Source organism: Dendrobates tinctorius, unplaced genomic scaffold (genome assembly GCF_039654945.1).
Source record: "Dendrobates tinctorius isolate UK_male_01 unplaced genomic scaffold, ASM3965494v1 ptg000302l, whole genome shotgun sequence".
NCBI lineage: Eukaryota > Metazoa > Chordata > Amphibia > Anura > Dendrobatidae > Dendrobates > Dendrobates tinctorius.
Genome location: NW_027361969.1, coordinates 2,766,891 through 2,838,979, shown reverse-complemented (window position 1 = coordinate 2,838,979; position 72,089 = coordinate 2,766,891). Strand labels below are relative to the sequence as shown.

The 72,089-nt window shown below is 46.1% G+C and overlaps 1 protein-coding gene across 1 annotated transcript; it reads left to right on the top strand.

The window, feature by feature from the left end:
- The first annotated feature begins 31,758 nt into the window (after positions 1–31,758).
- Positions 31,759–59,194, top strand: LOC141073471 (peroxisomal N(1)-acetyl-spermine/spermidine oxidase-like). The gene is made up of 7 exons (XM_073560706.1): positions 31,759–31,862; positions 31,982–31,989; positions 32,081–32,564; positions 32,696–32,889; positions 48,891–49,146; positions 49,437–49,549; positions 58,845–59,194. Exons 1-7 carry the CDS (start codon positions 31,759–31,761, stop codon positions 59,192–59,194), a joined length of 1,509 nt encoding a protein of 502 aa, XP_073416807.1.
- Positions 59,195–72,089: the final 12,895 nt, after the last annotated feature.

Here is a 72,089-nt window from a genome sequence, read left to right as displayed (position 1 = left end):
GCCAGGAGGATAATTCTTGGGTCTCTGCATCTGATATTCATGCCGAAAGATTGGTTCGTGCTTTTCATCGGGCCCATCCTGATCGGCCTGGTGGCATGGATGAGGGTTCGGTGACCCCTCCTCAAGGAGGAGGTACTGTTGTGAGCTCATTTTCTCGTTCACCTTTGATGTCCGATGAACTCCCTCTGCTGGTGAAAGGAGGTGGTGAAACTGATTTGGTTGGGAGAAACCTGTCACCTGAACAGGTGGATTGCGATTGGACATCCGGAATCTGAGTGGATATAAGGCAGCCGACGCCCTGTAGGGTTGCTGGTGATTTCTCTGCTCTGAGCTCTGGCCTCCAGTTCAGTTCCTGTCTTCTAAAGCTAAGTTTTGCTCTGTTATTGTTCCATGAGGTTTTGTCTGATTTGCTTAGTTTTGTGCTCTGCCAGCCCCGGCTGGGGCTCTGCTGAATTTCCATTTTTGTCCCTGATCGGTTAAATCTCTTTTGCTCTGTCTTCAGAATATATCGGAGTGCTTATATAGGGATTTTGAAGTCTAGTGACTTCAGGGCCGTTTTTCCTATCAGACGTGTTGGGACATTTTTGGTAGGGTTTTTGCAGATTGCAGCCAGCATCTTTTCTGTCCTTTCCTATCTAGTTAGTTGGGCCCCATTGTTTGCTCTGCCTGTCTTTCTGTGTTTTCATCTGTTTTCACTGACAATACATGTTGGGGGCTGTCTATTGCTTTTGGGTCTGCTCTGGGGCAGTTTAGATTTTCCCTTTCTTTCTTTAGGCTTATTTAGTTCTCCGGCTGTGAAGAGGCGTCTAGGACCACCGTAGGAGCGCTCCGCGACTACTGTTAGTTGTGAATAGGATCAGGGGTCTGCAATCCGCTAGCTACCAACCTCTCCGGTTTTCTGGACTTAACTTGCATTTTTGTTTTTTCCTCCTCCGGTGACTCACTCATAAAAGTAATCAGCAAGTGCTGTATAACAAATACAGGGTATTTAGTCAATACGTTTTTTGCAAAAAATGTATACCAAGCCGCTTCACCACGTCACGGTAACCCTTCACGAAGCAGTCCCTATCTAATGTATTTAAAACCTGAACATGTGAACAGTGTCTAAATGATCAGGATACAGACAGGCGCCTCCTAATATATGGGCTTGTGGTGTAAGACAGCTCATTTATGTGCATGTCACACAGGAGAGGGGTGGGGTCTCCCAAACCATGCTTAGCAAGGAAAAACGGATTAAAAACATATGTGACATGCACAAGTGTGAACAAGTCAGTAAGACAATGCTCACACCACCCAATGGCTGAATGTTATGTTGTTATATGTTGGTTTTAAAAGCAAAGGAAAATGAATAAAAAAAATATAAAAAATGGGGTACTTGTGATATTGTAAAGTTGTTTTGTTGTATAATATGCACAAGTAAATGCAACAGGTCCGGGTAAGAGAAGGTCTGAGGGACCAAAGGGAAGTGTGAGATCCGAAAGGGGTCTGTGTGTGGAGAAGGTCTGGGAGACCGAGACGCCGACCATGACATGTAACTGAAAGAAAGGTAAAAGAGATGGAAGACGTGAGAAAGACAGCCGTCCTAGGTCAGGTCCCTGACACCACGGACCCCCCTGAAGAAGGAAGGTGGACGCCGGCAATGATCTGGTAGGTGTGAGGCCTCGATCATGGCGTACCGGACAGTGGAAGGTGACAGAAGGGGAGAGTAGGGGAAGGTACACGCCATAGAGAGAATATGGGTGTACCTAGCCCAATTTGAAAGTCGTTGTCATGTGGCGTGCTCGCTGGTGAGTAGCAGTAGGCTGCTCAGAGCATGGTGCTCCCAGTATGGTTCGGCCCCCGCGGGCAGTGGGTTTGGCCCAACAACTGGTCCGACAGTGTAGGTGAAGCTTCAGAACGACGAAGGCAGGGATTACGATTGTTGAGGACGACAATAGACAAAGGAAGGGGGAATGTAGGGAAGGTGACCTGACGGACGGACAGACTGGTCAGAATAGAAAGGAAGGTTTTCACAGTTTAGACAGGTGTCAGTTACTACAGTGGGGAAACAGCTGAGAAAGTGTAGTGGACGTGCAGTACCTTGGGTTGACCATTAGAGGGCAGGGAGGAGTGTGAGTAAAGGACTTGACATCAGCTTAGGAAACCGTTGGTCATGGGGGGCGGAGTTACAGGGAACTGGGAAAGCTATAAATTTGACAGGAGGGTTCCAGAAGATTCCAGTCCCCAGGGGGAACTCAAGTGACAGGAGGACTACGACAGTTTGTGAACTGTGAGGAAAACCAAACCAGGGGGACTGAGGAGAGAGAAAATCAGGGGGGGTGGTCCTGACACAAAAGTACCGCAGTATAGATGAGGCACTGAGGTAAAGCATACCGTATTGAGAGACGACTGATCAGTAAAAGTACTGTTGGTTTACGGGCCTAAGGCGGCCACAGTGACGGATCTGACAGGAGCGTTGAAGAGCTAGAGGGGATGGTGCCTATATGTACGTCCCCGGTGTAAAGTATGGTGTGCGGGAAGTGGCCCTGGAAACGGAGGGCCGATAAGTGAAGTGCGGTGTACTTCTGAGGTCGTCAGGTGGACGGCATGAGAATAAACTTGGACCTGTTGTACCCGAAACCTGCCTCATCTTGTGTCTGTACGTCACTGCGCAGTATCTAGAGGGACCACCCCCCAGCTCGGCCCTCCACCTCTACATTGGGGACAAATCGTATTGACCTGGGAAGTGCATCCCAAAGAATTGGCGCAGCACGTGTATAGTCTTGGAGATAGGAGTGGGAGGTTCTGATTATTGAGAATGCTAATCATCAGCAGAATGGAGGGCGCGGGTAGGATGGTGTACTGAAACAAGGGAGGAGATGTAGGGTGGTGCTGAGCCATGGAGAGCTTTGTGAGTGAGGGTAATAAGTTTGTACTGGATTCTGGAGTGGATGGGTAGCCAGTGTAATGACTGGCACAAGGTAGAGGCATCAGTGTAACGATTGGCGAGGAATATGATCCTGGCTGCAGCATTCAAGACAGATTGGAGCGTGGAAAGTTTGGTAAGAGGGAGACTGATTAGAAGAGAGTTACAATAGTCCAGACGAGAAAAAGTAAGAGTTTTTACAGAGTCAAAAGTAAGAAAAGGCCAAATTCTAGAAATGTTTTTGAGGTGCAGATAACAAGAGCGAGCCAGTGATCGGATGTGGGGAGCAAAGGAAAGCTCAGAATCAAGTATGACCCCAAGACAGCGGGCATGTTGCTGGGGAGTAATAGTGGAACCACACACAGAAATGGCAATGTCGGATATTAGGTACATTATTAGAGGGAGGAAACACAAGGAGTTCAGTCTTTGACAGGTTGAGTTTCAGATATAGTGAGGACATGATGTTAGACACAGCGTTAAGCCAATCGCTGGTGTTTTCTAAAAAGGCAGGCATGATATCAGGAGAAACATATAATTGGGTGTCATCAGCATAGAGATGGTACTGGAAACCAAATCTACTGATTGTTTGACCAATAGGGACAGTGTACAAAGAGAAGAGGAGGGGGCCTAGGACTGATCCTTGAGGAATCCCAACAGTAAGGGGAAGATGTGGGGATGAGGAGCCAGCAAAAGATACAGTAAAGGAGCGGTCAGAGAGACAGTAGGAAAACCAGGAGAGAACTGTGTCCTTGATGCCTATGGAGTGGAGCATAGTGAGGAGGAGCTGATGATCCACTGTGTCGAATGCTGCAGAGAGATCCAAGAGAATTAGCATGGAATAGTGTCATGCTCGCCATGTCTGTCATGTCCGCCATGTCTGTTTTGCCTCAAGAACCCCTGGAGCGATGTGCATGCGCATATCTTGTCTGCTATCCTGCGTGATCCCTGGTGCAGTATGCACACTTACCTTGTGACTGTTGGGCTGCAAGATGCCTGCGTTTCTACTCTGCCTCCTGTGATCATCTCTCCATGTCTGAAAACCCCTGATCATGTGACCTAGGATCCAGCACTGTCCGATTCTGCAATCATCTCTGCATGTCTGAAACCCCTGATCATGTGACCTTTCCTAGGATCCAGCTTCGTCTGGTTTTGCATTCCTGGAATCCTGATCATGTGACTGCTCTCTGTTAGCCTGAGGATCTGAACTGGAAGTTCTCCCCTGGTCCTGACCTGGAAGTGGAGGTGCTATGTCCTATATCAGATCGCCCCTCCCTATGGTCAGGGCCTGAGTATTGTGTTGCTTCCCTGCATGGCTGCTTGGTCTGCTGGGTCGCTCCCTCTGTGCCCTTGCACTCTGCCCTGTCGTGTCTCTGCACACGCTACGTGCTCGTATTCCGTCTTTTGTCTCGTGACTTGTCCTGTGTTTTGTCCTTTGTACCGTGTTGTCTCTGCTCTGCCTTGCAGTCCTTCCTTGTTCTGTTTTCCGATCTGTGCTTCTGTTCCTTGTTCTGTACCTTGCCTAGCTTGCCTTGCTTGTCGCTTCACCTTGCTTTATTCTTTCGTGTGCTCTTCGCATGCGCCTGGCCTTCCTAGCCTCCTGTTCGTGCCTCAGCCGTGCCTGCCTGTGCCGCAGCCGTGCTCGCCGGTCAGTGACAGCTGTTTCGCCTGCTATGCCTCAGCCGGGTTCGTTGGAGTCTTGCCCGTCTGTCAGTGCTGCAGCCCGTCCAGCTAGCCAGTGCCCCAGCCGTGCTCTCTGTGCTTCCTTGCACTTCACGCTGCCTCTGCACTGTGCCTTCGTGCTCTCTTGCACTCACAGGCCCTTGCCTGCTCCTGGCGTGTCTCTCTACATGTCCAGGCCTCCGCTTTGAATCTGTCCCTGGCGTGTCTCTCTACACGCGCAGGCCTCCGTCCCTGGTGTGTCTCTCTACACGCGCAGGCCTCCGTTCCTGTACCTCTCCCTGGCGTGTCCCTCTACACGCACAGGTCTCCGTCCCTGTACCTGGCGTGTCTGTCTACACACACAGGCCTCCGTCCCTGTACCTCTCCCTGGCACGTCCCTCTGCACGCACAGGTCTCCGTCCCTGTACCTGGCATGTCTCTACACACGCAGGCCTCCGTCCCTGTACCTCGCCCTGGCGTGTCCTCTGCACGCGCAGGCCTCTGTCCTGTACCTGTCCCTGGCGTGTCTCTCTACACACGCAGGCCTCCGTCCCTGTACCTCTCCCTGGCATGTCTTTTGCATGTGCAGACCTCCGTCCTGTACCTGTCCCTGGCATGTCTCTCTACACGCACAGGCCTCCATCCCTGTACCTCTCCCTGGCGTGTCCCTCTACACGCGCAGGCCTCCGTCCTGGAACCTGACCCTGGCTTGTTCGTTGACATGCATCATTGCGCTAACCTTGTCTCCTTGCATGGAACCTTGGTGTACTTTCGGATGCCCAGATCCTGCCGATCACCTTCACAGCTACATAACCTGATGTCCCGGTTGATCGTTACCTGCTGTCCGGAGTTCGATCTCATCGTGCCGCTGCCTACCAACTTGCACGTACCATGCCTTGGACCTTGGCATGTCCCTGCACGCACCTTGCTATATGTACCCTGTGTGTTTACGTTTTGCACCTGTTGTACCCTGAAGTGTTCCTTAATGAAGTTTTCTTGAACCTACGTCTAGTCTCGCCTTGTCTTGTTTCCTTGAGCCGGCCATCTGGTCCAGCTGCCGTGGTGGCTCACCCCCTTGGTCTTGCCCCTGACACTCCCTGTATAGGGGGTGGCTCTTCACTAGGTCAGCTCGCCCTAGGTGGGTGGGTGCCACGGCCCAGAGGGTCCACTCTCTAAAGAAAAATGACTCAGCTTAAGCTGACGCTCGTCACAAATAGTGACCGTTAGATTTAGCTGTTAGTAGATCATTAGAGACTTTGGTGAGGGCAGTTTCAGCATAAAGAGCAGAAACTGGATTGGAGAGGGTCGAGAAGAGAGTTATCAGAGAGACAGCGGGTAAGACGGGAGTGTACCAGGCGTTCCAGGAGTTTAGAGATGAAGGGAAGATTAGAGACAGGTCTATAGTTAGCGGCACAGTTTTGGTCGAGGGATGGTTTTTTAAGTAGTGGATGCATGATGGCATGCTTAAATGAGGAGGGAAAGATACCAGAAGAGAGATAGAAGTTAAATATTTTAGTTAGGTGAGTGGTGACAGCAGGGGAAAGGGACTGGAGGAGATGTGATGGAAATGGGTCACTGGTGCAAGTGGCTGGGTGAGAAGATGCATGGAGCCTGCTTACAGAATGCTGTAAATAAGCCCCTGATGGCTGTGCTGGCAGCTGATACTCGAAATATGGGGTGACAGATTCCCTTTAAGTGTATAGTGATACAAAAACAAATTCTATTGTTTTCAGAGTTGGGCACGTGGATTTGCAGGACTGCGGGCCATTGGCCACAGAACGGAAGACTCGCGGCTCTCTCACCTTCTGGGATCCTAAGCGCGGCTTTTGATTAGTGGAGCTGGCACAATGTCATCTGTGTGAAACACCTCTCAGACCCTGTCGTGCCAGCCTGGCTAATCAATAGCGTCTTGGGAGGCAAGTGTCGCAGCCTCCGTACGGCAGCCAGACTACAGACATGGCCAAAGGACAGGGGTCCGGCAAATCCATCTCCACAACTCTGCTACTTAGTGGCCAGAAGTAATAAAATGGAAATACAGTGACATGAGATCTGTGCCGCCATACTGGTATTTCCCGAACCACGGAATAATGCCAGCATGTTTCCTCTGCAGGACACACAGCGCCAATTGCCCGCCAGCCCTAATCCACCAGCAGCATTGCTGTCCCGCTCCCCACAGACACTGGTGGGTGACAGGGCGGACGGCCGCTGACACATACAACCCTCCCTGATATACAGCCACAAAGCAAGTGCATACTGTTAAGATTTGTGCCGAAGCACAAAGTTGCGGACTCCATCACTTACCACAGCAGGCCACCAATACAAACATTGATCTTGTAGTAAATCTTCCTTTCCTCCATTCAGGGTAATATTAGTAATATATCCCATCTGGTTCACGGGGACGTGTACAACATGGACCTGTGTGATTTCAAATGCCAAGGCTGAATTTCAGCCCCAGTCCGTACCTGAATGCGGAGGAGTGCAATGCCAGAGAACATCGCTCTGCATTCTAAGCATAGGTAGTAAATGAGTCTGTGCTCATCTGCGAGGTTTTACTCTAATCGGACTGAGGAAAAAATTGCAGCATGCTGCAAGTGCATGCAAGAAAAAAATCGCACTGCGCATAGACCATGCGCATGGTGTATGATTTTTATGCACACGTCTCAAAGGAAACCCGACATTCCATCAGCCAAGTACAGTAAATTCACAGCTCGAGCCGTCAGAATAGATGTTATATATGACAGAATAGGTAAATGTCCTGTAGGTATATAATGTTACAAGCCTCCTACATATAAACTAGCACCCTTTAGTGCCTTTCATATGGCACTAAAGGGTGTTTAGCCTAATTTCACCTATTAAATAAATAAAGTGATGTGGGGTCCCCTCTATTTTTTTCATAACCAGCTAAGGGAAAGCAGACAGCTGCGGGCTTATATTATCAGATTAAAAACATGTGAGATGCACAAGTGTGAACAAGTTGGTCAGACAATGCTCACACCACCCAATGGCTGAAACACAAGAAAACACAAAATGACAAATTTGCAAAAATACTCTGCAGTAAAAAACATGACAGTAATCAGCAAGTGCTGTTTAATAAATACAGGGTATTTAGTTCATACGTTTCTTGCAAAAATGTATACCAAGCCGCTTCACCACGTCACGGTAACCCTTCACGAAGCAGTCCCTATCTAATGTATTTAAAACCTGAACATGTGAACAGTGTCTAAATGAACAGGATACAGACAGGCGCCTCCTAGTATATCGGCTTGTGGTGTAAGACAGCTCATTTATGTGCATGTCACACAGGAGAGGGGTGGGGCCTCCCAAACCATGCTGAGCAAGGAAAAAATGGATTAAAAACATATGTGACATGCACAAGTGTGAACAAGTCGGTCAGACAATGCTCACACCACCCAATGGCTGAAACACAACAAGAAAACAAGAAAATACCCTGTATTTGTTATACCGCACTTGCTGATTACTGTCATGTTTTTTACTGCAGAGTATTTTTGTAAATTTGTCATTTTGTGTTTTCTTGTTGTGTTTCAGCCATTGGGTGTCGTGAGCATTTGTTAAAAAAAACAAAGCATCAAGTCGAGGGGTTCCAACATAGTCCTCTGAATCCAAAGTATTCCATAAATGGAAACATGAAAGCCATAAAAAGAGAGTTTAAGAAATACAAACAATAAACACTTCCTCATTTACCCATTTATTATAAAAAAACTCCAGCTCTACTGTAACCCAACCTGTCTAGCATTACCTTGAGAACCACGCTTTATAGATCACTACCAGTCATGTCTCACACTAGATGACATCAGTATCTCAATAGAGTCATCAAGAGTGAGAAATGACTGAGTTATCTGTAATGGACTGTTAGGCTGCCATTGTTCTCGCCAATGCAAGTCCTGTATACACTGGCAGCAGAGGCGTACCACCAATGGCGGCAGCCCCCACCCATCATCGCAAGTTCAGCTGTATTGGCATTTTGGAATGATGCTTTCTCCCCTCGTAATTCTTCCTTGGTGTCTGAAGTTAAGTGCAGTTGGCGCAATGACGTCACTAGATGGCGCCCGCTGCACTGAGATATACGGTGCTTCAGAATGCTTGCTGCAGAACGAGGAGGAGAGGTGAGTATTGTACTATTGAGGAGTGCATTATACTGTATGGAGGGCTGTGGGGAGTGCATTATACTGTATGGAGGACTATGAGCTACTTTATACTATAAGTAGGACTATGGGGAGGGCATTATACTATATGGAGGATTATGGAGAGTACATTATACTGTATTTAGGACTATGGGGTGCATTATACTATATGGAGGACTATGGGGAGTGCATTATACTATTTGGAGGACTGTGAGGAGTGCATTATACTGTATGGAGGACTATTGGGAATGCATTATATTATATGGCGGACTGGAGAGTGCTTTATACTGTATAGAGGACTATGGGGAGTGCATTATACTAGATGGAGGACTGTGGGGCGTGCATTATACTAGATGGAGGACGATGGGGAGTGCATTATACTATATGTAGGATTATTGACAGTGCATTATACTATATGGAGGAATGTGGGGAGTGCATTATGATATATGGAGGACTGTGGAAAGTGCATTATACTATGTGGATAACTATGGAGAATGCATTTTACTGTATGAGGACTATAGGGTGCAATATAGTATATGGAGGACTGTGGTGAGTGCATTATGCTATATGAAGGACTGTGGGGAGTGCATTTTACTATATGGAGGATTATAGAGTGTGCAATTATACTATATAGAGGACTACGAGGAGTTCAGTTATATGATATGGAGCATTATGACGAGTGTATTATACTATATGGAGGACTATGAGGAGAACACTATACTATATAGAGGACTATGCTATTCATAGACTATGCTACCCATGAAGGATTGTGGGGTGTTTTATGCTATATGAAAAACTATGTGAGAGCAGTTATACTGTATGTAAGCAATTATACGTGTAAACTATTTTGTGGAGTCCATCATACTTTGGGGTGCCATTATACTGTATGTAGGTCCATTATACTGCTTGGATGGCTGTGTGGGGGTCACAGTTGGGGGATCATACTGTGTTGGGGATATCATACTTTTTTGAGGGAGTTGAGGGGTGGGTTACAGTAGGGTCATCATACTGTGTGTGTAGAGATTACTGTGCAGGAATTCAGGGTTAGGCCGGGGGTCACAGTTGCGAGTGTGATGTGACAAACTCGCGCATCAATGCCCGGAACTGCCGCTGGCACTCGGGACCGGAATGCGCGGCTGAATAGAAATACATGCAGCCACACACTCTGGTCCGAGTGCCGGCGGCAGTGCCAGGTATTGATGTGAGAGACACGCACAAGTTTCTCCAGTAAGATGGAGGAAAATTACTTTGTAAATGCTTCAAAGTTCTGAGATATGATCCTCTGTGACCTCACCAAATATTAAAGTGAACCTGTCAGCTTTTTTGGCTGCTATAAGATGTGGCCACTGCCTTTCAGGGCTTATCTACAGTATTCTATAATGCTGTAGATAAGCTCCGATCTAACCTGGAAGAAAAGAAAAATAAGTTTTATTATACTCACCTGGGGGGGGGGATATCTGGTCTGTTGGGTGTCGCAGGTCCGGGTCCAGTGCCTCCCATCTTCTTGCAATGCCACCCTCCTGCTTGCCCTGTTGAGGAGCAAAGTACTGCAGTGTACAGGCGCTGGGGCTCTCTGACCTTTCCCGGCGCCTGCGCACTGCAGAACTTTGCTCTGCCTTCAACAGAGCAGAGAAGTACGCCTGCGCAGGAGCGAGATACTGGGGAGCGATGATGCAAGCAGGAGGACGGCATCGCAAGAAGATGGGAGGCGCTGAACCCGGACCTACGACACCCATCGGACCGGTCCGCCCTCCCGGGTAAGTATAATAAAACTTATTTTTCTTATCTTGCAGGTCGGACTGGGGGCTTATCTACAGCATTATAGAATGCTGTAGATAAGCCTTGAAAGGCGGTGGCCTCATCTTATAGCGGCCAAAAGAGGTGACAGGTTCCCTTTAAATTTATGGGATAAAAAAGCTAAAAATTGGCATGTGCATATGTGTTCACCCCTTTTCCAATGAGCCCCTAAAAATTTCTGATGCAAGCAATTACATTCATAAGTCACGTGCTTGTGAAAGGTAGTCCATCTGTGTGCAATATAAGTGTTACATGGTCCGTCTGTATATACACACACCTTTTCTGAAAGGCCACCGAGACTATAGCAACGTTAAGGCCGGGGTCGCACTTGCAAGCAACTCGCTTTAGTCTCGCTCCTCAATACCAGGGCCGGCACTGCTTCCGGCACTCGGCCCGGAGCGCTCAGCTGCATAGAAATACACGCAGCCACACACTCTCGTCCCGAGTGCCTTCAGCAGTGCAAGGTATTGAGACGCGAGACTCGTGCGAGTTTCTCGCAAGTGTGACCCCGACCAAAGCATGAGGCACCACTAACCAAACAACACCATGAAGACCAAGGAGATCTCAAAACACGTTAAGCACAAAGTTGTTGAGAACTACAAGTCAGGGTTGGTTACAAAAAAATATTCCAATCTCTGATGATCCCCGGAGCACCATCAAATCCATTATCTTCAAATGGAAAGAATATGGTACCACAAGAAGTCTGCCAAGAGAGGGCAAAAACTCTCAGTGAGGGCAAGGAGGGCATTAATCAGAGAGACAGCATAGAGACCAAAGGTACTGTGATAAAACACTCCGGGATCGCCTTTGCTGGGGTCAAAGGTCACGTGCGTTCAGCATAAAACTCAGGCGCAGAGCTGGGATTCGGGTATAACTGACTCTGGGTCAGGTTTATTAATGGTGAAAGCAATACATAAAAGAAATAAAACATAAAACAAATCCTTGCCTGTCCGGCACTAACTAAACAAAGTACAACCTAACTACCAACTGGCGGGCTTCTCCCATCCAGCCAAACCACAGTTGCAGTGGGCACTGCTTCCACTCACGTGTGTGTCTCTCACACAGACAGGCTCTCTGTGTTCCCTGGCTGAGACACTCACACAACCACCTTGCATCCTTATATATCCACCTCCCATTATCCATTAGTAAGCAGGTGCGATACTGACCAGACTAGGCCACATAGGAAAGGAATCTGGGCGAGATATACCTGCCCTCATCCACCATTCCCACATGATTCTCACATATCCCCCCCTTCTGCTCAGACCACTCTGGTCGAGCAATGACACCCGCCAAACAGTGCACTCGGGACAGGGCATCTGCATTCCCCATCTGTACCCCTGGGCGGTGCTCCACCGTAAAAGTGTAGGCCTGCAGGGAAAGGAACCACCGGGTCACCCGGCTATTCCGTTCCTTGTTCAAGTGCATCCACTTGAGAGGGGCATGGTCAGTGATCAGCCTGAACTTTCGGCCCACCAGGTAATATTTGAGGGCCTCTAGAGCCCACTTAATGGCTAGGCACTCTTTTTCCACGACTGCATACCTTTGCTCGTGTTTATTCAGCTTCCTGCTGAGATAGAGGACTGGGTGTTCCACTCCGTCCCTCACTTGTGAGAGTACGGCCCCGATACCGGTATCAGAGGCATCCGTTTGTACCACAAACTCGCTGCGGAAGTCTGGAGTCACCAGTACGGGCTGAGAGCAAAGTGCCCGTTTTAGGCTATGGAAGGCTTCTTCAGCCGCTAAACTCCATTTAATCATGACGGAGTCTTTCCCTTTTGTAAGATCCGTCATGGGGGTAGCGATGGCTGCAAAATTGGGTATGAACCGGCGATAATAACCGGCGATCCCCAGGAAGGCTTGCACCTGCTTCTTGTTGACAGGTTGTGGCCAGTCCTGAACCGCCTGAATCTTATCAACCTGGGGTTTAACAACACCCCTCCCAATTACATACCCCAAATACCGGGCTTCTTCTAGCCCGATGTGACATTTCTTGGGGTTCGCGGTTAGACCTGCCTCCCACAGGTCGTCAATCACAGCTTGTACTTTCTGGAGATGAGTCTCCCAGTCCAAGCTGTAAATGACAATGTCGTCCAAATAGGCCGAAGCGTACCGCCTATGTGGCCTCAGGACTCGGTCCATCAGTCTCTGGAAGGTCGCTGGTGCTCCGTGCAGTCCAAACGGCATATACACATACTGAAATAGACCTTCTGGGGTAGCAAATGCCGTCTTTTCTCTGGCAGCCTCCGCCAGAGGGATCTGCCAATACCCCTTTGTTAGGTCTAGGGTCGTAATATACCGGGCTTTTCCTAACCGATCTATTAACTCATCGACCCGGGGCATAGGGTAGGCATCAAATTTTGAGACCGCATTCAGTTTCCTGAAGTCATTACAGAACCGGATGGTGCCGTCTGGTTTAGGAATTAGCACAATCGGGCTGGACCACGCACTGTGCGATTCCTCAATGACTCCTAACTCTAACATTGCCTTCACTTCTCGGGAAACGGCTTCACGGCGCGCTTCCGGGATTCGGTAGGGCTTTACGTGAACTGTGACACCAGGTTCCGTTACGATGTCATGTTTCATTAGCATAGTCTGCCCGGGTTTTTCTGAGAAAAACTTTTGGTTGTGAAGTAGAAACTGCCTGACTTCCGTCTTTTGCCGCTCCGAGAGAGTCTCTGCAACCCGTACCTCCGGTACGGTATGCGAGCAGACAGGACGGGCCAGCTCCGCTGACAAAGCAGACCGATCCTTCCAGGGCTTTATCAGATTTACATGATAAATCTGCTCAGGTTTCCGTTTACCTGCCTGGTATACTTTGTAGTTTACTTCACCAACTCTTTCCTTGATCTCAAAGGGGCCCTGCCACTTTGCCAGGAACTTACTGTCCACCGTGGGGACCAGGATCAACACCCTATCTCCGGGTGCAAACGTACGGATCTTGGCGCCCCTATCATAGATTCTTTTTTGGGCTCCTTGAGCCTGTATCATGTGTTCTTTGATGATAGGCATAACAGCCGCAATACGGTCCTGCATTTGTGTGACGTGATCTATCACTGTTTTAAACGGAGTGACCTGACCCTCCCAGGTTTCTTTTGCAACGTCTAACAGTCCGCGAGGACGTCGGGCGTTCCATAACGCGAAAGGCGAGAATCCCGTGGAAGACTGGGGTACTTCCCTGATGGCAAAAAGCAAATACGGAAGTAAATAGTCCCAGTTCTTCCCATCCTTGTCTATCACCTTTCTCAGCATCTGCTTCAGAGTTTTATTGAACCGTTCGACCAACCCGTCTGTTTGAGGGTGATACACGGATGTGCGTAACGGTTCGATTTGTAACAATCGGCAGAGCTCCTTCATTATCCTGGACATAAAGGGGGTCCCCTGGTCGGTGAGTATCTGTTTTGGTATACCGACCCGACTAAACACATGCACCAGCTCCTTGGCAATCGTCTTGGTGGCCGTGTTACGCAAAGGGATGGCTTCTGGGTAACGAGTGGCATAATCCAAGATGACCAGGATATGTTGGTGTCCACGTGCAGACCGTGGAAGGGGCCCAACTAAATCCATCCCAACCCTCTCAAACGGGACTTCAATAATAGGTAGGGGTACCAAAGGGCTACAGAACCGGGGCTTAGGTGCAGAGGCTTGGCAGTCAGGACAAGACTCACAATATACACGAATATCGTGATGCATGCCTGGCCAAACAAAACAGTGTAATATCCTTTCGGTGGTTTTCTGGACTCCCAGGTGACCTCCCATCACATGTCCGTGGGCCAGGTCCAGGACCTGCCGCCGGTAGGGTTTTGGCACGACTAATAGTTGCACCGTATCTTTCCCCTTTTTTTCTATCTGATAGAGTAAATCATTCTCCAGAACCATGTAAGGATATGCCAGCCTAGAGCCAGGTTCTACGGGCACCCCATTTATCACTTTCACATTTGTCCTAGCCTGAGAAAGGGAAGGATCCTTTATTTGCTCGCTTTGGAAGTCATCTTTCTGAACTTCTAAATCCGGCAAACGGGGAGGTGGACGGCTGTCAGGTCATTTCCCGCAGACTCTTCCCCCGAGTCTTCCGGGGAGACATCTTCCAGGGGTTCGAGACCCCCACACGCCCTGGGAGAAGAATCATGTACACTATTACCCGAGGGCATCAACTGATTCTCCCACAATTGCCAGAAGTGGGGAAAATCCCGGCCCAGGATAACATCATGCAATAATGCCGGGACGAGTCCCACTTTATGTTGCACAGACCCATAGGAAGTAGTAATGCATATGACCGTGGTGAGGTACGAACAGGTGTCTCCATGCACACACGTTACAGAAAATTTGTCTGATGGTCCAGTCGGGGCTGACACCAGACTGGCCTTCACCAGAGTCACCACACTTCCCGAGTCTAACAATGCCACCACATTTTTGCCATCAACAGTTAAATCACACAAGTGTTTTTCCACATCCTTTTGACCGGCATTCACACTCACTACCCGTGCAACCATAGACATGCGGTTTTTAGAGTCTGTGACGTCGCACTGCATGGGTTCAGTAGTGACCAGACAGTTCGCAGCAATATGTCCCATCTCTTGGCAGCGGAAACACCTAACGGGCCCCTTGCTTAGACCATAGTTCGTTACTCTCGGCCTCGCAGTGCGGGCAGTCCCGTTTTCCTCCCCCACTGTCTTAGGGATTTTTCCATCTCCCCTACTCCCTGGAACAGTCTTACCGGTTCCACGTGGAGACGATGAAGAACGAGGTGGGGTAGCGTCGTCTCGGAGTCCTTCCGCCACGGAGTAACGTTCAACCAGATCCACCAGTTGATCTGCCGTCGTAGGATTTCCATGGCTTACCCACTTCTTCAGGGCTGGCGGTAGAGCTCTCAGGTACTTGTCCATGACGACTCTCTGGATTATCTCTGGCGCTGTCAACACCTCGGGTTGTAGCCACTTCTTCGTCACGTGGATCAGGTAGAACATCTGGGACCGCGGTGGTTTATCCGGCTGATAAGTCCATTGATGCACTCTCTGTGCCCGGACAGCGGTCGTCACTCCCAGCCGGGCCAAGATCTCGGCTTTCAATTTGTCAAAGTCCTGCGCAGCTTCAGGTTCCAGGTCATAATACGCCTTTTGGGCCTCACCGGAAAGAAACGGGGCAATCAGGCCGACCCATCGTGCCTTCGGCCATTTTTCTCGCACCGCCGTCCGTTCAAACGTGGTCAGGTATGCCTCGACGTCATCATCAGGCGTCATTTTCTGCCAGTACCGACTCACGTGAATCACTCTCGACTCGGCTTCCAGGTTAAGCTCAGGTAAGCTTGCCAAGCGCTGCGCCACCTGCTGGAGAAGCGAACGATCGGTAGCTGTCATGTCCACCAACTCCTTCAGCTGGGCCATCATCACCCGATTAGCTTCTTGCTGGACGGCGGTGGACTGTACCAGCGCTTTCACCACGTCCTCCATGCTCATGCTTGCAACGAGATGCCCGCGTTCTCCACCACAATGTGATAAAACACTCCGGGATCGCCTTTGCTGGGGTCAAAGGTCACGTGCGTTCAGCATAAAACTCAGGCGCAGAGCTGGGATTCGGGTATAACTGACTCTGGGTCAGGTTTATTAATGGTGAAAGCAATGCATAAAAGAAATAAAACATAAAACAAATCCTTGCCTGTCCGGCACTAGCTAAACAAAGTACAACCTAACTACCAACTGACGGGCTTCTCCCGTCCAGCCAAACCACAGTTGCAGTGGGCACTGCTTCCACTCACGTGTGTGTCTCTCACACAGACAGGCTCTCTGTGTTCCCTGGCTGAGACACTCACACAACCACCTTGCATCCTTATATATCCACCTCCCATTATCCATTAGTAAGCAGGTGCGATACTGACCAGACTAGGCCACATAGGAAAGGAATCTGGGCGAGATATACCTGCCCTCATCCACCATTCCCACATGATTCTCACAGTACCCTTGAAGAAGCTGCCGAGTTCCCAAGCAGAGACTGGAGTATCTGTCCATACAACCACAATAAGCTTTATACTTCATAGAAGTGGCATTTTTGGAAGAGTGGGCAGAAAAAAAGCCTTTCCTTACACGCAAAAATTGTAAGGCTTGTTTTGAGTTTGCCAAAAGACACGTGGGAGACTCCCCAAATGTATGGTGGAAGTTCTGTAGTGAGATGAGACCAAAATTGAACTTTTTGGCCACCAAGGTAAAAGCCAAACCAACACAACTAATCACCCCCAAAGAGCACCATCCCCACTGTGAAATGTTTTGGCAACATCATGCTGTGGGGATGTTTTTCGGCAGCAAAGACATGGAAAATGATCCAAGTCGAGGGGAAAATGGAAGGTTCAGGGATATTCTTGAGCAAAACCTGTTTCAGTCTGTGCATGCTCAGGTGCATTTTATGTACGGCTTTGTTCACACTCATTATATAGAAACATGCAGTTAGACACTGTAGTGATTCATCTGTGTTTGGCATAGAGTTGTGTTCACACTACTCGAGGTATCTTTATCCAGATTGACAGATTTATTAACCGCTTCGTGACCGCCGATGGTAGATAAACGTCGGCGCTAGCAGGGCTTTGTGCAGTGCCAACGTTTGCCTATGGTCGGCGGTTTTGTGCTGATTGAGACCCCCACGAACCTTATAATGAGGGGATCCCGGCGCACAACGCTTCATGTGACCCCTGACCTCATCGAGACCTGATTGGCTCACGTCCTGATGACGTCAGCGTCACACCAGCCAATGAGACAGATCACTGGGAAAGTTTGTTGTAGCAACAAACTTTCCCGGCAATTTGCCTCATAGTAACGCTGTTTCTCTTCTGATCTCCTGTCAGTGAGAGATTAGAGGAGAGACAGCATGACAAGTGCTGCTAGCAAAAGCTGTGCCAGTCAGCGATCTTGTTATAAAGTAAAAAAAAAACAACAGATAAGGCAGGTTAGGGTTAGTGCTATAGTTAGGGTTAGTGTTAGGCTAAAGGTAGAGTTACTGTTAGGGTTACTGTTAGAGTTAGGGTTAGTTTTACTGTTAGGCTAAAGTTAGGGTTAGATTTACTGTTAGGCTAAAGTTAGGGTTAGATTTACTGTTATGGTTATTGGTAGGCTAAAGTTAGGGTTACCGTTAGGGTTAATGTTAATCTAAAGTTAGGGTTATTGTTAGGTTAAAGTTAGGGTTAGGCTAAAGTTAGGGTTAGGGTTGGGGCTAAAGTTAGGGTTAGGGTTGGGGCTAAAGTTAGAGTTAGGATTGAGGCTAAAATTAGGGTTAGAGTTATGGTTGGGATTAGGGTTAGGGGTGTGTTGGTGTTAGGGTTGTGGTTAGGGTTGCGATTAGGTTTAGGGGTGTGTTGGGGTTAGTGTTGGTATTAGAATTGGGGGGTTCCACTGTTTAGGCACATCAGGGGCTCTCTGTGCGCCCAAACAGTGGTTTACACCCACATATGGGGTATCGGCGTACTCAGGACAAATTGCACAACAACTTTGGGTGTCTAATTTGTCATGTTACCCTTGGGAAAATAAAAATTTGGGGGTTAAAAGATTATTTTTCTGGAAATATTTTATTTTCATGCATGGCTCTACGTTATAAACTTCTGTGAAGCACTTGGGGGTTGAAAGTGCTCAACAACACACATCTAGATAAGTTCCTTGGGTGGTCTAGTTTCCAAAATGGGGTCGCTTGTGGGGGTTTTCTACTGTTTAGGCACATCAGGGCCTCTGCAAATGCAACATGACGCCCACCGACCATTCCATCAAAGTCTGCATTCCAAAACGTCACTACTTCCCTTCCGAGCCCCACCGTGTGCCCAAATAGTAGTTTTCTCCCACATATGGGGTATCAGCGTACTCAGGACAAATTGGACAACATCTTTTGTGGTCCAGTTTCTCCTGTTACCCTTGAGAAAGTATATTGGATTCTAAAAGATCATTTTTGTGGAAAAACAATGATTTTTTCTTTTAACGGCTTTACATTGTAAACTTTAGTGAAATACTTGGGGCTGAATGTGCTCACCAAACATATAGATAAGTTCCTTGGGTGGTCTAGTTTCCTAAATGGCTTCACTTGTGGGGGGGTCTCCACTGTTTAAGCACATCAGGGGCACTCCAAACGTGACATGGCATCTGATCTCAATTCCAGCCAATTCTGCATTGAAAAAGTCAAACGGCGCTCCTTCCCTTCCGAGCGCTGCAGTGCTCCAAAAAAGGTGTTTTACACCAACATATGGGGTATCGGCATACTCAGGACAAATTGCACAACAACTTTGGGGATCTAATTTCTCCTGTTATAGTGATAAAACTTGGCACTCAACTCATAAATCTTTGTCGAAAATATTTTTTTCAGTCCATGAAACGTTTCGGTCCAACATGGACCTTCATCAGTCTGCCGACTGCCAGAAGAAGGAGGAGCTTAGTAAGAGTAGTAATATGATCAAGAATCTGTGTCCCCTAATAGAAGTGGCCTGGAATAGTCCAAAATATTACTAATATGGCAGGGGTCAGCAAGCCTGGATCAGACTTCAGTAGTAGCGACTGTTCAGTAAATGGCAGTGGCGATCAGTGGGTCTGCTCCGTGTGACAAGCGATGGATGCTCCTCCTCATTAATCTCCTGGGACAAGACTGCGCCCAGCCTGACATCCGATGGGTCAGCCTGGACCACAAACTCCTTGGAGAAGTCTGATGCCACCAACACTGGCTCTCTGCTTCAGTTACTGAAATGCTGCCTAAGCTTCGTCCCTTTCAGGAGATCCATCCGAGTTAGGGACAAATCTTTGGTAGTAGCCCACAGTGTCTAGAAATGCCATGACCTGCTTCTTTGAGAGAGGTTGTGGCCAGCTCTGTATCATTTTACCTTACTTATCTCAGGCTTCATCTCTCCCCTGTCTTCTCCATATCCTCCTCCATTTCCATGGTGCATTTCTTTGGGTTGATGGTAAAACCCACCTTCTTCAGAGCGTCAAGTATTGCCAGGACTTTGTGATCTTCAGAAATTATTTGGGAAGTCAACTGAACAATGTCATCTAGATAGACTGCTGCATACTTTTTGTGAGATGCTAGAATGCTGTCCATGGCTCTCTGGAAGGTGGCCCGAAGCTCTATGCAACCCAAGCGGTATCCTGACGTGTTGGTAACATTAGTCTGGCGTTGAGAAGGCTGTCTTCTCTTTGGTCTCCCTGTATAGGGGAATCTGACAGTATCTTTTCGTCAGATCCAGGTGATGTTCAGTGCTGGCATTCTTTCAATCATCTACCCTAAGTATCGGGTAGGCGTCGAACTTCGAGACCTCATTTAGCTTTCTGTAGTCTTTACAGAATGAGACTGGATCACCCACTCTTAGATTCTTCAATAACCCACAGGTTCAGTATTCGCTTCACCTCTTTCAAGATCACTTTTTAGCGGGCTTTTGTAATCTGATAGGGCTTCAGGTTAATGTGGCTCTTGGAGAAACTCATGTTATTTAACCTGATTGAGACCTGGTAACTCCGAGATTAGGTCTCCGTTTTTGTGCAACAACTCCTGGCACTGCTGCTGGAAGCACAACAAAGACTCTGTCACCTTGAAGTCTTCCATGTTAGCTTTGGACTTCACCCACATTCTCCATCAATTTTAGGTATTCGGCTCTGTTTGGCACACAATAGCGATCACGCTGACTTGAGGTATCTTTATCCAAAGCGGCAGATTTATTAATGTTCATAAGTGTGCACTATAAACAAATGTACAGCTTTCCGGCATAAAGCAGAAATAAAACAAAAATAGTTCATTCAGCGAAAAAAAAAGGCTGCCTAGGCTTCGTCCCTTTCAGGAGATTTATCGGAGTTAGGGATAAATCTTTGGTAGTAGCCCACAGTGTCTAAAAATGCCCTGACCTGCTTCTTTGAGAGAGGTTGTGGCCAGCTCTGTATCATTTTACCTTGCTTATCTGGGACTTCATCTCTCCCCTGTCTACTCCATAGCCGAGATACTTTGCCTCCTCCATTTCCATGGTGCATTTCTTTTGGTTGATGGTAAAACCCACCTTCCTCAGAGCGTCAAGTATTGTCTGGACTTTGTTCAGTTGACTTCCCTAATCATCTCTGAAGATCACAATGTCATCTAGGTAAGCCACTGCATACTTTTTGTGGCATGGTAGGATGCTGTCCATGGCTCTCTAGAAGATGGCCGGAGCTCCTTGCAACCCAAACGGCATCCTGACGTGTTGGTAACATTAGTCTGGCATTGAGAAGGCTTTCTTCTCTTTAGCCTCGCTGTATAGGGGAATCTGCCAGTATCTTTTCGCCTGGTCCAGGTGGTGATGTACTGTGCTGGCCTTCTTTCTATCATCTACCCTAAGCATTGAGTAGGCATCGAACTTCGAGACCTCATTTAGTCTTTATAGAATGAGACTGGATTACCCGCTCTTAGATTCTTAGGTAAGCCCCAGGTTCAGTATCCGCTTCACCTCTTTTAAGATCACTTTTTGGTGGGCTTCTGGGATCCAATAGGGCTTCAGGTTAGTGTGAACATATGGCTCTTGGAGAAACTCATCTTCTTTGACCTGATTGAGACCTGGTAACTCCGAGATTAGGTCTCTGTTTTTGTGCAACAACTCTTGGCTCTGCTGCTGGGAGCATGACAAAGACTCTGTCACCATGAAGTCTTCCATGTTAGCTTTGGACTTCACCCACATTATCTACCAATTGTAGGTATTCAGCTCTGTTTGGCACATGATAGTGATCACACAGACTTGAGGTATCTTTGTCCAAACCAGCAGATTTATTAAAGTTCATAAGTGTGCACCATAAACAAATATACAGCTTTCTGGCATAAAGCAGAAATAAATCAAAAATAGTTCATTCAGCAATATAGCGCAGGAGTTCAGATATCACAGGACTTAGTCTGACTCTGATCAGGACTGACCAACAAAACAGGTCATTCCACCTGTCTACACAGACATTGATTAAAGCAGTTGTGCTGCCTTAAATAGTCTGTTCAAAGACAGAGAGGTGGAGATATGAGTATGGGCAGTCTGTTGTGAGCTCATTTTCAGGTTTGCCTCTGGCTTCTGGTGAGGGTTATGGAGCTGGCTGTGCTGACAGAGGAGTAGTGAGTTCTCTATCTGGACTCCCTCTGTTGGTGAAGGGAGGTAATGAAGCTGATCTAAATGACAGAGACCGGCCACCTGAGGAAGAGGACTGCGATTGGACATCAGGAGTTTCTGATTGGATTTAAGGCAGCCAACTCCCTAGTTTCTTGCTGGTGATTTTTCCTGACTGTGGCTCCTGGTTTCCAGTTTGGTTCCTGCCTTCCTAAAGCTAAGTTTTCTCTGCTATTGTTCATATGAGTTTTTGTCTGGTTTACTTAGTTTTTGCGTTCAGCCAGCCCTGGCTGGGACTGGGCTGAATGCCCATTTTGTCTCTGATCAGTTGATCTCTTTTGCTCTGTCTTCAGAATATACCTGAGTGCTGATATAGTGTTTTGAAGTCTAGCAACTTCAGGGCCTTTTTCTATCAGACGTGTTGGATATTATTTTTGGCAGGGTTTTTTGCGTGATTGCAGACAGCAGCTTTTATTTCCTGTCCTTTCTAGTTAGCGAGGTCCCCATTTTTTGCTCAGCCTATCTTTCTACCTGTGTCTATGTTTTCATCTTGTTTCACCGACAATACATGTTGGGGGCTGTCTATTGCTTTGGGGTCTGCTCTGGGGCAGTTTAGATTTTCCCTTTCTTTAGGCTTATTTAGTTCTCCAGCCGTGACGAGGCGTCTAGGACCACCGTAGGCACGCTCCACGGCTACTGCTAGTTGTTGTGGATAGGATCAGGGGTCTGCAATCCGCTAGTTACCAACCTCTCCGGTTTTCTGGGCTTAGCTTGCTTTTTGTTTTTTCCTCCTCGGTGACTCATTCATAACTCATTCATTCCCTGCTCTAGTGGCAGTTCCTAAAACTCCGACCCCAAATCCGGGCCCATTAAAAATTCCGCTCAACACAAACTGTGCTGGAGCCGACATTTACAGGTTTACATCACCGCAGCTAACCACCTCGGTGATACATACAATGGGGAAATTAAGCATTTGATACACTGCCAATTTTGTAAGTTTTCACACCTGCAAAGAATGGAGAGGTCTGTCATTTTTACCTTAGGTACTCTGCAACTGAGAGAATCAGGATCTAAAAAGAAAAAAACAGAAAATCACATTGTATGATTTTTAAATAATTAAATTGAATTTAATTGCATGAAATAAGCATTTGATCACTTACTAACCAGCAAGAATTCTGGCTCTCACAGACCTGTTAGTTTTTCTTTAAGAAGCCCTCTTACTCTGCACTCATTACCTGTATTAATTGCAACTGTTTGAGCTCGTAACCTGTATAAAAGACACCTGTCCACACACTCAATAGATCACACGCCAATCTTTTCACCATGGCCAAGACCAAATAGCTGTCTAAGGACACCAGGACATCAGACCTGCACAAGGCTGGGATGTGCTACAGGACAATAGGCAAGCAGCTTGTTGGAAAGGCAACAACTGTTGGGACAATTATTAGAAAATGGAATTAACACAAGATAACCGTCAATGGAATGAATACAGGATACAGTGTATCAGAATTCACATTAAATCAACAATGTGAAAGTGATGTAGTGGCTTACTCTGGCCACCACATGTCATAGTTGTAGTAGAAGGGAATTAAAAAAGGGACACTTATGATACAATCTAACAGAGATGAATCACATTAAATCAAGAATGTAAAAGTGATGTAGTGGCTTACTCTGGCCACCACATTTCATAGCTGTTGTAATATCAGGACATGGGTAGATAATTATTTAAAGTTGTCTTCTGGTACCTAAAATGTCCTTTTTAAATATCTATTTTTACACTCTAACCACTTTTTAAATTAGTTTTATTATACAATACTCTATATTCCTCAGACATCCTGCTAATTCCTCAATGTGTTTTCTTTTTACACTTAACTTGCTGTGAGGTTTCATTTGAGAGGAATCTCAAACAGGATATCAGAGGAGGATCGGTGGTTAAACTATCTTTGTGTCTGTTTGAGTGACTAGTGCTGCCCAACAGCTACTAGCACCGCCCTCAAACGAATCATCATCAGTCTGAAGGTGTCACTCACAGAGCTTCTATATCTGCTCCCTGGTGACATTTGGGGGCAGTTCTAGAATCTGTGGAGCAGCGCTGGTGTCGCTCACTTTATCACCGCCCCCTGATGATGTCTGGTTCTACAGTTAGAATCTGCAGCGGCAGAGATAGAAACTTGCGCCGTGCTCACATTTCTAAAGGTTCTTTCACCATGACCATGGATCCAAGACATAGGGCAGCTATGCAAGAAACTGTGATAAGTAATTACGGCGCTACCCTCTGATGACATCATGTTCCAGGAGGGGCAATAGACGCTGTAGGGAAGTAAGTGCAGCCCCAGCCTCCTGTGATGTCCTGTTTATGACTTCTCACAAATGAAACCTCACAAGGAATGAAGTTAAAAAACTCATAAGGAATTCTCTGTAGAGGGAGAAGTGTAGGGTATTGTATAATAAAGCTAATTACAAAAGTGGTTAGGCTGTAAAGATAGATAGTTAGAAAGGACATTTTAGGAATCGGACAGGGTTGCCAACTGTCCAGAAACTCCAGGACAATGCGTAAAACTAAGACAAAAAAAATGGCTGCTCAGTGGGGAATAATAATAATAATCTTTATTTATATAGCGCCAACATATTCCACAGCGCTTTACAGTTTAACAGTTTCAAAACACAAGTCATAAGTAACAACATTAACAATACAATAATTAAAGCAAAATAAGATGAAATAAGATGACCCTGCTCGTGAGAGCTTACAATCTACAATGAGGTGGGGGAGATACAGAGTACAGGGGTGTATTTACAATTGTATATTTACAGTGAAGGTCCAGCCATCTTGAGGGAGTGAGGGATGGATGGAGATAGTGAATGGGCTACACCTGCACCCTTACACATAGAAGGACTTTGATTAGTGAACGTGATAAGCCACTCTGAACAAATGTGTTTTGAGGGAGCGCCTAAAACTATGCAAATTGTGGTTAGTCCTAATTTCTTGGGGTAGAGCATTCCAGAGGATAGGAGCAGCACGGGAGAAGTCTTGTAGTCGGGAGTGGGAGGTACGGATTAGTGCAGAGGTTAGTCGAAAGTCGTTTGCAGAGCGCAGGCCGATAGACAGAAATGAGGGAGGAGATGTAGGGGGGAGCCGCACCGTGGAGAGCTTTGTGGGTGAGAACAAGTAATTTGAATTGGATCCTATAATGAATGGGCAGCCAGTGTAATGACGGGGAGGCCAATTAATAGAGCATTGCAGTAATCCAGCCGGGAGTGGATCAATGCTACAGTGAGGGTTTGTCGTTTCCATGGTGAGAAAAGGGCAGATTCTAGAGATGTTCTTTAGGTGTAAGCGGCAAGAGTTGGCAAGAGATTGTATATGGGATGTGAAGGAGAAATTGGTGTCAAACATAACACCCAGACAGCGCGCCTGCTGCCGGGGTGTTATTGTGGTGCCACACACGGAGAGGGAAATGTCAGATTTAGGGAGGTTAGTAGACGGCGGGAGCTGAAGAAGTTCAGTTTTGGAGAGGTTGAGTTTCAGATAGAGAGTGGACATGATATTGGAGACTGCGGACAGTCACTGGCGTTCTGTAGTACAGAGGGGGTAAGGTCGGGGAATGACGTGTATAGTTGTGTGTCATCAGCATAAAGATGGTACTGAAAGCCAAATCTGCTGATGGTCTGTCCAATTGGGGCTGTGTAGAGAGAGAAGAGAAGGGGGCCAAGGACTGAGCCCTGAGGTACCCCGACAGCAAGAGGAAGAGGAGATGAAGTGGAGCCAAAGAACAAAACACTGAAGGAGCGGTCAGAGAGATCGGAAGAGAACCAGAAGAGAGCAGTGTCCTTAATGCCTAATGACTGGAGCCTAGAGAGTAGGAGATGGTGGTCAACAGTATCGAAAGATGCAGATAGGTCAAGAAGAATGAGCAGAGAGTGGTGACCATTACGTTTTGCTGTCAGAAGGTCATTGGTCACTTTCATGAGTGCAGTTTCTTTCGAATGTAGGGGGTGGAAGCCGGACTGTGAAGGGTCTAGAAGGGAGTGAGTGGAGAGATAATGGGTAAGGCGGGAGTAGACAAGGCGCTCCAAAAGTTTAGAGATGAAGGGGAGATTGGAGACTGGTCTGTAGTTGTTTGTGCAGGATGGGTCAAGAGCGGGTTTCTTTAGTAATGGAGTAACGATGGCGTGTTTGAAGGAGGATGGGAAAATGCCCTAGGAGAGGGAGAGCTTAAAGATTGTAGTTAGGTGGGTTGTGACGACTGGAGAGAGAGACTGGAGGAGATGTGAAGGAATGGGATCGGTAGTGCATGTAGTCGGACAAGAAGAAGAGAGGAGTCTGGAGACTTCTTCTGTGATGGGATCAAATGTGGAAAGTGAGCCAGGAGAGATGCAGGAAGGGATGGGAGTCACAGCACTTGGTGGTTGGGAGCAGATTTCCTGACGGATATTATCTATTTTTTCTGTAAAGTGGGAGGCCAGGTCATCAGCACAAATGTCTGTGATAGGGGCTTGTGCTTTTGGCCTGAGGAGGAAGTGAAAAGTGTCATAAAGTTTCTTGGGGTTGTGTCATGCTCGCCATGTCTGTTATGTCCGCCATGTCTGTTTTGCCTCATGACCCTGGAGCGGTGTGCACACGCATCTCATGTCTGCTATCCTGCTTGTTCCTTAGAGCAGTGTGCACACTCACCTCATGTCTGCTGAGCTGCAAGATGCCTGCGTTTCTGCTTTGCCTTCTGTGATCTTCTCGTCATGTCTAGAAACCTTGATCATGTGACGTTTCCTAAGATCCTGCACTGTCTGGTTCTGCAATCATCTCGTCATGTCTGAAACTCTGATCATGTGACCTTTCCTAGGATCCTGCACTGTGGTTCAGCAATCATCTCGTCATGTCTGAAACCTTGATCATGTGACACTTCCTAAGATCCTGCACTGTCTGGTTCTGCAATCATCTCGTCATGTCTAGAATCCCTGATCATGTGTCCTTCCTAGGATCCTGCACTGTCGGGTTCTGTGATCATCTCGTCATGTCTGAAACCCTGATCATGTGACTGCGCTCTGTGATCCTGGAGCATCTGAACTAGGAAGTTCTACCCTGGTCCTGACCCGGAAGAGGAGGTGCTATGCCCTATATTAGACCGCCCCTTCCTATGCTCAGGGCCTGAGTATTGTGTCCCTGCATGGCTGCGTGGTCTGTGGGGCGCTCCCTCTATTCTGTGCCCTTGCACTTGCTCTGTCGTGTGTCTCTGCACACGCTCTGTGCTCGTACTCTGTCTCTTGTCCCATGCCTTGTCTTTTGTTTGTCTGTTATGCCATGTTCGTCCTTGTCCTGCTTAGACTTGTAGTCCTTCTGTTATTCTCTGCCTTGCCCGTTTTTGCCATGTCTTGCCTTCGCTATACTCCGCCTTGTTCCGCCCTATGGTCTGTCTTTGCTTGCTCTGCCTCGCTCTCTCTTATGGTGCTCTGTGGTGCTCCCTGGCACATGCACCATTCCTCCTCTCTTTCCGTTTGTGCTCTTTTCCATGTCTAGTCCCAAGGCTCTGCCTTGGCCCGGCTCTGGGCTTCGGCCTACGCTCCGCTGCTAGACTCTTTCCTGTTGTGCTCTCTTGCACGTTTCCAGGCTAGTCCCAAGGCTCTGCTTTGGCCCGGCTCTGGGCTCCGGCCTACGCTCCGCTGCTAGCTCTGTTCTTGCTCTGTTCTTGTTCCGTGTTTCTGCCTATGCTTCCGTTCCTGCTTCCGTACTCTGTCTAAGCTCTGACTGGTTTCTTATCTTGTCTTCCCTTTCTGCTTCGTGTGCTCCTTGCATGCGCCTGGCCTTCCTAGCCTCCTGTTTGTGCCTCAGCCGTGCCCGTCCTAGCCGTGCCCGCCTGTTTGTGCCTCAGCCGTGCTCGTCGGTTAGTGACAGCAGTGTCGCCTGCCATGCCTCAGCTGGATTCGCTGGAGTCTTGCCAGTCTGTCAGTGCCGCAGCCCGATCAGCTAGCCAGTGCCCCAGCGGTGCCCTCTGTGCTCCCTTGCACTTCACGCTGTTTCCGCACTGTGCTCTGCGTGCTCTCTAAAGCACGCGCAGGCCCTCGCCTGCCCATGGCATACCTCCCCGTGCTTCTGTAAAAGTACACGCAGGCTTTGCCATGTCCCCTGTCGTGCCCTCTTGCACGCACAGGTCCTAACCCGGTCCTTGAACCCTGACCCTGGCGTGCCTCTCTGCATGCGCAGGACTCTGCCTCGCCTGACCCTGGCATGCCCCTTTGCACGTGCAGGACTCTGTCTAGTACCTTGTGCCTTGGCGTGTCTCTACACACGCACTCTGTCTTACCTTGTGCTTTGGCGTGTCTCTACACACGCACCCTGTCTCGTTTTGTGAATCCTGGCGTGTCCCCTACACACGCATCTTGCCTTGCACCTAGCCTTGAACCCTGGTGTGTCCCCTACACACACACCTTGCCTAGCACCTAACCTTGAACCCTGGCGTGTCCCCTACACACGCACCTAGCCTTGGACCTTGGCGTGTTCCCTAACACGCACCATGCCTGGATATCTGATGTGCCTCCTTGCCTGAACCCTGGCTTGCCTGCCGGATGCCCGGAACCTGCCGATCGCTGCCAGAGATTGTAAGATTGATGACTGTGGCCTGATGTCCGGGGCTGATGTCCGCAGCCTGAAGCCTTGATCATGTCGATCGTTGCCAGCGGTCCGGAGTCCGATGCCATTGTGCCTTTACCTGTACCTAGGTGTGCCACCTGGCACGTACTATGCTATGGATCTTGGCGTGCCCACGTGTGCACCTTGCACGTTTTGCTTGTTTTCATGTTTGCACTGAATGTGATCCTGAAGATCTTAATGAAGATACCTTGCACTTAACTCTTGTCTTATCTCCTGCCTGTCCCTGGTCATCAGACACTCCCGTAGTGTCCCCCTGAGCCGGCCGTCTGGTCCCAGCAGTCGTGGTGGCTCACCCCTTTGGTCTTGCCCCTGACACTCCCTGTACAGGGGGTGGGTTCTCACTAGGTCAGCTCGCCCTAGGTGGGTGGGTGCCACGGCCCAGAGGGTCCACTCTAAAAAAGAAAATGGGCTCAGCAGAAGCTGAGTCCGTCACAGGTTGTTGGCTAGTGAGGAGATCAGGGTGGTGAAGTAGGTCTGTTTGGCGAGGTGAAGGGCAGCGTTATAGGTTCTTAACATAAATTTGAAGTGGATGAAGTCTTCTGGTGTGCGGGTTTTTCTCCATAGGCATTCAGCACTCCTAGAGCATCGCTGGAGAAGTTTAGTTTGCGATGTGAGTCAAGGCTGTTTTACTCTGTGCTTGGAGGTTCTGAGGGTGAGGGGAGCTACTTGGTCAAGGGTGCTTCTAAGAGTGTCATTGTAGTGATGAACAGCCACATTAGGACAGGAAGAAGAGGAGATTGGGAACAGTGATGAGTGTAGGGAGTCTGAAAGTGTCTGAGGGTTAATGGCTTGTAGATTTCTGACTATGTGGTAGGTAGGAGTGAGCTGGGGTGGGCAAGGATTTGTGAGCATGAAGGAGAGAATGTTGTGGTCAGAGAGTGAAAGCGGTGAGTTATTTAGGTGGGAGATTGAGCAGAGCTGGACAAAGACCAGATCAAGGGTGCTACTGTCCTTGTGTGTCTCAGAGGTTGAAAGCTGTGAGAGGCCTAGAGAGGTGGTTAGTGATAGAAGCTGGGATGCAGATGTGGAAGTAGGGCTGTTAATGGGGATGTTGAAGTCTCCCAGGATAAGGGTTGGAAGTTCTAAGGACATGAAGTGCAGCAGCCAGGCTGAAAAGTGGTCAAGGAAGTGGGTGGGTGAGCCTGGGGGCCGGTATATGACCGCTACTCTGAGGGAGAGGGGACGAAATAGCCTAATGGTGTGGACCTCAAAAGAAGGGAATAAGAGTGATGGAACTGGGGGGATGACCTGGAAAGTGCATTGTTGGGACAGGAGTATGCCGACTCCACCACCATGTCTGTTTGTGGGTCTCGGGGAGTGGGAAAATTGTAAGCCACCGTAGGAAATGGCAGCAGGAGAGGCAGTGTCAGAATCCTGAATCCAGGTTTCAGTGAGGGCCAACAGATTAAGAGAGTTGTTCAGAAAGTAGTTGTGTAGGAAAGGAAGCTTGTTACAAGCAGACCGTGGATTCCAGAGGGCACAATTAAAAGATTGAGATGAGGGAGTAATATTAAAAGATATGTTTTTCTCTAATAAGATCTATCACAAATCTTCTCTTCAATTATACTGTTGCTTTATGAAAAAATAGTTATAGCAGGAAGTGTTTGTCTAATCAAAATATTTCAGACTGAGCAAACAGAAATGAAGGGCTGATTCACTATTGCATTTGTGCCTCATTCTTGCCCATAGTCACCTGTTTTAAGACTGTTTTTGTTTTGTGCCAAATTCCTCTGTTAAAGGGAATCTGTCACCAGTTTTTTGGCCTATCAACTAAAAATTTCATCTAATAGAGTGTGAGCTATACATTCCCCAACTACTTGTGAAACCCCCTGACTCCCCATGAATCCCCCATAAAAACCTTTTATATTGCTCCCGCACTGTATGTAAATATCCTCGGTCCGATGGGTGTTGGATCTTGTCCCTCTCTCCACCCCAAATCGGCGTGCTGTACGCTTTCTGTTCTGTGAATAGCGTTGTTTGCGAACAGGTCCCGAGTGCGCGTATTCAAATTGCCTCCCAGGCGTGTGCAGTATGCTTTGCCCAACTGCAGGCAAAACTGAAAAGCATTAGTGCCCATGCGCCGGAAGTACTATGTCCTGGAAGTATTTTTCTATGTTCCGGGACAGAGATAAAGTACGCCTGCGCAGGAGCCGCTGCAGAAGTAAGGAGGAGGACGTCATCGCTAGAAGATGGGAGGTTCTGGACCTCGACCACGACACCCATCTGGACTGGACCCCCGGGTGAGTATAATATAACTCGTTTTTCTTATTTTTCATGTTACATCGGGGGCTTATCTACAGCATAACAGAATGCTGTACATAATAATAATAATAATAATAATAATAATAATCTTTATTTATATAGCGCCAACATATTCCGCAGCGCTTTACAGTTTAACAGTTTCAAAACACAAGTCATAAGTAACAACGTTGACAATACAATAAATTAAAGCAAAATAAGACGACCCTGCTCGTGAGAGCTTACAATCTACAATGAGGTGGGGGAGATACAAAGTACAGGTGTGTATTTACAGTGATATATTTACAATGAAGGTCCAGCCATCTTGAGGGAGTGAGGGATGGATGGAGATAGTGAATGGGCTACACATGCACACTTACACATAGAATAACTTTGATTAGTGAACGGAATAGGCCGCTCTGAACAAATGTGTTTTGAGGGAGCGCCTGAAACTATGCAAATTGTGGATAATCTTGATTTCTTGGGGTGCAGCATTCCAGAGGATAGGAGCAGCATGGGAGAAGTCTTGTAGTCGGGAGTGGGAGGTACGGATTAGTGCAGAGGTTAGTCGAAAGTCGTTTGCAGAGCGCAGCGGTCGATTAGGCCGATGGACAGAAATGAGTGAGGATATGTAGGGGGGTGCTGTCCTGTGGAGAGCTTTGTGGGTGAGAACAAGTACTTTAAATTGGATCCTATAATGAATGGGCAGCCAATGTAAGGACTGGCGAAGAGCGAACGCGTCCGAGTACCAATTAGTCAGGTAGATGACCCTGGCTGCTGCATTAAGCATGGACTGGAGAGGGGATAGTCGAGTGACAGGGAGGCCAATTGATAGAGTGTTGCAGTAATCCAGGCAGGAGTGGATCAATGCTACAGTGAGGTTTTTTGTTGTTTCCATGGAGAGAAAAGGGCGGATTCTAGAGATGTTCTTTAGGTGTAAGCGGCAAGAGCGGGCAAGAAATTGTATATAGGATGTGAAGGAGAGATTGGTGTCAAACATAACACCCAGACAGCGCAGGAGCAGAAGTTGTTCAGTTTTGGTGAGGTTGAGTTTCAGATAAGCCCCTGATGGCGGTGGCTGCAACTTATATATGAAAAAATAGGTGACAGATTCCCTTTAAAAGGGGAAAAAAGGTAAATACAATAATAAACAGCATTTTTTTTTATTTTGTGCAAAATTCTTGAACTTGAGTGCATCATTTTGAGGACATTGGCACTAAAAAGTGCAATGAATATCACAAAACAAAAAAAGGCAAATGATGAATTGGGCCTGAAATCCTTTTCAGCTTGCATGCCCTTTCAAGAAACTTCTAAAATGACAGTGACTTTGATAAAAGCTTTGAATGGTGTGGATCTGGATATTGAGACCACCACAGATCATTGGAATGAAGAGACAGAAGCAGTTGAGTTCACCTTGGAGTAAAGCAATGTACAGGTTCATATATAGTCAATGTCCGGTAGAACATTGGCCTCCCCCAAGTCGGCTGGAAAATGCCAGTCACAGTAATCATCTTAGTGCTCCTGTCTTTTGTTTCTAGAACTGACGGTGGTCTCAACACCTGGGCACTCACCAATCAAAGCATTATGATGCTATGCAGATGTAATTGGAAAATAATCATTGCATTTTTCTCTTATAGGAAAAGGTCTGATTGAGGTTGGGGCACAATGGATTCATGGACCATCTCCACGCAATCCAGTCTTCCAACTGGCATCTCAGTTTGCTCTTTTAAACCCAGATGCTTTGCTTGAAGAGAATCAAAAAATTAACTTGCATGGCCATCCCCCTGACATGCCATTTGTTTTTAGTAGTTCTGGAAAAACAATCAAACCAGAAAATTTGATCACTATTTCAGAATTGTATAACACTTGGCTGGATCAAGCCCGGAATTTTACCAGTGGCGACTCTGATTCTGAAGCTAGTGTGGGACATTTCATCCATCAGAAGATTATTAACAGCTCACATGAGTGGGATAAAGAGCTGCTTGAGATGTATATGGCTTACTTAAGGGGGTTGCTCAACATGGAATGCGGTGCAATTGGAACCCATAGTATGGACCATGTGGCCCTCTGCCCTTTTGGGGAATATACAATGCTACCAGGTCTTGACTGCACATTTCCTAAGTGAGTATTTTTAATACATTCTGGGGCAATTTACCTAGTATTAGCTAGTGACTAAAGCCTGCATTGTTGCTTATGATAAAATCTTTGTAATACTTTACCTTTGCAAACAGAATTTATAATTGTCTTTTTAGAGGTTATGAAAGCCTTGTGAACCAGATTAAGTCACCACTTCCAAATGGCACTGTGATATTAGAGAAAGCAGTGAAGAGCATTCATTGGGATGGATCTTTTCATGGAGACAATTCGCATGTGTATCCAGTGAAGGTGCAGTGTGAAGATGGGGACAGCTTTGTGGCAGATCACGTTGTGGTCCCTGTGCCACTAGGTAAGTGAGCATGCTATATTCTATGAATCTTTTATAGTAATACTTTAGAGTAGGTTGACATGAGCAGTTTTTGCAAGGAACTCGGCGTTGTCTGTTTCATGGAACAAAGGTCCTTGAGTGTCAATCAAAATTCCTTGAACATGGTATAGAAAGCGTTTTCTCTGTGTGACTAATACTAAGTGACATAGAAATATGTTTGATATGCGATAAGAGGGGCCGTGACCATGGGAATATGCATATAGATAGAGGGCAGATAACGTGTGCTAATTTGACCCACAATATAGAGCGGGAACAGTGTAGATCATGTATCTTGGATTGTAGATTTTGTTCCAGAAAGAGGAAGGAATAAATAGGATGATTTGCAGTAAATATAGCAATCTAGGTAATACTGTCATTTTCAGAATGTTAATTCTTCCAAACAAAGAGAATTCACCTCTATTCCATGAGATGAGGTCTTCCTGTAGCTTGTAAAAAAAAAAATAAAACAACTGAAAGTTAAAGGAGTGTTCCCATCCCCAAGATCCTATCACAATATGTAATTGGTGTAGTAATAATAATATTAGCAAATACCTCCACTTAAAAATGTAGTATAGTTTTTCTGATTCGCTATGTTGCTTACCTCAGTGCCGTCATTGCAGGACCTTACATATCCAGGGGTACAACCACTGATATAGTGACAATTAGTTATCTAGTTATTAGTGGTCATAACTATGGATACCTAAGGTCCTGCACATGAAGAAAGAGACATAGAAATGTAGTATAGTTTTTCTGATTAACTAATTGGATGTGTTTGCTAATATTATTAATTACACCTAATATATATTGGGACAGGATCTTGAAGATTGGAACAACCCTTTAAGAGAAAATAATCTAGAGAGGTCCTAAGGCAGGGGTGGGGAACCTTTTTCCATCCGGGGGCCATTTGGAAATTTCTACCATTATTCGAGGGACACACAAAAATGATCACCTTGAAAATTACCCTTGTATATAATTACGGTAACTCGCCCTTAATGTGACGGCTGGAGCTGCTTCTCCATCTCTGGGGGGCTGTATATATCACAGGTGGTAGGATATACAGTACTCGGGGGGATATACAGCACTTTCGGGGTATATGCAGCACTGGGAAATATACACATCACTTGGGGGACACATATAGCTGTGGGGGGATATATAGCACTGGGGGGACAGGGATCGTCGGGGAGGCTCATAGATCACCGGGGCGGACAGATCACAGAGGGGTGACACGAAGATCACAGGGGTGGGGCACCGAGATCACAGAGGTGCATATAGCTGGGGGGCACATAGCTTTGGGTGACAGATCACAGGGGGCACAAAGCTGGGGGCACAGAGATCACGGGGGGGCATATAGCTAGGGGGCACAGATCACGGGAAAAAAATCACAGGGGGCACAAAGCTGGGAGCCAAAGATATTACAGGGGTGCACATAGCTGGGGGCACAGAGATCACGGGGGGCATATAGCTGGAGGGCACAGATCACAGGGGGCATAGATATCACATGGAGAAACAGCTGGGGGGGCACATAGATGAAGGGCACAGAGATCACAGGGGGGCATATAGTTGGGTGGCACAGATCACAGGGGGTATATAAAGGTGGGGGGCTTGGATCAAATTAAAAAAATATAAGGAATAATCCCAGCTATCCGGGTAGGGACAATGGTGCCCTCCATGCAGGTAGGGGTCCTCAGGCAGGATTCTGGCTTTTCGGGTCAGGTTCTCCCCACAGGCTGGAGGATGTAACAGTATTCACAAGATAATGTCTTCCTACAGGGGCGGATGAAAGGGAATCCTGCACGTGTGATGGGGGGCTCCCACCAGCGCTAGAAGGGACAACTTTCAAAGTAACAATTGTTGGGATTTGGCCCCCCCCACCTTCAGCCCAGCCTGACCCCCATTCACCACAGAAAATAAAGGGACGTGGACAGCGGTGGGCACCGACACACCATTGTGCACCCCCACAAGAAACCGGCAGAAAGTTGACCTTTTCAGAAGTCTGAATGGAGCCGTGGAAGGGGGAGGGCAGCACAACAAAGGTGGTCAGTCACCTACTGGGCAGCACGGGAGCCCTGCTGACCTACAGGATGTAGCAGAGCTGCTTCTGTGAGGGGAGCAGAGCCGGGTTTGGCATTTGGCATAGCTGTAGGTAACAGACACACAATCAGATGCTAGCAGCCGTCAGGACACTGATCTGTCCGCTACCACCGAGCTGGATCCAGCCTCAGAACAATGGACGTGGTCTGGATCTGTGCACGCAGGAGCCTCCTCCGGTCCCGGGCACAGCAGCGTGCACCCCCAGAGCCCGGGACCGGTGCTAGCCCCTGGCAGGCTGCACAAAGTTTCCCTGGATTGCTCCATCTCTCCGGCTCTGCTGCATCTGTGGGAACCAAGCCAGCTCTCACTTAGGCTAGTTTCACACTTGCTTTTTTTTGCAGCGCATTTTTCCCGCAAAAAAACGCATTGAAAAAACGCATACAAAAGCATACAACTGCTGCGTTTTTTTCAAGCATTTTTATGAGCATGCATGAAAAAAACGCAGCATTTTTATGCGTTTGTATGCGTTTTTAGTGCTTTTTTACCGCGTTTGCGTTTTTTTCCAACATTAGGTGGCCCCTCACACTAACCCAAACCATGACTTTACTGACCCTAACCCTAACCCTAACCCTGACCCTAACCCTTAACCAAACCATACTTAACCCTAACCCAAACCCTAACTCTGACCCTAACCCTAACCCTTAACCAAACCATACTTAACCCTAACCCAAACCCTAAACCCTAACTAACCCTGACCCTAACCCTAACCCTAACCCTAAACCAAACCATACTTAACCCTAACCCAAACCCTAAACCCTAACTAACCCTGACCCTGACCCTAACCCTAACCCTAACCCTGACCCTGACCCTAACCCTAACCCTAAACCCCCTTAACTAACCCTAATTCTAACCCAAACCCCTAAATTCCATGGTTAACAAAAAAAAAACGCATGTGCAAAAAAACGCATACATAAGCATGCCAATGCGCACATATGCGCACCCATAGACTTATATTGGGTGTCTTGCTGTAAAAAAACGCATTGCGCGTGCATGCGTTTTTTTGAGGCAAATCGGACGCACAAAAAATGCAACAGGTTGCATTTTGTGCGCCTGAGCGCATACCGCAAAAAAACGCATGCGCGGTAAAACGCGTACAAACGCATGTGTATGCGCACATAAGCGCATCCCATGCAAAGTATAGGAAAAAAAAATGCATGAGCTATTTAGCGCTAAATTACCGCGAAAAAAAAACGCAAATGTGAAACCAGCCTTACCCTTTGAGCAGCTCCCTCATGGCTGGGGGAAGTGCGGCTCTGGCTGGAGGAGGTGAAGTTCCGGGCTCACACGGACCGGGAGACGGCAGCTGCACTGCAGTGATCGCAGCACTACACAGGCTGAGGAGAGCGGAGGAGAGCACTTGAGGGTTAAAGGGCCAGCAGCTGACAGGTTACAGCTGCTGCCCGAGCATTGGGGACTCCAGGGATCTGCCCACGGGCCGGAGGTTCCCCACCCCTGTCCTAAGGAACCCAGATAGTTAATAGTATTATCAGAGAGCCGCCTAAAAAGAAAATTATGTTTCAAGGTTTCCGTTATATTTTTTTGACTGAAATGTTTAAGCTCTCAGACTTATCCATGTTTATTTTAAAATTAGACCATTTCCCTCACCACAACAATGAGAAAAGATACAAATGGATTTTAGATATAGAGCAAAAGATAGGAAATGCAGAGCATTTGTATTCTTGTCCCTTAATCTCAATGCCTTGTTTGTCAGGGTTGGCACATATGGTACCCATAAGGTTTTCCATAACCAGCACATAGAGAAGAGGTGATAACGGACAACCTTGACTGGTGCCATTGTTAATTTGAAAGGCGTCTGATAGAGTGCCGTTGCTTTTAAGTCTAGCTAAGGAGGATTGATAGAGAATGTTTAATTTGGATTTTAGTGTTGGACCCAGGCCAATATGATCTGGAGTTTGTTAGACAGAGGGCCAGGAAATCCTGTCTAAAGCTTCCTCAGCATCCAATGACAGAACTACAAGTGGGATTTTGTGTACGGAGGCATAATTAATAATGTCCAGTGTTTTAAAGGGAACCTGTCGCCAGTTTTGTCATGTGTCAACTTTAAACTATCTTCTTAATCAGTGTTGTTGCATTACATAAAGGGGTATATAACCCCCTGACTCCCCCTGTACACCCATCAAGATCCTTTTGAAGTTCTCCTCCACTGTATGTTAATCCTGATGGTCTGGTCCGAAAGGTATCCTTTCTGCACTCTTTATCCCTTCTCCAGGCTGCCCCTCACCATCCTCCTACCTTTATTGCATCCTGCAGCTTGTGCAAAGCTGGGAGAAATGTGACGCCTGCGCAGAGAAATCGGGGAGTCGTGACTGCGCACTAAGCACTTCACTAGTGCAGGCATGCACACTTAAATTTTCAGCTCTGCCTACAGAACAGACACATGGAATCCTCTGGATTGCATCTGGGCGTCAAAATAGTCCTAATCCAAGACTAATTGCCGTGGACGACTGCACCACCGTGTCTCGTGCCAGGTCTTTTGTCTTCTTGGCTCTGTGTTACCTCACACAGGCTGAGTTTTGCAGAGCTACCTGCTCTGCAAGTTGCAGCTCCAAACTGACACACCCAAACCCTTTGCTGCAGGGTTTTTAAACTGAAATCTTTGGCCAAAGGCCACTTGTAAGACTCGGCCTGGAGGAAGCAGACTGCCCCACTACCATCATGCAGTCCGCTTCAAAAATGAAAGCCTTTAACAGGTTTTCCTGAACATTGCCTTGGCCAAATAGCTTGACCAGGTCCACACTTGCTTTTATTTTGCCTCGTGACTCACAGGTGTCCCGCTGTGAATACATTTACTCCAGCAGGTCTAATAGGACTCCATCCGCATCCCCCTCTGTTCAAACTTGTGCGGTTGAACATTTGTCACCATACAGGGAACCCGTGACAGGGCATCTGCATTTCCCTGCGATTCCCCCGCCCGATGTTCAACGGTGAAATTAAAATTCTGCAGAAAAAGAAACCATCTGGTGACCCAAGCATTCCTCATCCATACCAAGGGTGAATGATCTGTCACCAAGCGAAGCGGTAGACCAAGTAAATAATAGCATCGGGACTCCAAGGCCCACTTAATGACGATGCACTCTTTCTCCACTACGTTATCATTTTTCTTGTCTGTTCCTCCCCGTTCACCTACTGCGACAGGACCGCTCCTAAGTCCACGTTAGAAGTTGAGGCTGATGAGGACGGGCTGTCTGCACATCGCCACCTTCATGGATTGGTACACTTCCTCCACCTAGGGGTTCCACCAAAACATGACCAACTTCTTTCCCTTAGGGTTGTTCTTCTCCCCGATAAATTGGGTATAAACCTCCGATAATACCCAATGATTTCGAGAAACGGTCTCACCTGTATGGTGGTAACAGGTCGGGGCCAGTTCTGTTTGGCCTCGATTTTATTTATTTGGGGTTTGATAACCCCACGGCCAGTCACCTATCCCAAGTATCGGGCTTCCTCGAGCCCTACCGCACTTTTCTTGGGATTTGACGTCAAGCCTGCTACTCTGAACGAATCTACTACCACTTCCACCTGGGACAAGTGGGTATGACAGTCAGTGCTAATGATGATGATGTCATCCAAATACCCTGTCGCATACTTCCGATAGGGTTCCAGCACTATGTCCATAAACCTCTAGAATGTGGTTGAGGCCCCATGTAGTCCAAAGAGCAGGATGACATGGTGGTACAGACCCTCCGGTGTTATGAATGCAGTCTTTTCTTTTGCCGTAAGAGGCACCTGCCAATAACCCTTGGTCAGATCGAGCGTGGTAAAGTACTGGGTCTGACCCAGTTGCTCGATCAGCTCGTTCACCCGGGCATTGGGTAAAGGTTGATCTTCGACACCTCATATAATTTACGAAAATCATTACAGAACCATAATGATCCATCCGGCTTCGGGATTAGTACAATCGGGCTAGCCCAGTCACTCCGGGATTCCTCAATTACTCCCAGTTGGAGCATTTGTGTTACCTCACTCACGATGGCTTGCCTCCAGGCTTCGGGCACACTGAACATTTTCATTTGTACCCTCACGTGAGGCTCGGTGACAAATTAATTTAAATCAACTTGGCACTCAATCCATGAAGCAATTTGACAGTTCCTTTATTTTTGTGCATCCAGACAACAAGTAACTTGAACGTTTTCGGTCCTACACTGGACCTTCATCAGAACATTACTTTCATAGATAGAAACTAGAAAATATATACAGAAACAAAAACAGTACATTTGAATTACCTTCATATATAAACTGCTGTTACAAGATGCAAAATCGTGCTATATAGAATTCGTGGTATTTGAAATAGAAGTCGATGGTAATATACGTGAAGACTAGCATATCCGGAAATTTGGTCCAGGTGTGTCCAGTGAGGGTCAGAAGATTCCATAGGCAGCGAAATTTAGTCCGTGCTGTGATGGTAGTTAAGGAAAAGAGCAACAGTACTGTGTACATTGTAGAATATCATTATGTGGTTACAAGATTCAAATATCAAGATCATCAAGGATATAGTAAATCTACAGTGGTAAATGGAGCTCTAAAGTATCATGCGAAGAGCAGGACAACATAGTGGTACAGACCCTACAGTGTTATGAATGCAGTCTTTTCATTTGCCGGAAGAGGCACCTGCCCAATAACCCTTGGTCAGATCGAGCATGGTAAAGTACTGGGCCTGACCCAGTCGATCAATCAGCTCGTTCACCCGTGGCATTGGGTAAAGGTCGATCTCGTTTAATTTATGGAAATCATTACAGAACCATAATGATCCGTCCGGCTTCAGGATTAGTACAATCGGGCTAGCCCAGTCACTCTGGGATTCCTCAATTACTCCCAGTTGGAGCATTTGTCTTGCCTCACTCGCGATGGCTTGCCTCTGGGCTTCGGGCTCCCGGTACAGTTTCATTCGTACCCTCACGTGAGGTTCGGTGACTAAGTCATGCTGGATGACAGAGGTACGAACAGGTAGTCCCAAGAATACTGTACATACTTATTCTCTTGTACCAATTTCCGCACCTCTCTCCACTGTTGTTTCGAGAGGTAGTCTCCTATCTTTACCTCTCCCTCAGCCTCCGTCCGGGCCGATATCGGAGTGGTCCCCAGATGACATGTCGCGAGTCACCTCCATAAGCATACAATCCTGGTCCTTCCACGCGTTCAGTAGATTAACCTATTACAACTGTTTTCTTTTCCCGGGCTGGTAAACTCGATAGTTTACTTCTACCACTTTTTCCTGAACTTCATACGACCCTTACCACTTGGTCATAAGTTTGCTTTCGGTGGTGAGCACCAAAACCAACACCCGATCTCCCACTTTAAAGGAGCGGACCGCGGCCTTTTTGGTATATACGCGGCTCTGCGCTGCCTGAGCATCCACCAAATGCCCCTTTACTATAGGCATGACTGCTGCAATTTGGTCCTGCATATTGGCCATGTGCTCATTGACACTCTATTGTGGCGTAGGTTCCTGCTCCCACATCTCTTTGGCTACATCCAGCAGACCCCTAGGATGCCTGCCATACAGTAGTTCAAAGGGTGAAAATCCCGTGGATGCCTGAGGGTACCTCACGAATGGCGAATATCAAGTAGGGCAACAACATGTCCCAATTATTGATGAGTGAGTATATTCGTTACTCGATATTTCCCGAACATGCTCGGGTGATCTCCGAGTATTTGGTTGTGCTCGGAGATTTAGTTTCTGTCGCCGTAGCTGCATGATTTGCGACTGCATGTGGGGATTGCCTGTTTGTTAGGAAATCCCCACATGTATTCAGGCTGTCTACTCACTCATCACTAGTCCCAATCCCTTCCATCCATGGAGACTACCTTCTTCAACAGGATCACATATTAATAACACAGGTCAACGAAAAAAAATTTTTTTTCTGGTGTCCAAAATATTTTAATGAATTTGGGGTATTTTTGGGGTGCTGATTCTGAATATGTCATCAGTTTTGCCAGATTGGCTCAAGTTTTTGAGATTTTTGGTATCTTATTTATAGCACTTGTTGGTAAATGCGACGCATCATCTCATTAATTTCTTTGGATTAGTACTTGAACTGAGCAGTTCTCAATATAGTTTTGTGTTAATTAGTGTTCTAAAAGTTTGTTCATAGCTTGATTTTTGCACTAACTTTATGTTGTTGTCTGTTTTCCAGTGAAAAGCATGAACTCATCATGAAGAAGTTGTCTTAACGATCCAGACTCATTCTGTTACATTTGTGGTGAATATACACTGCCAAAACATAGAAGAAACATAACACACTTCGTAAAAAAAGTGTATTTTGCCTATTTTGGGGTTATGCTTGGGGACCAAGACAAGTTTTGGGCACCACACATAGTGTGCAAAGCATGTATCGAATTATTACGAAAATGGAGCAAAGGACAAAGAAAAAGCTTCAAATTTGGTGTTCCAATGGTGTGGAGAGAGCCAAAAAATCATCATGATGACTGTTATTTCTGTGCAGTGCAAGTGCAAGGATTCAATAAGCATAAGAAACGAAAATGGGAGTAACATGGAATCTGCAAGAAGGCCTGTCCCTCATTGTGAAGATGTGCCTGTACCTGTGTTTACCATAAATAACAGTCATCATGATGATTTTTTGGCTCTCTCCACACCATTGGAACACCAAATTTGAAGCTTTTTCTTTGTCCTTTGCTCCATTTTCGTAATAATTCGATACATGCTTTGCACACTATGTGTGGTGCCCAAAACTTGTCTTGGTCCCCAAGCATAACCCCAAAATAGGCAAAATACACTTTTTTTACGAAGTCTGTTATGTTTCTTCTATGTTTTGGCAGTGTATATTCACCACAAATGTAACAGAATGAGTCTGGATCGTTAAGACAACTTCTTCATGATGAGTTCATGCTTTTCACTAGAAAACAGACAACAACATAAAGTTAGTGCAAAAATCAAGCTATGAACAAACTTTTAGAACACTAATTAACACAAAACTATATTGAGAACTGCTCAGTTCAAGTACTAATCCAAAGAAATTAATGAGATGATGCGTCGCATTTACCAACAAGTGCTATAAATAAGATACCAAAAATCTCAAAAACTTGAGCCAATCTGGCAAAACTGATGACATATTCAGAATCAGCACCCCAAAAATACCCTAAATTCGATGAAATATCTTTGGCACCAAAAATGCTGTTGACCAGTGTAATAGGTCAATCCCTATACTCAGTGGTGAGAGGGGCTATATTAGCACGGGATACTCCCAGATTTATGAAAACACACAGACGAGAAAAAGGAGCAAAAATTACATAAATCACATAAAAAGACAGAGTGGATGGTTGATTAACACAGCATTTGATCCCAAGTGGGTATTATAAGTAAGAACTGAATGTGACTTGATTTTCTGCGGTCTTTGCTCGCTTAAAGACCGCAGAAAATCAACACCCCATTATTTTAGTGGTGTTATACACCCCTCTTTTCATTTCTTGTGTATTTATGTGGTCTATGGACTGGTAATTTTTAATATATGGGAGTAACCACTGCATTAGCACTGGCACTTTATAAGACTTGCTGCTATTTTTCAGTTTCCTCCATCCACTTTACTTACTCTTTTGGGACCTTATGTTTTACACGTGTTACTCAACTATCCATTTCGTCTTTTTATGTGATTTATGTAATTTAGTCTTTTGGATTATATTTTCTGAATAACCTTTTTGATATAATTTATATGGGATCATTTTTGCACCTTTTTCTTGTCTGTGTGTGACCACTAATATGTGTTGGTGGCCCCGGGCAGATTTTACTTTCAACCCCACCAGATTCATCGCAATCCGCTCAAAAGGTTCCTCTATGAAGGACAGAAGTACCAATGGACTCCGGTAGTTCGCGGTGGTGAGGTCAGTTGGCACTTTGGACACGTGTCACAGTACCTCTGGACCTCCGCGTAACCTCAGGCCAAAAAAAGTTGCATTTTGCGCTCCTGCATCTTTTTGGCCCCAAAGTGCCCTCCCAGCATGTGTGTGTGTGTGAGCCATTTTGAGCATTGTTTTATGGTAGGATTGGAGCACTACCAGTTAAGTTGTGCCACCACCTCATCCCGGATTTTAACCATCCTGTATAACAAATCCTGGTGGATAGCCAGGCGGGGGGAAAACTGCCTGGAGCTGAGCTGTCCCGAACGTACCAGGGGACAACTTCCAGCTCGGGGATCGGTGGGGTCTCCTGAGCCCCTCTTGCCAATACCTCTAGGGGAAACCTATCGGGTTTACACTCTGTCCCTAGGTTGGTGACCCCTACGGCAGGTATCCCCGACTTGGGATCGGGCTCCATGCCCAGTATAACATTTACCTTGGAAGGGTTAACCCTGTTCTCTCACATGGACCAGAACAGGGGCAAGTCCCACCTCTTCACCACTCCCACTGCATGTTTTATTTCTCCACACGATGTGGAAAAAGTAACCTCTGCGGTCGGGTACTCTCCAAGTTACCTATGTCACTGCCTCACAGATGATATATAACAAAGGAGGTCCTAAGTCTTAATTGATGCGGTGCATAAAAGTACTTATCAGAGTAGTATGAGATAATTTTCAAAGTAGAAAAACTAATATATCACTGTCACTGTTACCACTCAAGTTTGTTACATAGGATTGGATAGCTAGAAGTTACAATTGAACTTTATCCATAAGGGGAATCTGCAGAGAGATGTCCCTAAAAACAGCACAAACACATAATAAAAAAAAAATTCAAATATTCGTCCCAAAAAAAAAAAATTAAAAAAAAATGACATACTCACCTCTCCGTCGCTGGGTGTCAGATACTCACCTGTCCTGCGTCCATGGCTGCTCACTGCTATCTGCCACGTCATCGGTCAGTGACGTTCAGACTGCAGGGGGCGCGGCGCGCACTAATCACGTCACCGCGCCCTCTGCTGTCTGAAGTTACTGACCGATGACAGACAGCAGCAAGCAGCCATGGCCGCAGGACAGGTGAGTACCGCTATACTTACCTGTTATGAATGGGTCACCGAGGAGGAACAACAAAAGCTAAGTCCCAGAAAACCAGAGAGGTTGGTAACTATGCAGATTGCAGATCCCTGATCTTAACCACACAACTAACAGTAGCAGTGGAGCGTTCCTACGATGTTCCTAGACGCCTCGTCACCGCCGGAGGACTACATAAACCTAAAGCAAGAAAAGGGAAAACTAACTGCCCCAGAGCAGACCCCAAAGGAATAGACAGCCCCCACACATGTATTGACGGTGAAGCTAGATGAAAACACAAACACAGGCAGGAAAATAGGCTGAGCAAATGATGGGGCCCAACTAACTATAAAGAACAGGAAAGGAAAGACACTGTCTGCAATCTGCCAAAAACCCTACAAAATAGTGTCCAACACTTCTGATAACAAAATTAACCCTGAAGTCACTAGACTTCTCCCACTATATCAGCACTCTGAAATATTCTGAGACAGAGCAAAAAGAGGCCAATCTAATAAGGACTAAAAAGCAAATTGGCAAATACAGATAAATCAGAGTGGAAATTTAGCACAACCCCAGCCGGGCTGGCTGAACACACAAAAAACTGAATAGCCAAACAAAATCAAGTGTGAATATTAGCAAAAACACTTAGCTTTGAGAAGGCTGGAACAGAGCTGAAAACCAAGACCTGGGCAGTCTGAAGCAATCACCAGCACTGACTAAGGCTAGTTTCACACTAGTGTTTATGAGCGCAGCGACGGCCTGCGCACAGCCGCCGCTAAGCCCCGCCCCCTGCCACGCCCCGCCGGTAGCTCCGCCCACCGGCGCATGACCCTGCATGCGCCCTGCGTCCCCTATCTTTATCACAGGGGGCGCAGGCCGTGCGCAGTATGCGTTTGGCGGCGCATGCGTCCTTTTGACGGTGCACCGACCTGCGCCAAACGCAACCTGCTGCAGTTTGGTTGCGTCGGCGCACCGTCAAAAGGCGCATGCGCCGCCTTTACGAGATCTTGAAGAGGAGAAAGAACGAGGGGGGGCTCTCCGGGTTTTTTAGTGACTGCAGTGATGACTTCTTGGGGATATTTGTCATGGCCCATAAGTGCAGCTTCCTTGGCTGCATGATCTACATATGCATTGCCAAGGATGTGGGGGTCAGGAATCAGCCTCTGGTGCCCTTTAATTTTACAGAAGGACCATAAATTCGGGAATTCTTGGCCCAGCTGCTCAATTTGTATGTCTGCATGCTGCAAAGGCTTATTCTGTGAGTCAACCATCCCCCTCAGGGCCCATACATTGAGATACAGGGTGAGGGAGGAAGCAACATAGGCGCTGTCACTGAAGATATTCATTGGCTCCGTACACACAAGAATGACCTGTAAAGCTGCTTCCAATTCAGCTCTCTGAGCAGAGCAATGACCGGGGAGTTTATACTGCAGCAGCAGTGGCTTAGCTGGAAGCCACATTGGGAAGCGTGTGACGTAGTGCCCCTCATGCCAATATCGAGCTCTGTCGATATAGGCACATGGGATTCCCTCCTGGAAATCTGCTCGAAAGGGGGAGGGTGGGACATTAGCCTGTTCAATTTAACAATCGCGACTTTTTCCGGCATATTGCATCATGTGGGTTAAGTGATATTTCTCACCCACTTGGACTTGTTTGGCCAAAACAGATAAGCTTGCAACCCAACTTCACGGGTCCCCTTTAATTGTGAGTCCCTAAAACTAATCTCAAAACAGCAAACAGTCAATGAAAAAAAAAAATAACATGAGAGGTAGACTCACCAAAACCTTGACTAATGCACTAGCAGGATGCAGCAGACCTGCACTGATAAAGGCTGGGGCAGCACAGGTGCATTCCACTGATGTAAACAACCAGCCCATAGGCTGTTCAGACACTTTGCATCACACTTATCTGTGTGACTTACGTCTTATGCAAGCCTTATTTTTGTGCATTTTTCCACTAGGCAGCCAGCCCCTCCATTGTTTGTTTGGGTGGCTGGTTGTTTTCATCAGTGGAATGCACCTGTGCTGCCCCAGCCTTTATCAGTGGGGGTCTGCTGCATCCTGCTAGTGCATTAGTCAAGGTTTTGGTGAGTCTACATTTCATGTTATGTGTTTTTTTTTTTTTTATTTGCTGTTTACTGGGATCTCAATATGCCCTGATCAGGTAGTCTTTGGTGGCATTACTTGTAGGGAAGCAGCAGACGGGCTGTTAGTGTAGGGTCTAAGGCTGTTAGTGAGCTTTACTGGGGCTTGACAAGCAGAGAGCTGTCCAGCATGGCTCTGCAGTGGGATAGAGAGTCTAGAGTTCAACCCATGGATGGAAGACTCACCTAAAGAAAGGCATCCAACCATGTCTTGCACTTTGTCCTGTCCAGGAGGACTATCAAGGACCGGAGGAGAGAAGCATGACCGTTGTGTGGGGGTGAGTATGGTGCAGTTGAGCTGTGCCTCACGCAAGGCCGCGGTCATTTTGAGGGGCCGCAGCCTCGTTATCTGTTCCCATCTCTGTGGGGATAATCACAGAGCTCAGAGAAGACATGGATACTGGACCAAATACCTCTGGTGAGTGATCTCCTAGGTAGTGGTGTGAGGAGGAGATAAGATGATGGTTTCGGTGGGCCTGGATTGTAGCTGATCTGGATCGGGCGCCATTTTGTGACAACTCTATCCTGGCATTATCTTCTCCGACTGCAGACAAATGCCTCAGAGAGTGCGATGATATCGGACAGGAGACCTCAAGGCACTGATCTTACGGTAGTTGCTGCGAGGAGGGTCTTGGACATGGCGGTGCAGGATATTTAGCTTCAGACTCGTCCACAACGGTCTCGGTTTCATCCTGTGGCTGGGGGACAGGATTCTGCTTCAGTAGGCGAGTCAGGTAAAGTCCAATATCCCCCTGGGGGGAAGAGTATCTGGTGGTTGAGCGAGTCCTGGATTTTCTGGATGTTTTGATCATTGTAAAGTGTGGTTGCCAGCTATATTAAGTGGGAGAAGAGAAGTGCTCTGGATCATATGACCTCATTCAGCCATGACTAGCCATGCCCCTCCTTGAATAGATTTTTGATACGTTTATGTTTTTTAAAAGTTAAAGGGGTTGTCCCACAAACAAAAGTTCATTTTAATCAATAGATCTTGAAATAATAATAAGTTCCATATAATTCTTTTTTTGAGGTAAAACGTTTTACCTCACAGAAAGAATCATTTGTGATCCTCTGCTGTAATGTCTGTATACTCTTTGTGTCCTCCCGTGCCCAGGAGCTGTGGTATGATCAGAACATGCCCCTGCACGGTCAGACACAACCATTACACAGTACACAGCAGGAACACATATATAAGATTATCTCAGGACAGGAACATTTTATTTACACATCAAATTGTGGAAATTATTATTATTCCAAGATATATTGATTAAAATGTACTTTTGTTTATGGGAAAACCCCTTTTAGGGGCTTGTTCACAGGTAGAGTTGGATGAGCTTTTTTCCTGTTCATCTTTGGGACAGAAAATGCTGCATTTTAAAGTACACCCAAATTAATGAAATTCATAAAAATCTAATTCATGTGGTGTTTTGTTTTCTTTTTTAAACAGAGCATTTTAATTCTTATAGCATTTTGCAGCAGTTTTTTCTCCATTATGATCAATGTCAGCAAATACAGCATGAAAAACCCATAAACGTTGCATGACGTTTTTACTGCAATTTTCCAATCATTTTCTGCAGATGTCATACAGAGAAAAAAATGCATCAAAAACATTACGTGTGAACATAATTTGCAGTTCTGAAGTAATTTTTTTTACGTAAAGTAAATTTTATATATAAGGTGGGGTGAGTAATAAATTCATTGCTAAGATGCTGGACCATATAAAGTCCATGATCTTTCCATCATAACAACATGTGGTATTCACAGCATCCTCAAAAGAACAGAAAAAAGTTCCCGGCCAGGTACACACCGTGCTGATAAAGTAGTTCTGGCCCTGTTTTCTCCTGCCGGTAGTACAGTCGTCTTGCAGTGTGTGTTCTGCACACTCCCGAGCACGTCACATATAAGGCCGTGATCACACATGCGAGAAACTCGGACGAGTGCTGAGATGAGATCTCAGAAATCTCATCTCTCGAGATCTCAGTCCCGAGATCACCATCAGCGCATGCGCCGCCCACGGCGGCAGCCGCCATATTGCCGGAGTCAATACAGAGGGAACCGAGAGAGAGCCCCGGGGATCTGGCCTGTCGCAAAATGTCGGCAGAGCCCCGGGATGGGAAACGGAGACACCGTTGAGCACGTGGAGACACGGCTGGGCACCCAGAGACACCCACAGCACCGCCAGACACCCGGAGACACCCGGACACCCCTGCGGCCTACACCCGGTAAATGTCGGCAGAGCCCCGGGCTGCTGCACAAGCCCTCCTCGCAGTAGCACAGACCCCCAGCAGCACAAGCCCCCCTGGCAGCAGCACAGACCCCCAGCAGCAGCACAAGCCCCCCTGGCAGCAGAACAGACCCCCCCTGGCAGCAGCACAAGCCCCTGTGGCAGCAGCACAGACCCCCAGCAGCACAAGACCCCCTGGCAGTGCGCTGCACTTCAGAGCACCCTCTCATCCCTTCCTGCGGCATGCAGTATCACCCCACTCCTGCCTCCTCCAGCAGCGACCCTGGGACCCCACTTCACCGCAGCCACCACCCCCGGTAAGCAATAAGACGCATGGATTATAAGAAGCACCACCATTTTATTAAAAAATATTTTTTTCTTATTTTTCTACACAAAATTTGGGGTGCGTCTTATAATCCGGAGCGTCTTATAAAGCGAAAAATACAGTAATCATTAGTTATCTCTGGTTGTGCAAATGTAATTTTATACTACTTTATTTGGAAAGTTCTTTGATTGAGAAGCATAACGCAATGAATGGTGGTTGCTAATAACATATGTAGGACTTTCAGATGGTATCATTTGTTTTCAGGAGTTCTGAAGAAACGAGTTGTGGATTTCTTCAGCCCCATTCTACCACCTGGAAAATTGCAGGCTATTAAGAATTTGGGATTTGGAACCAATAATAAAATTTTGTTGGAGTATGCGAAACCCTTTTGGGACCCAAACACTACACTAATCCAGCTGGTGTGGGAAGGTGATTCCCCGCTTACTGAAGCAAATAAAGACCTGAAGCAGAATTGGATGAAAATGATTTCTATATTTGTGGTCTTGGAACCCCCGAAACAGTAAGTGAATTTTTTTTTTTTTACATTTTAGGAAACCATAAGTCATTTGACACCTGAGAAGATCACATTACAGATGGCTGTTCTTTAGACTACTACTCACATCTACATGAATGGACTCACTGCTTGATCTGTGGAAAAAGCTGAAGACAAATAATACTTCCCATCAGGCAGCTAAAATACCTAATAGGAACAATCCATTAAAATGTTATTTGCAGGCAGGTTTAGAAGAATGTTTTTTGTGTGGCGAATATAGGGAGAATCTGTAACAGTTTGGTGCTTTGCTTTTCCAGGCTTGGACATATGCTCTGTGGCTTTATTGCTGGAGAGGAGTCTGAATTTATGGAAACACTGACGGATGAAGAAGTTCTCTCTTCAATGACTGATTATTTCAGAAAATTCACAGGTAACTAAAAATATTTACCATTCATGATCATACACCCCAGTTTTTAATAGCTAATTACACTATTATCTGTTACTCTACATGTAGCCATGGGTCTAATTTGACTTTAAAAGGTTTGTCGCATCTTCCCAGTCTCCTGACTTCGTGATTTCTGGTGAAAGGTGGGCAGTCACAGTTGTCTGACATTTTAGTCCAGCAGCATCATGAGGCTGCTGGTCCCCTGTTCTAGTGATCCTGGCCAGCCCCAGTGCAGTGATTACTTGTAAGCACTGCATATGCTCGGTAACTACTCCTAGAATGCAGCAGCAGCTGGTCACCTTGACAATGAAAAGTAAAAAATCAAAGAGGACAGTCCAAATATCAGGAGAATGGAGGTATGTACAATTGCAATCGAAATTATCCAACCACCAAATTAGGTTCATTAACAACTAGAGTTGAGCGAAACGGGTCGAAAAAATTCAAAAGTCGCCGACTTTTGGCAAAGTCGGGTTTCATGAAACGAAACCCGACCCTAGGATGAGGTCGGCCACGAGGTCGGCGACTTACGCGCCAAAGTCGCGTTTCAAAAGTTTGTTTTGCGCTCTTTTTCAGCCAATCAGGATCCACGGACACTGTGGGCAACGTGATGACATAGGCACGGGTCACCACCATCTTTCAGAAGGGCATGCAAGTGATTGGCTTGCTTTGGTGGGCGTCACAAGGGGTATAAAAGGGCGTGCACGCCGACCGCCATCTTACTTCTGCCGATCATAGTATAGGGAGAGGTTGCTGCTGATTCTGTAGGGAGAGCGTTAGGCAGGGAAGAAGACAAAAAAACTGCTTCTGCTGCTAGCGATTTGGCCTGCACAACACACAAGTCACTGTGTGTGCAGTGCAAGGGGAGGCTATATTGTGGTGTATCAGTGGTGTTGGTTGTTGGGCTGCCTTTTAAGGCTTCCTGACACGCTGGCATTGCTGTTTACCCACTGCTCCGCAAACTGCTTTTTTAAAAGCAATCCAATCTCCCTTATCCTCTAGTCACTTTGGTCACAGCTGTGCCATCGAGCGTGTCACATAGCGCTCAGATATCAGTGGGCCGCACACAATCCACAAGTGTCCAGTGTCCAAAAGTGTACGCAGAGATTCAAAATCTCCATTATCCTCTCGTCACTTTGGTCACAGGCAGCTGTGCCATCGAGTGTGTCACATAGCGCTCAGATATCAGTGGGCCGCACACAATCCACAAGTGTCCAGTGTCCAAAAGTGTACGCAGAGATTCAAAATCTCCATTATCCTCTCGTCACTTTGGTCACAGGCAGCTGTGCCATCGAGCGTGTCACATAGCGCTCAGATATCAGTGGGCCGCACACAATCCACAAGTGTCCAGTGTCCAAAAGTGTACGCAGAGATTCAAAATCTCCATTATCCTCTCGTCACTTTGGTCACAGGCAGCTGTGCCATCGAGCGTGTCACATAGCGCTCAGATATCAGTGGGCCGCACACAATCCACAAGTGTCCACTGTCCACAAGTGTACGCAGAGATTCAAAATCTCCATTATCCTCTCGTCACTTTGGTCACAGGCAGCTGTGCCATCGAGCGTGTCACATAGCGCTCAGATATCAGTGGGCCGCACACAATCCACAAGTGTCCAGTGTCCAAAAGTGTACGCAGAGATTCAAAATCTCCATTATCCTCTCGTCACTTTGGTCACAGGCAGCTGTGCCATCGAGCGTGTCACATAGCGCTCAGATATCAGTGGGCCGCACACAATCCACAAGTGTCCACTGTCCACAAGTGTACGCAGAGATTCAAAATCTCCGTTATCCTCTCGTCACTTTGGTCACAGGCAGCTGTGCCATCGAGCGTGTCACATAGCGCTCAGATATCAGTGGGCCGCACACAATCCACAAGTGTCCAGTGTCCAAAAGTGTACGCAGAGATTCAAAATCTCCATTATCCTCTCGTCACTTTGGTCACAGGCAGCTGTGCCATCGAGCGTGTCACATAGCGCTCAGATATCAGTGGGCCGCACACAATCCACAAGTGTCCACTGTCCACAAGTGTACGCAGAGATTCAAAATCTCCATTATCCTCTCGTCACTTTGGTCACAGGCAGCTGTGCCATCGAGCGTGTCACATAGCGCTCAGATATCAGTGGGCCGCACACAATCCACAAGTGTCCAGTGTCCAAAAGTGTACGCAGAGATTCAAAATCTCCATTATCCTCTCGTCACTTTGGTCACAGGCAGCTGTGCCATCGAGCGTGTCACATAGCGCTCAGATATCAGTGGGCCGCACACAATCCACAAGTGTCCACTGTCCACAAGTGTACGCAGAGATTCAAAATCTCCATTATCCTCTCGTCACTTTGGTCACAGGCAGCTGTGCCATCGAGCGTGTCACATAGCGCTCAGATATCAGTGGGCCGCACACAATCCACAAGTGTCCACTGTCCACAATTGTGTGCAGAAATTCTAAAACTCCCCTGTCCTATAGACACCTTGTACCTTGTTTTACATTACTATATAGTTTGTTGGATTTTGTCTACATTTCTACCAAAAATGAGGAAGGCTGGTGGAAGAGGCCGTGGAATTGGGCGGGGGTTGGCAGCTGGTAATGATGGTGTTGGTGGTGGATCTGATGGTAGTGGCAAGAGCAAAATAGGACCGAATGCAGGAGGTGCTGACCCTGCGTCATCGTCTGGCTACATAAGGACTCGAACGCTTAGTTTTCTACGAGTTGGCAAACCGCTTTTAAAGGCAGAGCATCAGGAAAAAGTTTTGTCTTACATTGCTGACTCAGCCTTCAGCTCTATCGCCTCCTCTTCTTCAGTTGTAAAAAGTAAAAGCACTGAGTCGTCATTGGAGGCTCATGTTCATGAACCACACCTTTCCTTGTGTCCTTCACCCCAACCAAGATTGAAGGATGACGCAGGCCATACTACTGATCACTCCATGGAGCTGTTTTCACATACCATGCCTGGATTATCAAGTCAAATGGTGAATTACCCAGGCCAAGATGAATCTGACATGGAGTGCACTGATGCACAGCCGCTGATGGATGATTCTGCTGGTACATTCACTCAGAGCACTACATTGTCCTCGCAGTGTACAGAGCCAGATTTTGACCCTGATGAGACTCAGGTGCCCCTTCCCGCACACTATACCACCATACACGGTGACACAGAGAAAGGTGCACATGACATAGAAGAGGAGGTGATGGATGACCCAGTTGTTGACCCAGATTGGCATCCATTGGGGGAAGAGGGTGCTGCTTCCAATAGCTCAGATGAGGAGCATCCACAGCAGACATCGACATCGCAACAGCTGTTATCTGGCAGGCCCGGAGCACTCCAAAGACAGGTTCCAAACATCAAAAGAGTTGCTGGACAGCTTGTCCAGAGGGTCAAAAGATCACAGCGTGCTAGGCCGCAAAATGTCTGCCAAAGTAGGAAGAGTGCAGTGTGGCACTTTTTTGAACAAAATCCTCATGATCAGGCCAAGGTTATCTGTAAGAAGTGCGCAAAGACCTTTAGCCGAGGGAAAAATCTGAAAAATTTGAATACCAGTTGCATGCTTAGACATTTAACCAGCATGCACTTGCAAGCGTGGACACAACACCAAACCTCAAGTGCCACATGTGCAACTGATCACAACGAAGGTAGTCAGCAACGCTACATTGTTTCCCCCACTGTAAGCCCACCGGTTAGCACAGCAGCAAATGTTGAGGTGTCGTTGCAAGGCCACAGCAGTCAGGGAATCCCACTGTTATATCAACGAAAGACTGATTCTAGGCCATCAGAAAGAACACCAACTCCATCACCATCATCAACCCTCTCTCAGTCCGCCCTGTCCACCGCTACTTCCACCATATGCAGCTCTCAAGTCCAGCTCACCCTCCCAGACACTATGAGTAGGTCAAGAAAGTACTCAGTCTCTCATCCGCGTACACTGGGTTTGAACGCCCACATTGCCAAACTAATCTCGTTTGAGATGATGCACTTTCGGTTGGTGGAAAGCACAGCTTTCCGCGAACTCATGGCCTATGCAGTACCACGCTATGACCTACCCAGTCGCCACTTCTTCTCTCGCAAAGCCATCCCAGCCCTCCACCATCATGTGAAAGACCGCATTGTCCATGCACTCAAGCAGTCAGTGAGCGGAAAGGTGCACCTCACAACTGATGCATGGTCCAGTCGGCATGGCCAGGGCCGTTACGTGTCCATCACTGCGCACTGGGTTAATGTGGTGGATGCAGGGTCCACAGGGGACAGCGGTGGTGGGACAGTGCTGCCTAGCCCACGGTATAGGAAACAGTTGGCTGTAGGCGTTCGACCCTCCTCCTCCTCCTCCTCCTCCAGAAGCGACAGCTCGTCCACAGAGCGCAGTCGTACGAGCACTCCATCTGCAGCTGCCACTGTTGCACACGATGTGTCCCCCTATCGAGCAGCTAGTGGAAAGCGTCAGCAGGCTGTGTTGCAGATGATGTGTTTGGGCGACAGACACACCGCCGAGGTGCTGGCCGAGTACTTGAAGCGACAAACTGAGTCATGGCTGGGCAGTGTACATCTTGAGGCAGGCAAGGTAGTTAGTGATAACGGCCGTAATTTTGTGGCAGCCATAGCCCTTTCAAAACTCAGCCACATACCTTGCTTGGCTCACACCTTGAACCTGGTGGTGCAGTGCTTCCTCAAAAATTATCCGTAGTTAACAGCCTTGCTCCAGAAGGTGCGAAGACTGTGCGCGCACATCCGCCGGTCGCCTGTACACTCCGTTCGTATGCAGAAGCTGCAGCGATTGCTCCACCTCCCCAACCACCGCCTCATTATCGACATTGCAACAAGGTGGAACTCCACCCTGCACATGGTGGAGCGGCTGTGCGAGCAGAGGCAGGCCATAATGCATTTGTGGGAGGATACACGGCCAGGCACTTTGAGAGCAGACATGGAGTTGACAGGCGTGCAGTGGTCGAAGCTGAAAGACCTTTGTAAAGTCCTTCAGTGTTTTGAGGAATGCACACGGCTGGTAAGCGCAGACGACGCCATCCTAAGCATGAGCATCCCACTTATGCGTCTGCTCATGCAAACTTTGACGCACCTTAAGGAGCAGGCGTCTGCAGCCAATGTTGATGAAGAGGAGGAGGGAATCCTTGATGACATTCAGCCATTGTCTGCTCAGGGACCTCTCCTGGACGAGGTGGAGGAAGAAGAGGAGGAGGAGGAGGAGGAGGATGATGGGGATGATTACTTAGGGGAGGAGGATGCATCTCGTGGGGCAAGTGAAAATGTTGGCGTGGCAAGGTCTGGTACAGGGTTTGTGCGTGACTGGAGGGATGTGGATTTGCCAGAAAGTGCTCCTCCACCCAGCACTCGCAGTGCATCATTGACACCGGGAACATTGGCCCACATGTCAGATTATGCCTTGCGGATCCTAAAAAGGGACCCCCGCATTGCCAAAATGATGAACGATGATGACTACTGGTTGGCCAGCATCCTGGATCCACGCTATAAAGGCAAATTACAAAACATCATGCCACAGGAGAACCTTGACCTAATATTGGCTAATAAACAAGCAACTCTGGTAAATCGGTTGCTTGAGGCATTCCCAGCACACAGCAGCGGTGATGGTTCTCACACGAGCCGTACGGGCCGGGGGCAGCTTGGCAGAGGTGTTCGTGGTGCACACAGCAGAAGTGGCGTTGGAGACAGGGGTTTCATGACAATGTTGTGGACTGATTTTTCAAATACCGCTCACACAACTGGTAATACTGCATCGATGGAAAGTGACAGGAGACAGCAGTTGTCAACTATGGTTACAAACTACTTTTCCTCCCATATCGATGTTCTCCCACACAGGTCATTCCCCTTTGACTATTGGGCCGCTAAACTGGACACCTGGCCTGAATTGGCCCAATATGCCTTACAGGAGCTCGCTTGCCCAGCTGCAAGTGTGCTATCGGAAAGAGTCTTCAGTGCAGCTGGATCAATCCTGACAGAAAAAAGGACCCGTCTGTCAACCCAAAATGTGGATGATCTAACCTTCATTAAAATGAACCACGCATGGGTTTCCAAGGATTTTGTCCCACCTTCCCCTGATGACACATAGGGTGACAGAAAAATGGCTTGCTTTGGTCCACCTCTTCCTGGTACTTCACCTATTTCGCCTTTTGCATCAGTTGAATGTCCAACATCAACATATGCCACTTTCTAAGACTCCCTAACTGTGCTGCCTCCCCCCCCATGGCCGGGGTCACCACCTAGCGCACGACACCGTGCGAGTGCCGTTGCCCTGGACAGGTGGGTAGGCCGAGTCTTGGGCGCGGGCACTGGCACAGGGTCCCTCATAGTGCAATCAAGTGTCTCTGACGGTGGTGGTGCACACCCGCCGTCAGACACACCGCTGTACTATGAGGGGCCCAGTGCCAGTACCGACGCCCACGAGTGGGCCCCGCTTGCTTGGCCAGGGCTCCAGCATTTGCAATATTTACCTCTCCCTGCTCCTCCGCTGTGTAATCTGGGCCGTCAAATCCATACTGTGCCTGACACCGTCTGAGCCTGCCTCCTGAGACATATATTTTGAATGTGTACGCTATCCATACATGTTATCCGGGGATACGGTACCCCTTCTAACCTTTGTGCAATGACGTGCAATCCATACTGGGCCTAACACCGTCTGAGCCTGCCTCACGCTGTATAGACATATATTTTGAATGTGTACGCTATCCATACATGTTATCCGGGGATACGGTACCCTTTCTAACCTTTGTGCAATGACGTGCAATCCATACTGGGCCTAACACCGTCTGAGCCTGCCTCATGCTGTATAGACATATATTTTGAATGTGTACGCTATCCATACATGTTATCCGGGGATACGGTACCCCTTCTAACCTTTGTGCAATGACGTGCAATCCATACTGGGCCTAACAACGTCTGAGCCTGCCTCATGCTGTATAGACATATATTTTGAATGTGTACGCTATCCATACATGTTATCCGGGGATACGGTACCCCTTCTAACCTTTGTGCAATGACGTGCAATCCATACTGGGCCTAACACCGTCTGAGCCTGCCTCATGCTGTATAGACATATATTTTGAATGTGTACGCTATCCATACATGTTATCCGGGGATACGGTACCCCTTCTAACCTTTGTGCAATGACGTGCAATCCATACTGGGCCTAACACCGTCTGAGCCTGCCTCATGCTGTATAGACATATATTTTGAATGTGTACGCTATCCATACATGTTATCCGGGGATACGGTACCCCTTCTAACCTTTGTGCAATGACGTGCAATCCATACTGGGCCTAACACCGTCTGAGCCTGCCTCATGCTGTATAGACATATATTTTGAATGTGTACGCTATCCATACATGTTATCCGGGGATACGGTACCCTTTCTAACCTTTGTGCAATGACGTGCAATCCATACTGGGCCTAACACCGTCTGAGCCTGCCTCATGCTGTATAGACATATATTTTGAATGTGTACGCTATCCATACATGTTATCCGGGGATACGGTACCCCTTCTAACCTTTGTGCAATGACGTGCAATCCATACTGGGCCTAACACCGTCTGAGCCTGCCTCATGCTGTATAGACATATATTTTGAATGTGTACGCTATCCATACATGTTATCCAGGGATACGGTACCCTTTCTAACCTTTGTGCAATCACGTGCAATCCATACTGGGCGTGAGAACGGCTGGCGATCTGTTAAGCAAGCTACAGCACCTGTCCAGACAAGTACAGGGATTCCCTAGCGAGGAGACTTATTTGATTGTTTTCTATGTTGGGACAGCAATTTTTGGGGAGCACTATACTCTGGAGAATGATAGATGGGGCCCACCATACACTGGAACATTCTAAAGGTGGACATCAGACACTGGAGCAGCATTTACAGGGCCCATTATACACTAGAGCAGTAGAAATGGGGCCCATTATGTTTGGAGCATTATTTGGGCCCATAAGACAGTGGAGCTTCATCCATGGGGACCCACATATACTGTAGCATTATGTGGAGCTCATCATATACTGTTTCAAACATTATATGGGACCAATGATTTTGTATGGAGAAATAGATGGGCCTCGTCATGAGATGTAAAAAGTGAGGTATTTTTCATTGTACTATACCGCTATTTCTCTGCCGTATCGGAGCATGATGAGTTGTGGTATGTGTTAAAGGGGCGCTCTTTCGCCCAGGGCACATGAAAACCTGCAGCCAGCCCTCCCCCCCCACAACTTTAGCCAAATAACCCCCATTTTTCAGTGCGTAACTTGTATTATGAAGTTAATTAAGGTTGACAAGCTTAAGTAAGAAGAATTGATGCTTTTGGCATTCAAATGGGCACTGTAGGTGTGTTTCCTGTCCTCCTCTCACTGCCGACTTTTATTCCCCATTGACTTACATTGGGTTTCGTGTTTCGGGACGACCCCGACTTTTCCCTATAATCGGACGATCTTGCTCGACCCGACTTTTGGAAAAGTCGGGTTTCACGAAACGAAACGCGACCCTAAAAAAGCAAAAGTCGCTCAACTCTATTAACAACATTTACAAACTTTTGGTATTTTCGATAAACCAATCAAGCAAGAACAATTTAAATTCCTGAACTCAACTAATATAATAAACAGTTTTGCCACAATCATCACAAAATGTCACTTTTACGGACTACTGTGTTCTCAGAATTGTTCAATGACAGGCATCTTTACTAATTCAAAGAGCACCATCTGGCTGTTATGACCTGCAGCAAATGTAATGGAAAACCACACAGCTGGCATAAGCTTGTGGTTGCAGGAAGTCACAGACCTGGAAGTGTATTAATCAGAGTTCAGCATATCAGGGGTTAAACTGACTGAGGGCTCAGCAACAGCATAAAAGAGTTTATATTCTTTGATTGGTTCTTGTTATCTCTCCTCATGAACAGGTCTGATATGATTGGGCCAGAGAAAGGGCGCCAAAATGTAAACTATAAATAGATCTACATTCCTGTCAGGACTGCTGAGCAGCTTCTTTAAGTTATCAGCTAGTGCTGTCAGTAAATCCTATCATGGATTTCTTCTGGACCTATCATGGATGGCTTCTGCTGCTCAGGGCCAGTGCTTACTTCAGAATTGCGTGTAAGGGTCCCGTCACACATAGCGATCTCGCTAGCGAGATCGCTGCTGAGTCACTAGTTTTGTGACGCAACAGCGATCTCACCAGCGAGATCGCTGTGTGTGACAGCAATCAGCGACTAGCCCCCCTGCCGGTATCGCTGATCGTTGATGGAAAGCCCTGGACATTTTTGGGGTCGCTAGTCTCCCGCTTGTCAGCACGCATCGCCGTCAGGCGCCGGGGATGCAGCTGCCCTCGACTGGTGAGACAGTGCATCCTTCCCAGCTTGGGAGAGGACAGTTGGCGTATACGCACAGGACAGGATCGGGTGATCTCCCACAGCGCTCACCGCGATCAGGTAACCAGAGGCGGCGAGAAGATTCCAGCCGTTCAGGAGGAGCATCCAAAGATGTCAGGCAACGTCCACAAGCATCTGAACAAAGCGCAGCTGGAGCAGCATGGGGAGTTCCTTTGCCACCGGATGAAGCAGGACCACCCTACTACAGACACGAAAGCTGCCCTTCTTCCCTCCCTCCCTCAGATTTCTCCTTTGACAGGGCGCAGCTAATCCAGTTGGTAGGCATCTTCAGTACATGGATAATGGTGAGCATTCTGTTAGTTCTCTTAATGTTGTTGAACTTGATTTGATGCAGCATTTAAAATATTTTATTTCCCAGTCTGTTTCTCAAGCTGTTAGTAATTTAGCTACTGAGCAGATGATGGTTGGCTCAGTTAGTAGTCAAGTTCCCAGTTGTCAGCCTGGGGTGTCAGAGGCCTGTATGAAGGAGGCTGATATGTCCCCATTGGGGTTTCATCTTTCAGATGCAGAGAAGCAAAAAATAAGGGAAGGGGGCGTGGCTTCGGTCTTAGAGCAAGTGAGACATGCTTCTAGAGAGCTCCTGAGGCAGTAATCAGAATCTAACAAATATCACTACGATTTTGATTCATCTTACCCCAAATATCAAGGAGCTTGCCCTTGCCTTGCTCAAGGATCAATTTGGGACACAAATTTTGGAAAACAATCTATATTTCAGACTCTTAAGGGCGGACAAAAATTTGAGGCCTAGTGGTGGCCTTCCTTCCACTTCCGGGCTTCCCCTGACAACCATCAAGAGGACTTGGCTTCGGCTCTCCCCCTGCTGAGGGGACCGAGGGCGGTGTGTTATGACTGAGTCACCGTAGGAGGCAAAAACAGAAATACTAGCTAAGTCCAGAAAACCAGAGAAGTTGGCAGCTATCGGATTGCAGACCCCTGAACCTATCAACAACAACTAGCAGTAGCCGTGGGGGGTTCCTATGGTGCCCTACACCCCTCGATCGCAGCCGGAGAACTAAATAGCCTAAAGACAGAAAGGGAAATCTAAACTGCCCCAGAGCAGACCCCAAAGCAATAGGCAGCCCCCAACATATAATGACGGTGAAGCAAGATGAAAAAACACTCAGATAGAAAGATAGGCTGAGCAAATGATGGGGCCCAAGCTAACTAGGACAGGATAGAAAAGCTGCTGTCTGCAATCCGCCAAAACCCTATCAAAACAAGAGCCAACAGGCTGATAGGGAAAAAAGCCCTGAAGACGCTAGGCTTCAAAAAGACTATATCAGTACTCAGGTATTTTCTGAAGACAGAGCAAAAAGGAATTCAGCTCACCCCAGCAGGGAATGGCAGAAATCCAGAAAAACAAGGCAAAACAAAAACAAAACACAAATGCAAAAAGCAGAGCAGAAAACTTAGCTTTTGAGGAGCAGGAATCAGACTGGTCTCCTAGAATCCCTCAAAGAAATCACCCGCAAGGCAGAAGGGCGTCGGCTGCCTTATATCCAGTCAGCAATTCCCATCACCCAGTCATCATCATCCAGCTCAGGTGCTTGGTAATCAGCCTCACTACCTTCCTTCACCAGAAGAGGGAGTTCATCAGACCTCAATGGAGAAGGGGAAAATGAACTCACAACAGCGGTGGTGGTTCGTGATTCCTGCATACCCAGCGGCTGTGGAGCCCGACTGGGAGGTGGCGTGGCTGGGCCCTGACACGCCACCTCCGCTGACTCATCTGGCCGCCTGTCGTGCATGGTCCTCAGACGCCGATACTCGCCGGTGTCGGGAAGGACGGAGCGGGCTGTTTGGGCACCGGAGTGCTGGACCTCTGATCGGGACGCTCTGCGCTCCTATCCCGGACACAGCCCGCCGTCTGACAGGAGCTGCTCCTGTGGAGGGGAGAGACGCTGCCGGTGCTGCAGCCTGCGGGCTCTGCTGGGGGACCTTGGAGGCGAGGAGGCCGCTGTTCACAGTAGTGAAGGAGAGGTGAGCTCACCGATATTTCAGGTACGCTGGTCGCTTGACGGTGGCTGCAGCTGCAGTGGTGGTGGACAGGCTCTATTTAACCCCCTCCAGGGGTCTGCTGCCGATCTCCAGAGGAGGACGGGTGGGTGGCATTCCCCCACTGAAACACACAGTCACCGGCATTCACCGTTTGCTGCCCGAGCGCAGTCCTTTGTCCCCTGGGCTGTGTGGTGCTCCTGTGCCGGCCGGGTCCAGGTTACTGGCGTGGTCGGTGCTGGGGCTCGCCGCCCTGCGCCATATAAATGGCGTTACCTACATCCTCTGAGCCTACCTCTTATGACAAAAAGGAAAAAAGGAGAACGATAAAAAAAAAATACCTAAAGACATTCTAGTGAAACCACCTGAAAGGTAGCAATCTCATAAGCCTGCGACCCTATATACTTGCTGTCTGATGATAGTGGATCAAGAGGATAACAGCTCACGTTTTAAACACGCAACCCATCAAATATTGAGCTTACTAAGATGCCTTCATATAGCACCTACTTGGAAAGTAGTTTTGAATTTTATATAATAACAACAGTTTTGTGTATGGAGGAATGGATTGCAGAGGATTGGAATGAGTGACTTTGCTGCCACCTACTGGCTCCTTTAGGCACAACTTGAGGAATCCACCTTCAATGTAAACTACCTCTCTATGACCAGTTGTTTATGAAACTGATTAATCTCTAAATGACGATTTTGCCATACTTCCTGATTGAGTTACATTTAAACCGGATTTAAAAAATGGGTAAATCTACCAAAATCCAAGCCGAAGAGGTAGCCAAAACCACTAAAACCCCAAAGAAGGGTCAAGAGAAGGAGAAATCTAGAAAACAACTCTCTCTGGATATCCACTCCAGTAAATCAAACTCTGCACATAAACAAAGCTCTTCTTCTCTTACGCAATGGTCTGATAGCGACGAGGATGAGGATACTACATTTGAAGAAACAAGCCTTAAAGATTATATTAAAACCCTACCTACTACAGAATGCATAAGAAATTTCTTTAAAGATTTTACCCAAACCATTAAAGAAGAAATAGCAGATCTTAAAAAAGATGTCAGGCAGGTATACACAAGAGTGCAGACCTTGGAAGATACTTGTGATCAGATATCCACACACTCCGAACATGTCACCGAAATTCTAATTGATAATCAAAAGGAGAGCTTCCTACAAAAAATCTATATAGATGACCTAGAGAAAAGGTCAAGAAGGAACAACCTGAGAATCAGAGGGCTTCCTGAAAAAAGATTTGGACAAGGACATTCCATCAACTCTCATCAACATATTCAATGATTTGTTGGTCAATGATGACTCTAATACGATAAGCATTGAAATGGCCCATAGAGTCTATAGACCCAAAAACATAAGCCCAGACAAACCTAGGGACGTACTCTGTTGTATACAAAGCTTTAAAACTAAGGAAGAAATCTATCACAGATCAAGGCAAGCAGCTAAAATTGAATATGAGGACAATGAGATCCAAATTTTTCAAGATCTCTCAAAACTTTTAGATCTCAGAAGACAACTTCAGCCCCTGACCAGGACCCTCAGACAGAAACATAGTCTATAGATGGATGTTTCCATTTAGACTTGCTATTTCCCTGGATAATAAAACCTTGATTATAAGAACACCTGAGGATCTACCTTATGTCCTGAACAAGTTGGACCTTTCCCAACTCCAATTACCAGATTGGACAACTGCAGAAGAATTTCTCAAATTCCCGCCATTACCAGTACATGAAAAATGGTCTACTACTACTACACCAAATAAGCCTAAGAAAATCAGAAGGCTGAATGCGGACATTAACAAAATTCCTAATGGAAGCAACAAGGAGGGTGAAGGTTCAAACACTCCAAATCCAGAGGGAATGGCCTAGGTCTTTGAGTCACGAACTCTTCACCAGTTCTGAATAACGTGTTTCTATGCTTGACTTCCTTTTCTCTTTTTTACAATTCATTATGTTTAATAACTAGTTAACAGAAACAGTTTAATATTTGATATATTCTGGTTTTAGTCTTTTTATAAGTAAGACTCAATCGGGATTGGCACTCACATCTTCTTTCTCTTTTCTCTATTACGTCCTTCTCTTCTCTTTTACCTTGTCTTCCTCCTTCCCTTTTTTCCCTCTTTCTCTCCAAGCTGTCTCTCCCTTTAGACCTTTGATTGACAGGTCCACGCCCCCACAGATCTGGCGATCTTTATTTGCTATCTTTTCTGGTTGGATACCAATAGGTAACTATCCAACCAGTAGCAAACTGTGAACTCAAGTCGGGTCGGTAATCCGTCCCGATTCTCTGGTTAACATGTTTTCTTCAAGCACGTTAATAACTGTTACCCCCAGTTGTAAGTTTTTCCCCTAGGTCCTGTTGGTAGCCTCTTATACGAAGTCTTCAACTACAAACCACACATATGACCAATTTAAACATAGCAACCTTTAATGTTAAAGGCATAAATGTTCCACAGAAAAGATCACAAATACTGAGACATTTAGAGAAGAGTAAAGTTTTTCAAGAAACCCATTTCAAGAGAATATATACCCCCCTTAACCAAAAATAAAACATTCACCAAATGGTATAACTCTACCTCTCCAAATAAAAGAAATAAAGGGGTTTCCATTGTTATTAGCAAGAATCTCCCCTTTGTATTTAAAGATGCTTTACTTGATGGAGACGGGAGATATCTTTTTCTGAAATGTATGATCTACAACAAGATATACACTTTAATATATATGCCCCAAATGCGAACCACCTTCCCTTTTTCAAAAAAAATTAAAGCTTTTGAATCAATTTGTTGAAGGCGTACCGGTTCTGGGAGGCGATTTCAACATTCCCCTACACCCCCCTCTTGACACTTCTAATGGGCAATCATCCATACCACATAAAACAACTAGATATTTAAATAAATCACTGATGGACCTTCTGTTTGATACATGGAGAATAATGCATCCTCAATGAGGGATTATTCGTTCTTCTCATCAGTACATAAAAAATACTCAAGAATCGACTATCTATTCATACCACATCACCTAATAAGCTTGGTTAAAAAGACCACTTACGATAATATAATATGCTCGGACCATGCCCCATTGTTCGCCAACATCACCCTAAGTAACACAAAAAAACGCGCCTTCAATTGGAAACTTAATAATAATTTAATATACGATACTGAGTCTCAAGAATCCTAAGGAAGAATATTAAACAATTTTTTCTGGAGAACAGTAGTAACGACATCTCTGACTGTAATGTCTGGGAGGCACACAAAGCAGTGCTCAGGGGTTTCCTCTTAGAACTGGGCTCTAGGAAAAAAAAAAAAGAAAAGGAGAAACTTACAACCTTACTACTATCCCAAATTAAGGTACTGGAGGAGAAACATAAAATCTCTCAAGAAGCCTCCTTAGAAAAAGACCTTTTTAGACTTAGAGCAGAACTCAGAGAACTGCTGAGACAAGAATCTGAAAAATACTTGCAATACTCAAGATTTAAAATATACACCCAGGCGAATAAGTGCAGTAAAAACCTGGCAAACTTGGTTAAAAAGAAAATTAATTCAGCTTATATACAAAAGATTAAAGATTCGCGAGATCAAATACATCACAAAATGGAAGAAATAGCAGATATTTTTAGCTTATTTTACTCAAACCTCTATAATTTAAAAACAAAACATTCCACAGATCCAAAAAGGAAATCTGAACTCATGAATAATTACTTAGAAACAATAGACCTACCTAAACTAACACTCCAGCAAATACAAACTCTAGATAACCCAATCACAGTGGATGAACTTTAATCTGTCATTAAAACAAGCCCCAAAGGAAAAAGTCCAGGCCCAGATGGATACTCTACGGAGTATTATAAAATTTTCAGAGAAGAACTCTCCCCATATCTACTGAAATATTTTAATATAACTAGAACAAATACATTTAAAACGGAAGCACTCTCAGCCCATATTGCTCTTATCCCGAAAAAGGGTAAGGACCCAACCCTTTGTGGCAGTTATCGGCCAATTTCGTTGATTAACAACGATATCAAGTTGTATGCAAGGATTTTGGCCAAAAGGGTACAGAACCTTTTGTCGGATTTGATCAACCTCGACCAGGTGGGCTTTGTGAGGGGTAGGGAGGCCAAAGATAATAAAAAAAACCCTGAATATAATTCATTTTACAAAATGTAAAAATATTCAAACCGCTCTTCTATCAACTGATGCCGAAAAGGCTTTTGATCGAATTGATTGGGAGTATATGGAAAAAACATTAATGGAGTTTGGCTTTCCTGAGTCCTTCATAGGGAAAATCCTTGCTCTATACTCTCATCCAACAGCTCGACTGAAAATCAATAATGATCTTTCTCCTAGCTTTGGGATAAGGAACGGGACAAAGCAAGGGTGCCCTCTCTCCCCACTCCTATTTGTACTAGTCATGGAAACCTTTCTACAAAAAATTAGACAAAACCTCAAAATCCAAGGTGTAAGATGTGGTGACAAGGAACATAAAATAGCCGCATTTGCAGATGATGTTCTTTTTTACTTAAAAGACCGCTGGCAATCTATCAAACCACTAACTGAAGAAATACGTGAATTTGGCCTAATATCAAACTTCAAGATAAATTTTTCTAAGTCAGAAATGTTAAACATTAATGTCAACCAGGAAAATTGGTCTCTCTTATCTAATAAATCTCCAGAAATAATTGCTCTCATATCACATACTTAGGGACCAAGATAAATAACTCCATTTCCTCCTTATATAATCTTAATTGTATACCTCTAATCCGTAACCTGGAGCGAGATGTTTCCTCATGGAGGGAGTTGCCTATTTCCTGGTTTGGCAGAATTAATATCGTGAAAATGATTACCCTACCCAAAATACTTCATTTCCTTCAAGTGTTACCTATTGATATCCCACAATCCTTTTTTCAAAAAATTAAAACCCTAGTCTCCAAATTTATTTGGCAAAACAAAAGTAGTAGGATCAAACATTCAACGCTAATAAGAAGGAAATGCAAAGGAGGGCTGGGTTTACCTGACTTTGAGAAATATAGACACGCCTCACATATGGCCAGAATAAGGGAATCAAGAATTTTTCCCCCTAGGAAATTATGGGTTGACATCGAACTTCATCTTTTAAATAAAAATATTAACCATTATCTTTGGTCAACACCATATAATAAATTTAAATATTATGATATCGAGAATCCTTTAACTAAACTCTCAATATCTATTTGGAACAGAACTAATAAAAAAATATGACTTTGTTCCTAGTATGTCCTCACTATATCTGAAACTGAACCTGTCAAAGACTGAACTCCTTGTGTTTCCTCCCTCTTCAAATGTACCTATACCCGACATTGCCATTTCTGTGTGTGGTTCCACTATTACTCCCCAGCAACAGGCCTGCTGTCTTGGGGGTGATACTTGATTCTGAGCTTTCCTTTGCCCCCCACATTTGATCACTGGCTCGCTCTTGTCATCTGCACCTCAAAAACATCTCTAGAATTCGACCTTTTCTTACTTTTGACTCTGCAAAAACTCTTACTGTTTCTCTTATTCATTCTCGTCTCGACTATTGTAACTCTCTTCTAATCGGTCTCCCTATTACCAAACTCTCCCCTCTCCAATCTGTCTTGAATGCTGCAGCCAGGATCATATTCCTCACCAGTCGTTACACCGATGTCTCTACCTTGTGCCAGGTAATAGAGATGATTAGCACTCGACTAAGAGGTGTGGATATACGGTGCTAGTGAAAAGGAAACTAGTAGTCCCGCTAGCATAAGTCAAATATAGAGTCACTGCACACGTGGTTTTTTGCAAAAGTGGAAAATCTTTATTTCTATTGGACGGTGAAGAAGCGACAGCTTTTTGATGTTTCGGCCTCACAACGGCCTTTATCATATAGTCGCTGGAAAAATAAAATATATACAATAAAAATCACAGACAAATATACACAATAAAAATAACATGTAGGATAGATCATAGAATAAGTATCTCGTAGAGGAGCATCTTTAAGTTATATGCCAAACGATCATTAGGGAGCATGGAGACATTTTTAAGACAAAAAATAGAGAAAGGAAAGCATGGCGGCAAACAGAATATAACTCTATAAGCAAATATTGAAATCATACTCCTTTAGAGAAGAAAGATTGTAGTCATCGGTTAAATAGTTTCACTGTTAGACAATGTTTTTAGAGTCAATGGATTGTCCTGTAAGTGGAGGTTGAATGAAAATACGGTATAATTAGATGGGAACAAACAATAGAGTATATTGATTGCAATGTCAAAAGACATGTGGTCTCCATATCAAAGGGTAAAGAGATTATTATAGAAAAGTCTTTATCTAAATCATATAGTACGGACCGTGTGGTGTGATTCCTTGTACTACTAAGGTCAGAAATATTGATTCTTATGTTGCCAAAAATATTTTGTTTATAGTGTGACCAATTGTAAATGGAAACTTGTGTACTAATCATGTAAATATATATAATATAAACTTATGGTAAACTGGTGTAACAATCTAAATGGCTGGTTGTATAATGAAAAAAGTGAAATCAAAGGGAAAATTCGAATACCTTTGTAGCAAGTGGTCCTGGTTCTTGGGGATCCACAACTATGTGAATGTGCCCAAAGCTAATTGCCTTAAAAGAAAAAATCTTTTATAGGTATGCACCAAAAGGCATAGTAATAAGTATGACATAATGTGGACAGAGATACGTATGGAATCATGAGGATAAAATTGGATACCTTTATGATAAGTGATTCTAGAGGATCCACAATTGTGCCAGTGTGACCAATGATTGTGAGTAATATGGAAGAGACTTTTTAACCACTGCTGCACCACCAATGGATCTCCCTATTTACATGTCATTATGTGTATGTTTTTACTTTCAAGGCGATTTACTTTGGGCACACAGGCACAATTGTGGATCCTCTAGAATCACATGTAAAGCGCCATGGAAAAAATGGCGCTATAACAATAAATAATAATAATAATAATAATCACTTATCATAAAGGTATCCAATTTTTTCCTCATGATTCTATACGTATCTCTGTCCACATTATGTCATACTTATTACTATGCCTATGACATACATGTTGTTTAATAATTTGTTCAAAGATCTTTCCTGGTGTAGAAGTCAGACTCACCGGCCTATAGTTGCCTGGGTCCACCTTCTTCCCCTTTTTGAAGATAGGAACAACATTTGCTCTTCTCCTGTTCTCCAAGAATTTTCAAAGATTATGGAGAGGGGTTCAAAAATTTCTTCTGCTATCTCCTTCAGTACTCTGGGGTGTAATTCATCTGGACCTGGAGACTTGAATTCATTTAGGTTAGCTAAGTGTTTCCTCACTATCTTTCTGTTTATAGATATCTTGGATTCTTCTATTCCCTTAATAGGACAGTGAATTACAGTTGATGTTACATTTCCTTTCTGAGAGAAAACAGATGCAAAATAGGAATTTAAAAGTTCAGCCTTCTCAACATCCTGTCTTACCATTTCATCATTTTCATCCTGTAAAAATCCTATAGCATCTTTGACTTTTCTTTTACTTTTGACATATCCCCAAAATCCTTTATTATTGCTTTTGACATCTCTTGCAAGCCTCAAGTCATTTTCAGCTTTACTAATCTGATTTGTGCCCTGCAGGTTTTGCAGACAGCATTATATTCTTCTTTAGATATGCCTCCCTCTTTCCATTTTATAAACATTTTTTTCTTCCTTTTTAGCATGTGCTTAAGTTCTGTGTTCATCCATCCTGGTTTCCTTAAATGCTTCCTATTCTTCCCTCTTTTCGGAATTGTTAACAACTGTGCTTTGAGAATTTCATTTTTCAAGATTTCCCATCCTTCCTGGACATTTTTGTCTTTAAGGATATCCAGCCATTGGATCCTTCCAATTCTCTTTCTGAATCCCTTAAAATCTGCCTTTCTGAAATCTAACCTTGACGTCTGAGTCTTCACAGGTCTTCCGCCTCTAGTACACAAGTACACATATTAGGTATCTCCGCATCCGTAACGACCCGCCCTATAAAACTGTCCCATTAGTTAACCCCTTTAGCGAACCCCTTAAAGAATAAAAATAAAAAACGAAGCAAAAAATAATGATTTATTATCAAACCGCCAAACAAAAAGTGTAATAACGCGCGATCAAAAAGACGAATATAAATATCCATGGTACCGCTGAAGACGTCATCTTGTCCCGCAAAAAACTAGCTGCCACACAGCATCATCAGTGAAAAAATAAAAAAATTATTTTTGCATCGCTTTATTCTGCGAGCTATAACTATTTTTTATATAAAATAGTTTTCATTGCATAAAACCGACAAAACATAAAAAAACGACCTAAATGAGTTATCGCTGTAACCGTACTGACCCAAAGAATAAAACCGCTTTATCAATTTTACCACACGCGGAACGGTGTAAACGCACCCCCCCAAAAGAAATTCATGAAACGCTGGTTTTTGTTCATTCTGTGTCCCAAAAATCGAATAAAAAGCGATCAAAAAATGTCACGTGCCCGAAAATGGTACCAATAAAAACGTCAACTCATCCCGCAAAAAATAAGACCTCACATGACTTGGTGGGTCAAAATACGGAAAAATTATAGCTCTCAATATATGGTGATGCAAAAACTATTTTTACAATAAAAAGCGTCTTAGCGTGCGACAGCTGCCAAATATAAAAACTGCCATAAATAGTAAATCAAACCCCCCATTATCACCCCCTTAGGGAAAAATAATAAAATAAAAAAAATGTATTTATTTCCATTAGGGTAGGGTTAGGGCTAGGGTTAGGGCTGAGATTAGGGTTAGGGGTGTGTTGGGGTTCGGGTTGGAATTAGAATTGGGGGTTTCCACTGTTTGGGCACATCAGGTGCTCTCCAAATGCAACATGGCGTCTGATCTCAATGCATGCATGCAACATGCATACTACATATATACCACATATATACTACATGCATGCAACATGCATACTACATATATACCACATATATACTACATGCATGCAACATGCATACTACATATATACCACATATACCGTGGGGCTGTGCCGACTGTCCGGGGGTCTGTGCCGACTGCCCAGGGGTCTGTACCGGCCTGCCGGTGGGCTGTGCCGGCCTGCCGGTGGTCTGTACCGACTGTCCGGGGGTCTGTACCAGCCTGCCGGGGGGCTGTGCCGGCCTGCCGGTGGTCTGTACCGACTGTCCGGGGGTCTGAGCGGCCTGCCGGGGTTCTGTACCGGCCTGCAGGGGGTCTGTGCAGGCTGCGGGGGTCTGTGCAGGCTGCGGGGGTCTGTGCAGGCATCGTCCAATGGGACTACAAGTCCCATCGGGCGATGCCTGCTACCATGACGGTGATTGACACATTAGCTAATGATGTGACAGTAGTAGTCCCATCATCCATCCTATGTGTTGAATGTAAGAAAAAAAAAATACATCCCACATGCTACATACTGTACATACTACATACATGCTACATATATACTACCTGCATGCAACATACATACTGCATATATACCACATGCATGCAACATGCATACTACATATATACCACATGTATACTACATGCATGCATACTACATATATACCACATTTACCAGGGGTCTGTGCAGGCTGCGGGGGTCTGTACCGGCCTTCCGGTGGTCTGTACCGACTGCCCGGGGGTCTGTGCGGACTACAAGTCCCATCGGACGATGCCTGCTACCATGACGGTGATTGACACATTAGCCAATGATGGGACAGTAGTAGTCCCATCATCCGGCCTATGTGTTGAATGTAAAAAAAAAAAAAAATACATACATGCTACATACATACTGCATGCATGCAACATACATGCATACTACATATATACCACATATATACTACATGCATGCAACATGTAGAAAAAACGGGTGTTTTGGTGGTACGTTTTATTTCTACATGTGTAGCTAAGTTATTTAATTCCTACCACATCCCTCATAAAATGATATGTCATTTCACTTTGAAACATTGTCCCCCTCTTGCGGCCTTCCAACTTTTCAGTTTTGAAATTTACTGCGTTTTTTGGGATTTATCAACTACTACCGCCAATTCATCCCCTACTTCTGAACTTTGGTAGCTCCCTTGGTTGCCCTCACCAAGAAGGGAGCAAATACTAAATTGTAGTCGGAGGAGGTCTCCAAGGCTTTCCTGTTGTGAGTTCATTTTCCCCTTCACCATTGAGGTCTGATGAACTCCCTCTTCTGGTGAAGGAAGGTAGTGAGGCTGATTACCAAGCACCTGGGCAGGATGATGATGACTGGGTGACGGGAGTTACTGACTGGATATAAGGCAGCTGACGCCCTTCTGCCTTGCTGGTGATCTCTCTGAGGGATTCTAGGAGACCAGTCTGATTCCTGCTCCTCAAAAGCTAAGTTTTCTGCTCTACTTTTTGCGTTTACTTTTTGTGTTTTTGTTTTGTTTTGCATTGTTTTCCTTGATTTCTGCCATTCCCTGCTGGGGTGAGCTGAATTCCTTTTTGCTCTGTCTTCAGAAAATACCTGAGTACTGATATAGTCTTTTTGAAGCCTAGCGTCTTCAGGGCTTTTTTCCCTATCAGCTGTTGGCTCTTGTTTTGATAGGGTTTTGGCGGATTACAGACAGCAGCTTTTCTATCCTGTCCTATCTAGTTAGCTTGGGCCCCATCATTTGCTCAGCCTATCTTTCTCTCTGTGTGAGTGTTTTTTCATCTTGCTTCACCGTCATTATATGTTGGGGGCTGCTTATTGCTTTGGGGTCTGCTCTGGGGCAGTTTAGATTTCCCTTTCTGTCTTTAGGCTATGTAGTTTTCCGGCTGTGATCGAGGGGTCTAGGGCACCGTAGGAACCCCCCACGGCTACTGCTAGTTGTTGTTGATAGGTTCACGGGTCTGCAATCCGATAGCTGCCAACTTCTCTGGTTTTCTGGACTTAGCTAGTAGTTATGTTTTTGCCTCCTACAGTGACTCATTCATAACACTTTCCTCTTTATTAAGTCTCACTTCGCTAGCGCTCCCATTTTACATCGCCCCGATGTGGATAAACCATTTATTATGGAGGTGGATGCCTCATCCGTCAGTGCTGGAGCAGTCCTGTTCCAAAAGGATGCTCAAGGTCGGAAGCATCCTTGCTTCTTCTTTTCTAAGACCTTCTCACCGGTGGA

What these genes read in the sequence shown, in the direction of transcription:
- LOC141073471 (XM_073560706.1), top strand. Translation starts at nt 31,759, where the DNA reads ATGACAGTGACTTTGATAAAAGCTTTGAATGGTGTGGATCTGGATATT. An exon ending in CTTGACTGCACATTTCCTAA is followed by an intron (nt 32,565 to 32,695) that starts GTGAGTATTTTT and finishes TTGTCTTTTTAG; the next exon opens with AGGTTATGAAAGCCTTGTGA. An exon ending in TTATTTCAGAAAATTCACAG is followed by an intron (nt 49,550 to 58,844) that starts GTAACTAAAAAT and finishes CCCGCTTGTCAG; the next exon opens with CACGCATCGCCGTCAGGCGC.